The 70,453-nt window shown below is 37.2% G+C and overlaps 7 protein-coding genes across 15 annotated transcripts in view; 3 read left to right on the top strand and 4 right to left on the bottom strand.

Annotated features, from left to right (window-relative positions):
- The window catches only part of LOC112189695 (E3 ubiquitin-protein ligase MARCHF8), a 6,946-nt gene extending 6,127 nt beyond the window's left edge, over positions 1-819 (bottom strand). For 2 of the 4 annotated variants that reach the window (XM_024329050.1, XM_024329051.1), the window contains exons 1-2: positions 626-816; positions 1-175 (exon numbers count right to left, since the gene is read on the bottom strand). The exon at positions 1-175 is cut by the window's left edge and continues 148 nt beyond it. In XM_024329050.1, coding sequence (XP_024184818.1) covers positions 1-87 — 87 coding nt within the window. In that variant the 5' untranslated portion in view covers positions 88-175; positions 626-816. Of the gene's footprint in view, positions 176-625 lie in introns of all 4 variants that reach the window. The other 2 variants (XM_024329052.2, XM_024329049.1) reach the window with 2 other exon arrangements.
- An 863-nt stretch (positions 820-1,682) lies between these two features.
- On the bottom strand, positions 1,683-3,179 carry LOC112188441 (vegetative cell wall protein gp1). Its single transcript, XM_024327557.2, has 2 exons — positions 2,802-3,179; positions 1,683-2,052 (listed from the first exon to the last, which is right to left on the bottom strand). Exons 1-2 carry the CDS (start codon positions 3,101-3,103, stop codon positions 1,956-1,958), a joined length of 399 nt encoding a protein of 132 aa, XP_024183325.1. The 5' UTR covers positions 3,104-3,179; the 3' UTR covers positions 1,683-1,955.
- Positions 3,180-12,237: 9,058 nt separating this feature from the next.
- On the top strand, positions 12,238-18,026 carry LOC112187284 (7-dehydrocholesterol reductase). The gene is made up of 13 exons (XM_024326021.2): positions 12,238-12,470; positions 12,951-13,173; positions 13,473-13,528; positions 14,109-14,211; positions 14,303-14,368; positions 14,603-14,716; positions 15,631-15,757; positions 16,119-16,219; positions 16,731-16,856; positions 16,945-17,009; positions 17,247-17,328; positions 17,424-17,506; positions 17,763-18,026. The coding sequence occupies exons 1-13, from the start codon at positions 12,379-12,381 to the stop codon at positions 17,827-17,829; spliced, it is 1,305 nt and encodes a 434-aa protein (XP_024181789.1). The 5' UTR covers positions 12,238-12,378; the 3' UTR covers positions 17,830-18,026.
- Positions 18,027-36,298: 18,272 nt separating this feature from the next.
- LOC112187285 lies at positions 36,299-38,772 on the bottom strand. Its single transcript, XM_024326023.2, has 5 exons — positions 38,654-38,772; positions 38,473-38,543; positions 37,979-38,050; positions 37,342-37,413; positions 36,299-36,883 (listed from the first exon to the last, which is right to left on the bottom strand). The coding sequence occupies exons 1-5, from the start codon at positions 38,722-38,724 to the stop codon at positions 36,504-36,506; spliced, it is 666 nt and encodes a 221-aa protein (XP_024181791.1). The 5' UTR covers positions 38,725-38,772; the 3' UTR covers positions 36,299-36,503.
- Positions 38,773-44,245: 5,473 nt separating this feature from the next.
- LOC112187286 (protein FAM32A-like) lies at positions 44,246-46,337 on the top strand. 4 transcript variants are annotated; one of them, XM_024326026.2, is made up of 3 exons: positions 44,246-44,401; positions 44,845-45,013; positions 45,857-46,337. In XM_024326026.2, exons 2-3 carry the CDS (start codon positions 44,866-44,868, stop codon positions 46,117-46,119), a joined length of 411 nt encoding a protein of 136 aa, XP_024181794.1. In that variant the 5' UTR covers positions 44,246-44,401; positions 44,845-44,865; the 3' UTR covers positions 46,120-46,337. The 4 variants fall into 4 exon arrangements, with proteins under 4 accessions (XP_024181794.1, XP_024181795.1, XP_040370477.1 ...); XM_024326027.2 differs by having other exon boundaries at positions 44,247-44,401; positions 44,861-45,013; XM_040514543.1 differs by having other exon boundaries at positions 44,337-44,434; positions 44,861-45,013.
- Positions 46,338-46,793: 456 nt separating this feature from the next.
- On the bottom strand, positions 46,794-52,446 carry LOC112188147 (V-type proton ATPase catalytic subunit A). The gene is made up of 20 exons (XM_024327193.2): positions 52,369-52,446; positions 51,618-51,744; positions 51,425-51,480; positions 51,287-51,343; positions 50,986-51,097; positions 50,847-50,884; positions 50,627-50,728; positions 50,060-50,116; positions 49,882-49,953; positions 49,704-49,805; positions 49,546-49,608; positions 49,318-49,450; positions 48,961-49,067; positions 48,661-48,855; positions 48,357-48,443; positions 48,148-48,252; positions 47,783-47,880; positions 47,602-47,680; positions 47,293-47,381; positions 46,794-47,215 (listed from the first exon to the last, which is right to left on the bottom strand). Exons 1-20 carry the CDS (start codon positions 52,444-52,446, stop codon positions 47,101-47,103), a joined length of 1,872 nt encoding a protein of 623 aa, XP_024182961.1. The 3' UTR covers positions 46,794-47,100.
- A 1,420-nt stretch (positions 52,447-53,866) lies between these two features.
- On the top strand, positions 53,867-57,586 carry LOC112183865 (probable plastid-lipid-associated protein 10, chloroplastic). Of its 3 annotated transcripts, none has more exons than XM_040513425.1 (9): positions 53,867-54,017; positions 54,558-54,741; positions 54,819-54,932; positions 55,076-55,210; positions 55,664-55,759; positions 56,203-56,283; positions 56,763-56,816; positions 56,899-56,960; positions 57,045-57,586. In XM_040513425.1, exons 2-9 carry the CDS (start codon positions 54,589-54,591, stop codon positions 57,157-57,159), a joined length of 810 nt encoding a protein of 269 aa, XP_040369359.1. In that variant the 5' UTR covers positions 53,867-54,017; positions 54,558-54,588; the 3' UTR covers positions 57,160-57,586. The 3 variants fall into 3 exon arrangements, with proteins under 3 accessions (XP_040369359.1, XP_024177948.1, XP_024177949.1); XM_024322180.2 differs by having other exon boundaries at positions 56,730-56,816; XM_024322181.2 differs by having other exon boundaries at positions 53,972-54,116; positions 56,730-56,816.
- Positions 57,587-70,453: the final 12,867 nt, after the last annotated feature.

Raw genomic sequence — 70,453 nt, 5'->3', positions numbered from 1 at the left:
TGATCTTTGTGCATTTTCAGACTGACTTAAGATGGGCTCACACTCCGAATTATCTTCCTCACGACCATCATTTAATACTAATTGCATGGCGACGGATGTCGAGTCAGGAGCAAAACGAAAAAGTCATTGCCGGAGCTATAGCTCCTACAGACCATATCAGTCCGAACTAAGAAACCTATAAAACAAGAGAAAATGTACAGCAATCAGGCAATTAAAATCACATTCTAGTACACAATAAGTAAACACTCAACCTAAAAATTGGTACTTAACTTTTAATCTTAACCCCCCCACCCCCCACCTCTCAAATCTCAATTTTCTCTCTTTCTCAATTTGGCAATCATAATTCTACAAAATATGCATAAAGTTTCGAACTTTATGCTCATATTATCATCTTCAGATCCAGCTTTCAAGCTCTATAATTAGTAATTACATGTTTTTACCTCATACGGCTTGGAATTCAAAGAAAGATGATTCCTTTCTTTCAAAAAATTAAAAAGAACTAATCCAGCAAAACCGATTAATAATTACTTAACATAATTAGAACCCAAAAATGTGATACAGAATCAAAACAAAAGAGTAACAAATTTCGAGCTGCAATTGGGATTTCAAAGTAAAGGGGCTTTACGTGGAATTTAGCAATTCTCGAAGATCGGCGTGGGGCTGAAACAATGCAGGCATTAATTGGATGGATAATTTTGTTGAATTGAATTTCTAGGGTTCTTATGAATTGAACTGGAAATGGTGGACTTTGAAGGGACCGAAGGTGATTGACAATTTGGGTTTTTTTTTTTTTTGGTTTAATTTTGATTTCCTTCGTATTTGTACTTGGAGACATGTTACTGCTGGACGTTGATTCTGTTAATTTTTTTTTTTTTTGAATTAATAAATGCTTAATTCTGTGAGTGGTTCGGCCGACCAATGAAATGCAAGCAAGTGGTGCTGTGGGGAGTATTTTCGGTTTTGTGTTCTCTAATATCGGGGTATTTTGGGTATGTAGTATTGAAAGGAAGAGTTATGATTTTTATTTTAGAAATCACACAGTGATATTTTATAAAGTTCGAAATCAAGTTTCAATTACAAATACCTTATTGATGATGTTTTAATATGCAAATTCTTCACCATGATAGGTAGAAAAAAGAATATACAAATGTTGAAATGATACATCGTGTCCTATTCATTTATCTGTTTATTAATGTCAAGTTGAATAATTAGCTTGTTTCGATTTGGGAAATTATGTACCATTACTATTCAACCTTGATGGAGCACTTGTCATTAGCAGCGGTGGGGCTTGCTAATTCTCAACAACTCCAAGAGGGAAAGCAAGAAAAAAAATTTAGAAGCCTAGAAGGAACACTTAATAGAAAAATTTGTAAAACATAGGAAGAAAATATTGTAACCAATAGGAAAACATTTACAAAAACCTGCTCGAGCCTGAAATAATCTAGTCACAGGCTTAGAAATGCATTTCAAAGGAGAGGACCGAGTTGGGCCCAGACTGAATTCAAACGGGTTGGTCCCTTGGTTTTTTGACAGGCCCGATTTAGATAAGATAAGCTTGCAAGCCTGCCTTCGTGGAGAAAATCTCTGGAAGACGAAGGAGAGGATATAATTTTCTTGAAGGGTTTCTGCACCCCAACATTTATTGAAGCATTCTGATAAAAAATAAAAAATAAAAAGTGGAATTTTGGGGTACACTTTCTCCTTCAGTTGTATTTCACTAAAGAAAGGCTGAACATTAAATTGTAGACAATACTGTGAATGTACAAAGAATATATGGTTGCAATATCACTCATTCACCTTAAATGGTTATACCGAACCCTGACACAGAAGGTTACTTGAAAAATCATGTAAGGAGGCACAGAGGCCTAGTTAATTATGAGGTTAGCACATCATGTAAATTAGTAGTGATCACTTGCAGCTTTGAATCTCTACCAAAACCTTCAAGGCAATATCAATCACACTGGGACTGCTGCTCTTGATGAGGATCTGTTTTCTAGTCGATAGGGAGACCTGGTACAGCAGTTGCAGCATCTTTCTATAAACCACTCTAACCTGTTTTCAAAGCCATATAACAGCTAGCAGTCAAACTCTAGTAAAACCATAAGTTAACTTTGCTGAGAAATTTACCTTCAATAAAAAAGAAGGGACGGGTAGTTGACTTTCTCTTTAGGTGTTTGGAAGGGTCAATGAAATGCCTGGCTATAGCTACCAGTCAATAAGCTGTTACACTATTGAGTGTCTGTTAAGGTTGTATTTGGGCCGGGTCTGGGATTTGCTCAACTTTGAGTGGTTGGTGTAGGAATTGACCTTACAAAAGGTCCCATGTTTCTCAATGGAAACAGAGCCTAGAATAAACCTACTAGTCATAAACACTTATCAAGGTCTTCTACATAGATCAGTTGCCTAAATTTGCAACATTGCATATAAAATCACTTAATATTTAAAAATGTAATACTGTTCTGGATTTCCAGAATCTGGGTTCTTTCTGAATATGATTTTCCCAAAATATTCATAAATCCTATGATGGAAGCTACGTACATACACTAATTTCACTTAATCTTTGAATGCACCAATCTTAATGTTCTTTTTCCCTGTTCTCCACAAAATGCAAATTTTGAAGGGTCACTGTCCACATAAATTGTGATGCAAAAAGTAGAATATGACCACTAGATTAGAAATGTGTTTGCCCTTGTTTCACAAATGCTAAATGTTTAGATATATAATTATAAATCGCTTTTGGTTTCATCAGATTCCTGGTGACCATTGCTATCTAAATTATGTAATAAGATGGAAGGACTTACAAGTCTCTAAGGCATGAACTCCTGGAATCCAAATGGTCCGGCGCTGGTCTACTATAATCCAAGGAAAATGCTGATGGTGTCACTTTAGGACTAGGCTGCAGCTTCTCAGGGAGGAGAAGAGGGAGGTTCTCGGCAGACGTGTGGCTTGAGGGAGGGGAGAAAGGTGGCGAGGGAGACGGAGACGGCGAGAATAAGTACTTTTGGTTGCCGGGTCCAACACTGATGGGAAGTGGTGAGGGAGGTGTTGGAGGTGATGATGTTGGAGAAGCATAGAGTGCTCTTTTCTCATCATCAGCCTCCATTGGAATGAAGGTCACAATGGAGAATGGTTTGTTTTGTTTTTCTTTATTGGCCTTGGAGAGTATGCAATTAGCGTCCCCTTGTTTTACTTTCCCGGGATTTTTTTTGTTTGTTTGAATCTTAGGTATAAACCTAACGGTCATGGGGATGCTCTTGCTCAGCTGCTCACTCAATCTGGCGTTCCAATTAGGTAAGTTAATCTTCTTCGGCTTTTGGTTGTACTTGGTAGCTGCTACGTACTTGCTATACTATGGGCTTTGATTATTTTGTTTAGTATTGCTATATATTATCTGATGCTAAACTTTCTTGTTTAGGTTAGGTGTATGATGTGATTTACCCTCCCAGTTTACCAAACTAAAAGTTTTACCGGACTTTGAAATAGGCTAAACATCCAAGCACAACCTTTTACTAGTCAGTTTGTTGCACATATATACTTGGAATTGATAAGTTTGTTGCCAAATTCCCATATATGCTCCTACACTTTGCTTTCCTTTTGCTAATTTCATTAGAAAACAATATATGAAGGTGAACAAAGGAATTGGCACAACGTACACCGCTGGAATGCACATTCCTCTGCTAGCTAAACCAAATGTGCATAGATGAGTGCACTAGCTATGTAAACATCACAATTCATAAATCTGAGGTCCACCTTCTCTATGTTTATTGAATTTCAAGATTCCGTTTCAGATTTTGTTTCCTTGCAAGATTAATTAAGAGACAACGTTGTCACAGCCGAACTCTTACACCCTTAATATCTATTCTTCTTCAAGTATGTACCGTGTCTACACGAGTCTTTTTACCCATTGATTTTCCATCTGCTTCTTTACGTGATCCTTCTCAAACTCAACCACTTACCAACATATCTACTAGTACTGATGCTGCAGCTGCATGCTACTCATTCCAGTAACTTCTGGATGTCTTGACGATGAGCGATCAATTGCAATTTGTGCTCCATATAACCCGGCCACAACGATCATGCAATGTGAACTAGAGCAAAAATGGGATTCTAAGAAGAAGCGAGGTTATGCCACTAGAGTTTCTTCTGAAGTTAAAAGGCCGGACATGGACCCGTAAAGCAGCTGCCCCTAGCTTGTTCTGGAATGAAAACAAGCCATGATTGAGGAGTATCAAAATTCAAGACATAAAGCTAGACCAAATTGCCTGCAAGTGGTCGGTTTTACAAAGTGAAAGAAATCCAGATTCGTAAGATATAAAGCTCACGGCTACTATAGTCAAGAGGAACACAAACATAATGTTTATAGAAAGAACACGCGCGCCATACATACTTGCATATACGAGCATACCATCTGTAGCTTTATCGACTGCAGGTACTAGAGTATATCGATTTTGCCATATATGAAAGTCCAGCAATTGTACTAGTACATTGATTGACAAACAACATTAATTTGTACTTACTGGTGGGGATCGATATACGTACTAATAGTCTGTTATCCAAGAAAAGATATACTAATAGTCTAATACAATAGTTATTTGCGTCATCTGTTGATCTTAACTCTGACATCTTAAACAAAGGGACTTTTCAATCTCACTTTTTCAGATTGGTTAGTTTGTAGTGATTGTTTTTGGACCAAAAATCCTATTTTGACTAAGAACAAATCTCTTTTAATTTAGAGGTCAACATATTGGTTATTCTATTGAAATAATGGTCATTAGCTGTGATTTGTTTTATTTGTTGGAATTTAATTAGAATATTTCAAAATACCTGCTATTTTTGAAACCTCGTTTGAACAGTTATTTGCAGATAGTAATAGCCATTAATTTTTTTTGTGTCATTAACTCTCTTTGATTGTGATTGATATAAAGATTTCATCAATTTGGATTATTCATATACCATTCATTTGGTCAAATTAACTCTGCAATTATATTTGTTCATTCCTTATTTGACACCTTCTCTTTTGATTTTTTCTAATCAATGTCATTATATTCATTTCTGTTACATAAGTTACAAATTAAGCTTAATTGCTATTAGTAAATTATTATTGCATTAATCATTTTGTCCTATATAATCTCTATCTCTCCAAATAAAAAAACACAACAGAAATTCAATCTCCTTTGTATCCTTTCCGAGCTCAAAGTATTCATGTATTTCCTTTAATTTATCTATTCCACCAAAAGAAAGTTTCAAGCTGTTCGATACGATCCGAGTATTGTGAGTGTACGCCTACAAGGATCGAGGTTGTTGTACCCTGGAGGGTAGGGCGCCACAAACCTGCTACACCGAGACATTGTCTCCGAGGAGCAAAATCTACTCTTAAGGGGTGTTTACACACCTCAACCTTAAACTCGTTTAGAATGATGTGTCCTTTGGAAGTCTACAAATGCGAGGGATAAGTCCTGTAATTCTTATTATTTTAATCTATTATGACAATAACATTATGATTATTATTTGTTATTAATATATTGTCTTTTTGAGATTTTGTAGGAGGTGAAATCCGGTATAGAAATAGCATTCATCGACCAAATTTTCCAACAATCCTAAGAGTAGAGTTCGTTGGTACGTAGATGTTTCCTTGTGGAAAGCTTGGACATAAAGATAAATCTTTTATTCATTGAGTAAACATAATTATCTGTCGTTAAATATATTACTTTCAACTCCGAGAATTGAAAAGAACTACTGAAATTTTTCTTTGAGAATGGAGGATCACTATATCTTGAATTACATTTATGAATTAGTTGTTGCTTTTTGCAATAGGAACCGTTTGATTTGGAATTATATGTGATTAGTTGGCTTTGTATTGATTGCAAAAGTACTTATTGCACTTTAATCCTACACTAAGTTTCGGTTATATTTTATTTGCTTATGGCTTATGATCGTTTAAGTTTCTGCTTATAGATTTTGAGTTGTTATTGGCGTTAGGTTATAACTTGATAAACTAAATAGTTCTACATTTGAATGTTGATCCTATAATGTGCATTTTTCGGTTAGTAATGCATGGTGTAATGATGTTTTGAGTTGTGTGCCCCCATTAATTTTAGTTTTATTTGCATTCGCTTCATTGTTCAAAGGAATTATGTTTGTAACTTAAAAATTAACCGTTTCACACATTTATTTTTCTATATTAATTTCTGTGTTTAATATCGTTTTACCATTTTCGTACTATTTATTTTGCATCATTGCTATTAACCTTATGGTTTAGCAAGAGTTTTTAATTCTCTTTATTATATGATTTGAACCATAATTATTTTCTATGTATTAATATATTTTTTACAATTATAACTTGAAAAATTGTTCCTATGTTGTTGCTTTCGGAATACGTCCCTTCAAAGTATTTTTCTTCAAAAAAAAAAAAAGTGTTATCGTGAATAACACATTGAGAAATATTGACGGTTGCCTATAGTAATTTGATGCCTCGGAATATAAATGTCCCTACGGTTGATGCCTTCGAAAAGAAAAAAAATAATAATGTTGCCTAAGTTTGGTTACAAGTAATAAGGATTGCCACATTTACATCTTATATGATGAATCGAACCATATCCTATGGATTAGATATAACTGTTGCCTCGATACTTTAATGGTAATGAACATGGTTGCCTTGAGAATTTGGTTACCAAGAAAATAGTTGTCTGATTACTCCCCCTATATTATCAGTGTGTTCGAATATAATGCAGAGACAACAAATCTCAAAATATGGTTGCCTAGCCATTGAAGGCATCAATGTTGCCTTTCGGTCAATGTTGCCTCAAAACAAATAAATATATGCACATCTTCATTCGTTGGCGCCTCGATATTATCTCTTACGCTTTACATTGAAAAACTATCTCATTGATTGCTGCCTTCGGTTTATGCTTTGAAAAAATGGACATTCAATGTACCTCCATGATCAAATTTAATTTTGATCAAGAATTAAGAGACACTTGATGGCTACAAATGTGGGGGTGATTAAAATATCCCAAGTCACAAAATCGGATAAATAATGTTGCCTACTAAATTCCCAAGTCCTTGACATGCAAGATTCGTTGCCTCTAAATATATATGGCTTGATATTATCTTGCTTATATTTATGAACCTAAGGACAAGGACAAATGGGCTCTTATATTTAAATGAGAGTGGATAACTAAAATTCCAATGAAGATTACTTATTGTCTTTGTAAGTCAGAGTTGATTTTGGCCAATACTCTGACAAAACCACTAGACTAAAGGCCAAAATCTAGTGGTTAATACATCGAGGGGGATGAGACTTATGCCTATAGACAAAGATCAAGAGTGATGGTAACCCAACCTATGTGAATGGCGATCCCAGGAAGTAGGTTCATATGGGTAATAACAAGTCACTTGTTGATCAGTGACACACTATCAAATTAAACTTTGAGTCCATCCCTATGATACATAGATAGTGCTTTAACTGGAACGTATAAGGATGAACTTTGTTCTTAATAAGTACCATAGCCCTTAAACATGGGTGGTGTGTTTGATTCCAGTACACACTTGATGGACTTACCTATATGAATGTGGAAGTGGGGCCACTTCCTATGAGAGCAAGGCATACTCTCTAGAGCATTCATAAATATCCAGGTAGGGCGCATGGCCTATTCGCGCCACTCTGCTTCGAACAGCTTGATTAATCGAGAGTTAATGTGGATGGTTAGTTGTCTGATTCACAATTAGAAATTTTGGTTCATAGAAAATTTTATTTTCACCAAGGTTTCGTGGGTCAAGACTAATTTGTCCTATGACTAGTTCGTACTTCATAGTCCAAAAAACACTAGTTCTGATGCATTGATCCTCACTTTCTTTTGGTATTCCTTATCTTTCACTTTTCTTGAAATTTTGGTATTTTGAAATAGTGGAGGATTGTTGGAATTTAATTAGAATATTTCAAAATACCTGCTATTTTTGAAACCTCTTTTGAACCGTTATTTGCATATAGTAATAGCCATTAATTCTTTTTGTGTCATTAACTATCTTTGATTGTGATTGATATAAAGATTTCATCAGTTTGGATTATTCATATACCATTCATTTGGTCAAATTAACTCTGCAATTATATTTGTTCATTCCTTATTTGATACCTTCCGTTTTGATTCTTCCTAATCAATGTCATTATATTCATTTATGTTACGTAAGTTACAAATTAAGCTTAATTGCTATTAGCAAATTATTATTGCATTAATCATTTTTGTCCTATATAATCTGTAGCTTTCCAAATCAAAAACACAACAGAAATTCAATCTCCTTTGTTTCCTTTCCGAGCTGAAAGTATTCATGGGTTTCCTTTAATTTATCTATTCCACCTAAACACTCACAATACTCGGATCGAGGTTGTTGTACCCTGGAGGGTAGGGTGCCACAAACCTGCTACACCGAGACATTGTCTTCGAGGGGTAAGATATACTCTTAAGGACAGTATTTACACGCCTCAACCTTAAACTCGTTTAGAATTATGTGTCCTTTGGAAGTCTACAAATGCAAGAGATAAGTCTTATAATTCTTATTATTTTAATCTATTATGACAATAACATTATGATTATTATTTGCTATTAATATATTCTCTTTTTGAGATTTTGTAGGAGGTGAAATCCGATGATAGAAGTAGCATCCATCGGCCAAATTTTCCAACAATATATCAAGTCTTAGTTTCAGTAATGACACACAGTCTATTACAGAAGCCAATCTTCATTCAGATGTTTTTCGTTGAGTTCTCTCTGTTTCACCACCATCATCCATCTTGATTACACAAAGCTCACAGTTCTTTGTCGATTTCTGAAATAAAAAATTTTGATCACTAATTGAGTTGGTGATGCATAATGAAATCCGTAAGCATATTATGTTGATGAAATTAGTACTCGGCTAGCCATTAGTTAGCTGTTAGATTACAGATAATGAGAGTTCAAAGCTTACATGATTAATCTGTTTGCTGCAAATGAGCTTTCTGTCAGTTGAGCCTGAATACATATGGAGTTTACTTTGAATTTTTGCAGCCTTATTTAGGCTTTCCCTAGCTAGCTCGTACCACAATTGCAGCTCAAGTATTTGAACTAATATCAGAGAGAGAGAGAGAGAGAGAGAGTACTAGGGAAAAGTAGTCGTGGACAACTTTGAAATTTGATTCAAGTACTAATTAACCAACTGTTTAGTCTTTATTAATTGGGAAAATGGTCCGTACGGTACCCCGCCTTTTCCTCCTTATAACTTTTGGTACCTGACAAAAAAAAAACATCAATACGGTACCTGAGGTTCTTTGCCCGACCGAAGATCGGTACATATGGCCGTTAGCTCCGTTACGGAACTTGCCATCTGACAATTTTTTAAGGGTATTTTCGTCATTTTATATCTTAATTATATATTTTTTTTCTCTTAACATTTTTTCCTCTCTCTCTCTCTCTCTCTGTCTCCCCCCTCGATCTCTCTCCCCTTCTTCTTCTTCTTCTTCAGTTGCACTACCAGAAGCTCTATCAAAATAAAGCCAATACAAACAGAAACCCAACGTTTCAGTTTCAATTTTTTCCCCTTCCAAATCCATCACTCCTTTCAATTTCCTCCAATCTTGTTTTCCTTGATTCCCCTTTCATTTCTCTATCCCAATCTATTTGAATCTCACCATCAATTTCATGGGTTTTGGAGCGTTGCAAGAACCAGCGGAAGAGGTTGATGCCGACTAAGATGGTGAAGGAGAGGAGGGTCATGAGGAGGGAGCGGAGGGTGGGGTCGACCCGGGCAGCGGAGGAGGACGAGGAGGAGTTGGAGGAGGACGGAGCGGAGGGTGGGGATAGGTCTGAGAGGGATGGGTTGACCCGGGCAGTGGAGGAGGGCGAGGAGGAGTTGGAGGAGGACGGAGCGGAGGGTGGGGATAGGTCTGAGAGGGATGGGTTGACCCGGGCAGTGGAGGAGGGCGAGGAGGAGTTGGAGGAGACGGAGCGGAGGGTGGGGATAGGTCTGAGAGGGATGGGTCGACTCGGGCAGTGGAGGAGGGTGAGGAGGAGTTGGAGGAGGACGGAGCGGAGGGTGGGGATAGGTCTGAGAGGGATGGGTCGACCCGGGCAGCAGAGGAGGGCGAGGAGGAGGACGGAGCGGAGGGTGGGGATATGCAAGAATTGATCGAGGTTATGCAAGAATTGAGGGATTTTGATTCAAGAAACTGGTTTTTTTGTTGCAAAAGTGAAATTGTATCTTGTGGGTTTTGTTATTGTTTGAGGGATTTTGATTCAACATGAGACTTTGAACGATCTGGGTCTTTGTATTTCTTCCTTTCTGTTTGCTTTTTGTCACTTTGAATGATCATTGACTCCGGGAGAAGCTTATGGAAGAGAAAGAGAGGGAGTGTGCGGGGTTTAGGTGATGGTCGTAGGTGATCTAATGGCTGCGGCGGGGGTGGTGGTGGTCGTAGATGATCTAATGGCTGCGGCGGTGGTGGTGGTGGTGGAGGAGGAGGAGGAGGAGGGGGGGGGAGTGATTTGGTGCGACCCGGGTGTAGAGGTTTAGATGATCACTACCATCAATTTATTAACATTGGGGACATGGCTGGGATTAAGGAGGATGAAGACATAAAATGACAAAAATACCCTTAAAAAATTGTCAGATGGCAAGTTCCGTAACGGAGCTAACGGCCATATGTACCGATCTTCGATCGGGCAAAAAACCTCAGGTACCGTATTGATGTTTTTTTTTTTGTCAGGTACCAAAAGTTATAAGGAAGAAAAGGCGGGGTACCGTACGGACCATTTTCCCTTATTAATTTCTGTTCCTTATCTATTAGTCTTTAATTCTTTTCCTCTCGTTTAGTTGTACCAGTATAAATAAGTCACCGGAAGCTGGGGCTTTTTATACATTCTGTAGTACCAACACTTCAAATTGGTTGTGTCGCGTGTCTGACACTCATTTGACATGTTTCGAGAATGTGTGGATAACTTTGAATTGTGGTTTGCTACCCATTCTTATAGTGTGAGGGTCTTTCTAACTTTAGAGTTTATGGGCGTGCTTAGTATGATTTCATTGAAATGAATAAGCCTAAACAACCGCACCTCCATTGAGCTAAGTTTCACTCACAAACCAATCACTTTAATGCTATGCTTAGTTACTAGTCATGCTACAAGATGCGGCATATGACATTGGCTTTTTCACACCCACTCTCATTGGACACCTTTTTTTTAGTGGTGGTTATTTGTGTTACACCCCATACCCAGATTTATGTGTTTACTAGTGAATTGAACGGCAAACAATAACATTCTTCTCTTTCCAGAGTTATATCTTTCAAATTTTCGATAGTTTCTCCTAAGGTAGGCCTCGTAGGGTCACTTTAGATTTCAAGGTGAAATCCGGGACAAATCCTGTCAATTTGACATAGGATCCCTTAACTGAAGGACGATGCATATTGGTATTAATCGAGGTGGACGTTACCCTCTATGTTAGACGTGTTCGTGTTTTGTTTTATGTTATACGTGGTTGGGGTTGGATTAGTTCTTGCTTTATTGTGGTGCTCTTAGGCTTGTGTTTGTGGCTCTATAGCAACTCATACATCTACGATCTCTCAATAAGTCACACACCTACGATCTCTTAATAAATTGTTGTTTCAACTAAAAAAATATTTTTCAAATTTTAATGATTATGTCTTATCACGCCTATCATACACAAATCTAGCATACTAATTAAAACCATATTCAGCGACTTGTTAACTTTCAAAGTGTATAGCAAACAATTAGAGATTGAAATCACTCGTCTCAATCTCTAACAAATTGAAATCAGTTTAGATTGTGAGAAATGGTCTCCTACTTCAGATTAAAGCGGTCAAAAATGAGAATATTGAAAGTGGTTATACCACAAAAGTTTATCATTTAAAAAAAAAAAGAAAAAAGAAGAAGAAGAAGGAACAGAGAATTGGAACTTGAAATCCTCACGAACATTTCGGTATAGAAATATCAAATCCTATCAAATATATGACTCCTCCCAATTGTCAGCGGGCATATCACCCCTCTACTCCATCATATTGTATCAACATGGATACCCCCACAAGTGAAGTAAAGATTCTCCTATCCACGGACCTCTGACCGCCGCAACTGGCTGAACATTAAAATAGAAAAGCCGAAAGCCACGTTTTTAATAGCAACAAAGGTCACGTGGACTCACGTGCGCCTGGTGATTGGCCTCTAATAATTTCCAACCGTAATCCAATGTTGGAAAAAACCAATAACAAAACAAAGCACTCCAGAGACTTGAATGGTACCACAAAGGCCGAAGTCTTCTCTCTTGAGTGAGTCTGTCAACTCCACCATTTAAGATTCATTCACAGTTTCACACTCCCAGAGCTTTAGTTCAGAAACAATGGCGGAGAGCAAGACTGTGCACTCGCCATTGGTGACCTACGCTTCCATGCTTTCACTGCTTACTTTGTGCCCTCCATTTGTCATTCTACTGTAAGCTCCTCTCTCTCTCTCTCTCTCTCTCTTCTCTCTGTGTATCAATCGTCTGTGTTTTGGGTTTCCTTTTGATCTTGTAAAGATTCGATTTTTGCGTTTGATCATGGGAAGTTGGGTTTGCTGAGATCGAATGATCGTGGGGAATAATGGGTTCTTGTTGTTTCTTTAATTTGGTGAGAGAAATCCAAATCTCAAAGATTGAGAATTTTTTAGTTTTGAGAGACAGGGAAGTGCAAGATTGTTGCTTTTTCGATTATAGAAAGGCTTGAACTTGTATATGAAGCTTATGTATCATGCAGATCCATCGAGAACTTGATCGCTTTTTGTTTCATTTTCTGTTGTTTTCGGATGCTTTGTTTGGTTGATGAGAAAATGCTGGCAAAGAATTAGGCTTCAAACATTAAGTGTTGTATTTGGATTACTTGACTCAGTAAAGAGCCTATTATATACTGATTCGAATTCGATACTTAATTGCAGATGGTATACAATGGTACATGCTGATGGCTCTCTTTTCCAAACTTGGGAGTACTTGAGACAAAATGGGCTGCAGGGGTTTATTGACATATGGCCAAGACCTACTGCCATTGCCTGGAAAATCATCGCATGTTATGCTGCTTTTGAGGCTGCACTTCAGCTGCTTTTACCTGGAAGAAGGGTTGAGGGACCAATATCTCCGGCTGGGAATCGGCCTGTCTACAAGGTGCTCGACACTTGATTCCTTTCTCAAACTGCTTTGCTAAAGTGATTACAAAAATAAGGGTTTACATAGTTTTGCCTTCTACACTTTTTGGCTTTACACGAGCCACTAGATTTCAAAATGTTGAACTCATAATCTTGTTTGTCATCTTTTGTTGTGGAATTCTTAAGACAAGTATTAATTATAAATTTTCACTTCTGTAATTCTTAGAAATACAAGCAAACTTCTGCTATATTTTAGTACTATAGTTGCATATGTATATTCGAAGTTTCCTGTTCTAATGTAACCTGTAAATTTTGCAGGCAAATGGTATGGCAGCATACTTTGTGACATTGACTACGTACCTTGGCCTTTGGTGGTACATACTTTCTCCACCAATTCAGTGTTTCCTTTTGTAAATTATGTTGTAGCCTTAAATCTGAATCTTCATTCAGGTGCTGCTGTAAGCAGTCTTTCTAAATTTTCACTTTGTTTTTTGGGGAGAGTGATTTAGTTACCAACATGGTGGCCATTATTTTGTCTATAGCATGGACTTCATTATTTTTATTTAATTTCTCATTCTCAACTCCTTCACCTGATAAGTTTATCTGTTGCTTTTGGCAATGTGTTTATGGCTTTATGCTGAACTGAAAAATATTCATCCTCCCATAGTTCTAGGTGAACTTTATGTTATTCTCATACAAAAAAAAAAAAAAGGGTGAACTTTATGTTTCGAGTTTAGAACTCTCTGAAGTATAGCTTTTGTCTAGTGTCCAGTGACTTGCACAAAACCATTATTTTCAAGTTTCAGTGTTTCTGTTGGGTTTTCTTTTTGCTGCTATTTTCCTTGTAGCTTGTTTTTCCTTATAATTTTCCGACAGTTTATATTTTAGTTCTCCTAACTCTAAGCTTCAAGCTCTTTTCACAGTGCATATGATGCTTTTCCTATGTTATTTCAGGTTTGGGATATTCAACCCTACAATTGTTTACGATCATTTGGGAGAAATATTTTCGGCCCTCATTTTTGGAAGTTTAGTGTTTTGTGTTCTCCTGCACATAAAAGTGAGAGTTTGTGATTATGTTGAAATATTAGTTCGATGTACATGCAACTTAAGACTTTGATTTTTTGATACAAATGTTTCTTGTATACAAGGGTCACTTGGCACCATCTTCCACAGATTCTGGCTCTTCTGGGAATGTAATAATTGATTTTTACTGGGTGAGTATCATTTCTAAGTTTTTACTTTCGTATCTAATTGTTTAGTTTTGTCTATAAATGAAATGCTGAGTGTGCCATAATAGAAAATGAAATTTAAGCAAGAAAGAAATAAGTCTAATGTGTTTTCATGTTGATTAGTAACAGAAAAACAGTTTGCAAATAAGGTTCTGGGTTAAATTCACTCCTTAATATGGCCTTGGCTAAAAATGCAATATTGCCTTTACATTTTTTTAGGGCATGGAACTGTATCCACGAATTGGTAAAAACTTTGATATCAAAGTTTTCACGAACTGTAGATTTGGGATGATGTCCTGGGCCGTTCTTGCTGTGACCTATAGCATAAAGCAGGTAAATCTTCTTTGATATTAATTTTCTTTTCACCCTTGTGATTAAGTTCTGATTTCACTATAGTGCTTATAGTTGTAATGTCATTAAAGTTGCAAGTTACTTAGTTACCCTTGATCACCAAAGCATAATAACCTATGCACACAAATCTGTAAGGACATGATGAAGAGTAAATTTGCTTATATTTTATTATTTTTGTAGAACAATGTAACAGAATTATAAATTAGGATCAGATTGATAGTGCATGCATATCAGTAGAAGACTAGTGTTTCAAACATAAATAACCTGGATGGCCTAGTTGACTTCGCGCTTGTAGTCTTGATTGGACAGTTACAAACTCTCGAGGCTTACTATATTCTTTATGGTCGTCTAGTGAGATGTGGCTATGGAGAACTGAGAATGGGCAGTTGGAACTTCAACAGTTGAATATTTTTAAGTCAGTAAATTTAGGGAGAAAAAATTATAGTCTCCCTTTTCATTTTTGTGAATATTATACTGTGGTAAAGGTTGCAAATGTGGTTATTTATTGAACTTTTTCAAGATCATCACTATCCACGGAGAATAAGTTAGTTATGTGTCACCAAACTGGTTACTTGCATGTTCGATATCCCGGGCAGATGTAAAATTGTTATGTTTATACAAGGGCTACACTGTATACTTTGATTTCATCCACCTAAGTTCAATAAAGTTTTCATTTTTTATTGACAATTTTCTCCATTCCGTACATAGGAACTCCTAAGTAACGTCTCCTAGTGTAGTTTGCTGTCACCATGGAGCAGACATAGGTCCAATCCTCTTGAATTGATAGCCAATCAAAGAAGAATAACTTCCTATTTTCTAAGATGTATGAGGTATCTGTTAAGTAAATACTTTCATTAGTTAATCTTATGTTTAATACTTGTTTCTTGTTTTACCAGTATGAGTTGAATGGGAGAGTAGCTGATTCAATGCTTGTAAATACCATACTGATGCTGGTGTATGTCACAAAGTTCTTTTGGTGGGAGGCTGGATACTGGAATACAATGGATATTGCACATGATCGAGGTTCACATATGCTTTACTTGTCAAGTTTAGTCCCATTGTTTGGTTCAAACAGCCGTTGGGATGTTAGCATGTCCTACTTTTAGTGTAAATCTAGACACAAATGAGGAGATTTCAAGGGGATACATGTATACATTTCTGAATACATATAAGAAGATGCAAACCTGTTCTAACAAAGAAGTCAATGCAAAGAAGAATATGTGCTTGTTGGTGCATCCATTTCCTCACTAGAACATGTATCATAATTAATTACATCTAGAGATAACTGACTATAGTAATGGATGTCATTGAATCATTATTTCCTCATTGTTCACTTGTTTGAATTCATGCTTCATCTCACTATGAGTCATTTCGTCTTTGGCAGCCGGATTTTATATTTGCTGGGGTTGCTTGGTCTGGGTTCCATCTATTTATACCTCTCCTGGCATGTACTTGGTCAACCATCCTATAAATCTCGGCACTCAGGTATGACAGCATCATTAGTAATATAAATTACATACCTTCTGATTTCCGTATTTAAAAAATGGGTTTTCAAACTTCCCATTGCATCTAATCTGGGTCATGTACATTTGCTATGCATTCTCCTAGTTTTAAAAGTTGACGAGACTCCTTGAGCAAGGGAAACAAAAGGATAAACCAGTAGACTTTGGTTACTGTGTATGTTGTTTGGATGAACATTTGGACTTATGACTTTGAAAATTTTAGATTGTTGTGTATGGTTTCATTACATCATGGATCTTGTCTTTATATGGGATAGGCAGTCAAAATTACGCTACAGCTTTGGTAATTTGATAACTTTGCATTTTAGTGAAAACCAGAAAGTTTATATACCATTACAAGTTAAGATCAATGTAAAGGGGGATATTTTCCATGCTGGATGAATGCTTCAGAGTTGATTCACATATTCCTCTATCCTTCTTTATCTCTTCCAGCCAGCATTTGTCACATTTCTAACAACTGAAACCTCATGGTTCAGCTAGCACTTTTTATTTTGGTTGCGGGGATTCTCTGCATATACATCAACTATGATTGCGACAGGCAAAGGCAAGAATTTCGCAGAACAAATGGCAAATGTTTAGTCTGGGGGAGAGCTCCATCAAAGGTTTTTGGTCACTTGAAACCTTGTAATTGTTTGTTTTATGGTTTGAGATATATTGGCTGACAAAACAGACATGACTTGTCCATAACAGATAGTTGCTTCATACACTACAACATCTGGGGAAACAAAGACGAGCCTTCTCTTAACCTCAGGATGGTGAGTATTCGTTTGCTCTTGTGAATATGAAATAGTGCACATGCTTAGATCTGAGTAATTTTGTCACTGCTTTATGCTGCACATGGGGAGTGAGTTGGAGGATTCTTTTGTTTCATTGCATCTCTTCTCTGCACATTTGCATATTTGGTTTCATCGTGTGCTAGAATTTTATAAATAAAAAGTGAAGCTGGTGTTTTTAGCTAAATTCATTGCTGAGGTTTATTGTTGTCCCTGCAGGTGGGGTTTATCTCGCCATTTTCATTATGTGCCAGAAATATCAGCTGCCTTTTTCTGGACTGTTCCGGCTCTTTTCAATCATGTACTGATTTGTACTTAGTGTGTGTTTTTTTTTTTTTGGAAACTTGAATGTAAGAGAACAAGTTGCTGAACTTTTTCCTTGTTCTTTGCTTGCAGTTTCTACCATACTTCTATGTGGTGTTTCTCACCATCCTTCTATTAGACCGAGCAAAAAGGGATGATGATCGATGTCGATCCAAGTAAGCAGATGCCGATTCCAGTTCTAACATTTATTTTATATATTTTCTCGGCCATGGCTTTAATGAAATCAAACTGGTCCATGAGATTTTAACACACTGCAGCATTTGGGTTTTCTTTTTTTGATCAAATCTCTACTGTATCTAGAATTTTACAGACACATCAAGAGAATTAAGAAAAGTAAAATTTGCAATATAAATGAAACCGTGTTAACATTTTATGTAACGCTGAACGAATTCGAAAATGTCTCCCTTGCAGGTACGGGAAACACTGGAAATTATATTGTCAGAAGGTACCCTACAGAGTCATTCCTGGAATTTACTGAAGAATCTTCTAAATGGTGCTTTTCTTTGAACTTGCCCTTGTTATTCATAGCTCATTTGGTAACTGAGAACGCTATGTATGTCACTCCGCTTCAACTTATTGCTCTTGCTAAGCCTTTCTTGGCGATGTAAAAGTTTTGATGCGTTGTGATATTAGTCTTTTTGACTGACCAAAGAAATCTCGGTTTTGTGATTGTGATGTGCATTTGGTTGGCGTATCAAATGGTTTCTACAATGTTCCCATGAAAGCATATCCTCTTCTAGTAAGTTTTGGCCCGTCACTTGTACATTCAAGCCATACTAGTCTTTCCTCTCTGTACAGGAAAGGATAAGCCAGCAATCTGAAAAAATAAAAAATAAAAAATAAAAAAAGCGTACAATACAATTAACCATTGCTTTGCCGGTGTGGTACTGCACCAGTAATGGACATAGATGAGTAGATTTTAGGAACTGGTGTAGGCCAGGGTGGGAGCTCAAATTGGTGGAACTCCATGGGAGTATCATCATTGCGAAGCCGACTCTTTCTAAGCATCTCTAACTTTTTTGAACGAATGTTGCATATGACGACTTTGGCAAAGACAGATATATACAAGATAATCCTTATTGTTTGGGTGGAAACCTAGCACCTCAAAACTATCTTCCGAGTCGTCAATGCTGGTATCTTCGCAACTTGAAATCATCTCTAGCCAAAGTAGTTTGTCCAAAGTCAAATGCCATTTCTTTTACCTCCAACCTCCTCTCTTAACCCCCAAATCCTTATACGATCATCAATGCCAGAAAGTTCGAAATTACATGCCCGTAGAGGACTACCTCGGCACACACCTAAAACTGGGAAACAGTAATCGCTCAGGTCTTGCAAGTCTAATGGCCCCTCGATGAAACGACACGAGTCAAAAACATCAATAATATCACCACCACCACCATCGGCATTGACAGTAGTGGTAGTACTCGTACAGAATGGATCCAACTCAAAAGTAAATGGAGGCGACTTATATATACGGCCACCGCACCAATACAACTTTCCATTGTAAGCAAAGCCCGCAGTCACAATTTGTTTGAAGAAACTTGGCTTTAGCTCATAGATATCTCCAAGAACTGTCGGGCATAACATCATTTCTCTCCATTGACCCGTCTCAGAAGAGAATTTCTCCATCCTCAACTTTGGAAGTAATCGCACAACCCTGCACCTATAATCAGCATTAAGCTCATTGACGACTGGAGAAGAACTCTCGTAGATATAGTAGGGATCGCAAATGAAGCCCACTCGTGCATGTTTGTAGAGTCCAGGGGTAGGAGGAAGAGCAACACATTGCTTGGTGTATGGAACTATGGATTACATATGTAATAATGGCGTTGATACTTCTTTCTTGCGCACCACAAAACCAAGTCATTTTGCGTCCCTACCACAACTGGACGTCGTCGTTTCTTAGAGCCTAAGTCTTGGAAACAACAATCAGAGAGCTTGAAATCCCTAGACAACCTACGGGTTGTTTTACACATTGGAAGGAATCGAGAGCAGATGACCAGAGTATGTAAGTTGGGCTCATCATGATGCTGCTGTTGAAAGTTGATGAAAGAAGGGAGATTAGAAGAGATAAGAGTGAACCAACGCTTGCACACACCCTTGCATAGAGCAACGGATTTGAGAGGAAGTCGACATAGAATTCCAACCAATATTTATTACTCAGTTCTGATGTTGATGCTATAGATGACCTTTTCGATTTTTTCGATGACAACGATGATGAAGATGGTATTATTTTTCTTTTTCTTTTGCGAGGAACACCATCAGCATCAGAGGTCGCCTCATCAATAGTTTTTTTTTTAAAACAATACCACCATCAACATGTCTCATGCGGCAGCAGAAACTTAACTTGAACCAAACACGATGATATATAAAAGAGTGGATTCCTTAATGTATATGGAAATATTCCAATTCCCTTTCCTTTTCCTTGAAGACTTCGGAGTCTTTACTTTTCTTTACCCCCAAGTCTTGTGCATCGTTTACTCAAATACCCTTCAACTGGTTAAAGACAAGGGCGGATGACAACAACAACAATAATAAGGGACGAAACAAATTGGAGAAAACTAGGTTTCCTAAATGGTCTCTGGAAAAATCTGCTTGATTTAGGGTTTCTTCATCATCTAATCAGACTACATTTACGAGTACCTCTTTCTCTCCCATAGCTGGCTTCTGTATTTTTTCCTATAGGTTTGGTATTTGCAACTTTTCTTTAAATTAAAGTTCTTAGCTTTCTCTGATAAAAAAAAAAAATTTCTTAGCTTTCAATATATATGGGTATGTATAATATATATTTTCGTTGATTGATCTGTTAAAGACTATGTTTTGAGCCAGATCGGGGTTTGGTTGCTGATGAAGGAAAAGTTTTTTTCTCTGGGGTGCGTTTGGAAATCGGTAGGAATTTATTTATTTATTTTATTCTTCTTTCTTTAAAAGAGAAATTTATAAATAATGGAATCTTTAACTCCATCAATCTAAAATTCCGTTAATTGCAATTTCTATTTTTTTTTTAGGAAATGAGAAAATTTCATTCAATTATCCATGGCCATAACACACGTACATCGAATGCTGTCTTACACTAGAATCATAAATGGTATAAGCTACTAGACAAAGGACAGTTGACCCTCACTGCTAACGCATGCGCTCACTTAATGAGCCTACATACAAGAGATCAAATCCTCACTACAAAGCCTCTCTTTGAAAAGTAAACATAGTCGCCTAGAGACCTCAATTGGTGTACAACTAGAGATAACTAAGAAGCAACTAGTAAAAGACTCAATTTCAAGTACTAGGCAAGGAGACCCGGGAACCACAAGCTTTCCTTTGTCCTTGGCACGAGAATCCTCCGTCGTTACTATTCTAGAGGATTTGCTAGAGGCACGAAAGTGCGTAGTTCCCTAACAAAATTAGAGAGTAATGCAAACCTAAGGTTCCCAAAGCAAGAAAACATAATAGTAACTAAAAAAATGAAAATATAAAATAAAACATCGTGAACCCAGAGTAAAACCCCAGGCCCAAGATACATCAGGCCCAGACCAGGCCCACCACCGGATTAGGGTCCAAGAGCTCCAGCCATTGAGCCCGACCCAAGACATGTGCTGCACAGATAGGCCAGGCTGGCCAGCCAACACCAACGTGCTTCCAAACCCGTCACGCCGCCGCTTGCAGATCTCGACCTCTGACGAAGTCACGTCGTCGATCAGCACCTCAAACCGCCCTCCACTGCACGCACCGAAGCCATTCCATACCTCCTCTTCGCCGTCCTCCGCTGTAAGCACTGAGATCAATCCAAACTCCAATGATTGTATGGCAAGATCCGAATGGATCAAACCATAGAAACCACCAGCACAGATACGAAGCCCAGCCACAAACCTGACAAATGCGACGAGATCCAAACGGATCCGATCAGGCTCCACCATTTGCCGCGAACCCTCTGCCTGTGTCGACACTGCCGCCAGCCAAAACCATGGCATAAGGAGCCCATTCAGACCCAATCTGCGCTCACTCACACCGGCAACCCATCCGGCCGCACTCGACTATCACCGACGAGGCCAGAAGCCATCGTCAGCGCCGAGGTGCAGCCGAACAGGCCAAACAGCAACTTGTCTCTCTAGTTTTCTCTAGGTTTTCCGCCGAGTTTCTCGTTAATTGCAATTTCTATTGTTTGGTTGTATCTATTAAAAATTTCGAATGTGTAATAATATAAAAAATAAAAAAAATTGAATAGAAAAAAACCTAGTTTTGGAAATGAAAATTGAATACTGTAAGTTTGGATGAGAAAATTATAAAATCCGTAGGAATTTATAAATGATGGAATTTTAACTCCATCAATCTAAAATTCCATTAATTGCAATTTCTATTGTTTGGTTGCATGACTTGCATCTATTTACGATTTGAAATGTGTAATAAATTAAGAAAGTTTAAAACAAATAAAAAGATAAAATACAAAAAAGTATTGTTTTGGAAATAAAAATTGAATACTGCAAAGGAATTCGTAAATGACACCTATTTTGGTGGAAATTGAAGTGAGGAATTTAAATAACGAATTCCTTTTTTTTTTTTTTTCCACAGAGAAATTTAAAATTTTCAATCTAATAATGCCAAACGAGGGAATTGGCTTTTAGGAATTATAAAATCCTCTCTTTCAATTAAATTCCATCATTTTTTCCCTCATCCAAACACACTCTAAGAGGAATCTGTAAATGACACCTATATTGGTGGAAATTGAAGTGGTGAATTTAAACAATGAATTCCTTCATTTTTTTTCCACAAAGAAATTTAAAATTTCCAATATGATAATGCCAAATGAGGGAATTGGCTTTTAGGAATTATGAAATCCTCACTTTCAATTAAATTCCATCATTTTTTTCCCTCATCCAAACACATTCCATGGTGAAATCTTAGAAGCCGTTAATTATCTATCTCACTCGACTCTCTATAGGTACAATTCTAAATTGTGTCGTTGAAGTTCATAGCTTTCTGTTTTGAGGATACTAAAATATAGTTGTTTTTCTATATATTTTATTTTAGTGAAATCTTTGGAAATCAATACGTTTTTATATTTCTGAGTAAGCAGCTCATTTTGTCCAACTATATAGGTTCAATTTTAATATATTATATTGAAGTTCATAGCTTTCAATTTTGTGGATACGGTTTTTTGGTTTGGTAGTGTTAAGAAAAAGGAGTTGTTCATAATATGGGATGAACAATTTGGTGATGATGAAATGGAGGGTAATGATTTTTTATTGAAATCATTCGTATGTGTTTAAGGCTTACGCCTTACGCAAAAAAATAAAGGCGGAGACTCCACCGAGCCCCAAGGCGGCGGAGACACCACCGAGGCCTAAGACGGCGGTTTGATTTTCATTTGGATGATTTTGCTTTATATATTTTTTTAGTAGTATTTGGAAATCTGGTACTATTCCAGTTTCAATCTTGAAATCAATATCTCTTTCTGTTAAAAAAAAAAAATTCCTGTAATTTTGTAACTTATCTGAGCTGTAAAATTTGTCATGCTCAGTTTTTGTTTTTAGACTAATACGGTTCGAATTGTGGTGCTCACACAAAAGATAGAAAATTAATTGGATTCGTAATTTTCACTGAAAAAAAACTGAGCTAATTGCTAATGTTAAATCTTTTGTTGAATTTATATTAGATGATTATGTGAAATGACAGGAAAGTGAGCTAGAGAAATTTGGGCATTGAGAAATTTCAGCTGCCTCAGTTGTAGAGCTTCCATGGTATCAGATCTACAAGAAAGCTAAATCTCGGAGATAGTCGGACTCAAATGAACTGAGTCCCTTTTTATACACTGAAGTGTCGTTACTTTTGACACGGTTCCGTTAAAACTAAAGGCAGGTTTGAAATTTAAATGTATGTACGGATATCAATTTTGGCTTGTGGGTGGGAATGTGAAAATGAGTTCATTATGGAGCCATGTGTCAAATTAACAAAATAAACGGCTTGATGGAAGGACATCTCCAACAGAATATCTATTTCAAAAAAAATTTAAAATTTAAAATTTAACAAATTATAGGATAAGTTTTATCTCCAACAGAATACCTACTTAGAAGATAAATTTAGCTTTAGCTAAAAACTCTAGCTATATTTAGGCCTAGAGAGGAGAGAGAATTTAACTTCACATAAAATCCTCAATGTTCCAATTCTTCAATTCCAACGTTCCAATTTTTCAGTTCCAACGTTCTAATTTCTAGATTCTTGAGTTCTCTTTTCCTCTATTTAAGTTTTGGCATTGTAGTATACAACAATTTATCTTGTGGAGCATTGGGAACCAATTAAGGGAATTAATCAAATACTAGATGGGATGCATTTTTTTTTTTGTGACAATTAGACTTCCAATAACTGTTTGCACATTTTTCCACAAGCACAAAAATAACTATTTCAGTTCTCTGCCTCCTATTCATCATATGTTGTCATGAATTTCAACAGCTCTTGGCTGCATTTTCCCACAAGCACAAAAATATTCCTTCTGCCCATATTAAAAGTAACTCTCTCGAATCTCGGATAGAGATCCATATCCGATGGAGGGGCATGCCGCTTTACCATCGTGTCCAAAGCAGAGGATATCAATTGACTAGTACTATCAAACACCCGGTAGTAAAATACTTTTTCTTCTTAACCATACGAGAAACGCATGATACCTCTGGGCAAGAAGATAGGTGCTGCTCAAAGTCAGTATATGGTCCTGCTACCAATTTCTCAATAAGCATCAGGAGTATGTTCTTAGAGTAAAATCCATAGTTCTCCAAATGAACTGCGCATGGCTCCAATGAATCATGTGATGCATTGATATTTATATTCTCTCCATTGCGAAAGACAAATACATGTGTAGAGCCACATGTGCAAGATTTCCTGAATGATGCATAAAGCATTGAGGTTGCAACAATTGCCTTAGCCATATTTTCAGGCATTTCAGGATTAGCACCCAACTGTTTTAGCATGGCATCTGCATGATCTGCGCCTGAACCAAGCAACAAACGCGGGACCGCGGTGTTAAGATTTTGAAGAGGGCATAGCATTGTCTGGGACAAAAGAACCACATAGGGTTGATACTCCTTGCTTGGTAGCCAACCAACTATGATCCCTCCAAATTCCAACTCATTTTGTGGGTGAGTCTTGAGATACACATTTAGAGAGTTTTGTGCAAGCCTTCGGATGGGATGCATTCAATTGATACAATATAATCAATTATTGATACGTATGCCAGACGTGAGGCATTCAAAAAGCAGATGAAAAAGTATAATCATGTTGATACATTAGCATTCAATTTTGAGATGAAAACCTAAAAAACAATATCCAAGATTATCTCAAAATAGTTGTTCCCAAATCTAGGTTGCAAATGATGATGATGATGATTTTTATGAAATCGAGACATATCTTCAAAAGAATTGCGTTGGCGGCGAGGTTTGTCTTCCTTCATTGATTGTTCAACAAAAGTGTGCATATATAATTGTTTCATCCTCCAAAGGATTCGTCGTTCATCATCATATAAAAAACGAGTCATAACTACAGAAAGAAATAGTCAGTATCGAAAGTGAAGATGGTTGAACATGAATATACGTATTATATATATATATATATATATATATATATATATATATATATAGAACAGACGTTGTAGATAGTTGTTGTTTTAGTTATCTTTATTTTTTTTTTTAAATTAAATTAACTCAAAAATAGCTATCCTTGCTGGAGAACAACTCTCAAATTGGATAGCTACATATCACTTTTACCTATTCTTAGCTATGTAAAAGATAACACTATTGGAGATGCCCTTAGTTACTCATCTTTGATTAAATTAGTTCATATTTATGATTATGTTATTCATGAATCATGACAAGGTATTTAATTCTTGCACAAGTCATTTATAGTTTAAATACCCGAAAGATTACATCCACTTCTTCGGTACGGCCGTCGTGTCATGTATGTGATGCGGCAAGCCAATAGGAGAGTAAGTGAAGGATAATTTCGAGATTTCGTTGAAAACTACAGTAGTATAGTATGAGTATACAAGTTTAAACCAGTGTTCCGGAGAAGGGAACATATACATTCTTGCATGTAATCTTGGGCACACTGTGATTACTTGGCCATAAGCCATGCACACTAAAGTAGTTCCGAGGTATCGGTGCAGTGCAATGTGGTGGGAAATGACAGTGACCCAGTGGCCACATTTGGACAAGTTGGGTGTACTGATATTTTGAGTTGACGGAGGGTGCCATCAATGCCAATACTAGCAGAAACAAGCATAGTCTCATGGAACCTGAAGTAGAATTTTAATATGAATTCATTCTGCCTTACACCAACTGCTTTCAAGGACGCATAAACTGGCTATAAAATGAGATATAAATAAAGCATTCTTGCTATAATATTACATTGGAATTATCTTCGAGCATGTTTCTTGAGTTAATTTGGTTTTCATTTTAAGGGGGTTGGTTATGCACTATTGCAGGTACAAAGAATGCATTTAGTAGAAACTGATGTTACACTATTGACTGCTGCATTCCAAAAGTAATTTTAGTTCCATGCTTGCTCTCATCGACTTTACTCATCAATAGGATCCCTTGTAGGACCTTAAAATGCACTTTCCTTACTAAAAGTTGTTTGGCACAGTCTCAACTTTCCATCACTTCAAAATCTATGAAGTGATACTCTTTAACAAGTATTATTAGTTAGATTCTTACATTGAGTATTCATATTCAAATTCCTTTTGGTTACTGCCAAAGCTGGGTTTGTAGATAGGCCTAGTCAGTGGTTCACTACAACAGAAAAGCTAATTTGCGAGGAACAAATTTGTCGCTGAAAATCGAAATTTCCTCGCCGTAGCGTTTTCGTGAGGAAAATATTTTTGTCATCAATTCCTCGCAGTAGGGTGGTCAAGAAAAGTTTTCGTGAGGAAAAACTTATTTCCTCTCAAAACCTTTTTTGCAATGAAAATAATTTTTCTTGCCAATATTCTTTATCGACAATTTATTTCCTCACCTAAACTCGTATTTTTTCCTCGTTAAAAAAGTTTCACCGTTGGAAATTAGTCGTTAAATACATTTCTTGACAAAATAATTTTCCTTGCTAAATGTATGATTTCCTCACTAATGATAAATTATAATTTAAAAATTATAAATAATAGAATTTTCAAAAAAACATTTTCATCGTTGTAGGTATCTTTTGGCGAGGAAGTCTTTCCTCACTGTAAACAATCTTCAACGAGAAAATTTACAATCGTTCTCATATGTATCTTTTTAGCGAGAAAAACATTCCTCAACAAACGTACTCAATGACGAGGAACTTTACATTTATCAATGCAAGTTATATGGTCTACAACGAGGAAATTTACTTTTATCATCGTAGGTTGTATAATCTATAGTGATGAAATTTACTTTCATCGTCGTAGATACTATAATCTATAGTGATGAAATTTACTTTCATCGTCGTAGATACTATAATCTATAGCGATGAAATTTATTTTCATCATCGTAGATACTATATTCTATAGCGATGAAATTTACTTTCATCGTCGTAGGTTGTATAATCTATAGTGATGAAATTCAGCAAATTAATTTGTAAATGAATATTCATCAAAACTGTGAAATACAAAATAACAGTCTAGAAATGTAAAAGAAACCATGTACACTTAAACAGTTGAAATGATGCTCGAGGTCAAGGTTTTATGTCCCCCTCGACGCGTTTAGTTCATTCTAATATAATAAGTCAGGCGTGGGGCTGAGTCTCCCAGCTATTGGCTGGGTTCCAAACCCCTTGAAAAAAAAAACAGTTGAACATTTGTAAATGAATACTCATCAAAATTGTGAAATACATAATAAAAGAAACCATCTACACTTTAACAGTTGAACATTTGTAAATGAATACTCATCAAAATTGTGAAATACACAATAATAGTCTAGAACAGTAAAAGAAACCATTTGTACGTGTAGAACTCCAACTATTTGAGAGATGTAGTGCTGCGCTTTTAAATTTTGACCACCCAACACCATTCTGCAAATGAAACATATAAAGCAATATGATTTACTGTTAAGGAAAATGAAGCAAAATACAGGAATGAAAAATATCCATATATATACTTAGTGCTATACTTTAATTTGGCATTATTAATTGAGTAGGTGGGCTAGGAAGAAACATCCACTACAAGAAATTAATCGGTTTATAAATGAATAATTCTATCACCATTTTTTCTAAGCAATTTCATTATATAAAGTGGCAACATAAACTTCTGCAAACAAGAAGGGCAGGGTGATTATAAAAAGCATAAACACTTGCAATAGCTACAACACAAACTAGATTCAGAGCTTTATCAAAGCTTGTCTTTAATAGCAATGCTAATTCAGAACAAAAAGAAATGCAAAGATGCAATGCCGGTTCACTGTTCCCTACCTATCATAATATCCAATAGCTATACAAATTAAAAAAAAAAAACCAATCATAAGATAAGGATATCAGGAGTAAAATCACTTCATACGGCATGGAATCAAGGGAAGACTCTTATAGTACCAACCAAGACTCTTCAATATCATTGTAGAGAACTCAGAACATACATTTTAGAAAAACCACTTACCAAGTCAGAAATTAGATTGAATCAAGTCTAGAATGCAACCACATGGCCTTTAGAGAGGTCTTCCAACCAGCAATATGTAATTCAAATTAGCTGGTATTCTTAAAGTCACAGAATTCTCCATGTTTACTTCTGGGTTAGCTCCATTACTCGACGTCCTTAGCTCCATATCCAATTCCATCCTGTCAAATGAAAGTACACTGAAGTAAAAAAAAAAAATTACTAATTCAAATTATATTAATGGAAAATACAGAAATACTGAAATAGAAGATAGGATGTCTAAAAATTATAAGCTTTCAGGATCCACATAAACATACTTTCTGACTGGAATGTAATTGGCAGAAAAGATACCGCAGCAAGCTCGAAATTCCCATAATGATACTGCACATACACAAGCTTTCATATCAGGGGTATATTCATGAAAAGTTGATCGAACTAATTGTTAGCAGTATCAATATCCCACATCAAATATTAATCTAGCTAGTTCATGTCTCATACTGGCCATTGATTCCAAACCACGTGTCATCAATCTGTACATCCTAGCTCTAGTATAAATAGCTGTACTGATCTCCCTCATGTAGTACGAATCATCATTTTCTAATACCAGTCACTATTTTTCTCCCTTTTCTTGATTTTCTTTACAAAGCTATCACTAATAAACATGCCAATAAGGAACTTGGAAATCATTCAGAACTGTTTGTAATAAGAAAATGCATGACTTGAAACGAAATACTGCTTAGGGATTGAAAAGGAGAAAAGAGACCCTCATGACATTTGAGGTAGTAATGCAAACTTCCCCTGCCCTCTGGAAAACCCAAAACTTAGTGCTCGGAAATGAAGCTCAACCTATCACTGACTAGCCAGGCAACAAATCAGATGGACAAAATCCATTGTAAAATGTAATGAATGCAAGACATGTAAAAGCAACAAAGTATAATGCTGAAGAAGTACCGACATATCCCATTCCAAGGAAAAATAAATAAATAAGAAATTCGGACCAAAAGTGACATGAGGACTAAGGACCATCATCCATCAAATTTTTCAGAGAACTCTACTTTAAGGGGCATAAGACAGAACTGCAGCTTTTTCTTAAGATGGAAAATTAAGACACTTAAACAACAGGAATATGTTGATGTAATGAAAACTAGGAACTATCAACAATGGCAGCACTTGGTCTCCAATAACTCCAAAATTCTATTTGCTACATTACTGCATCAATTTCACCAATATTGCCTAAAAACAATTATCACAGACATTAGAACACAACTACTGATAAAACTATACTCCAAAATCAACCACTACCACTACAAAAGTCCAATATAATCATCAGAAAAAACAGAAAGCCAAAGTAGAGAAGTTTATCAGTCTAAATGATGCGATTTCATTGAGTAACTGAGACAAACTGAACTTATTATATTAGAATGCAATACCTATGTGATACGCGATGAAACAGACATCTGCTATTCTTTGTTATATTGGTCATCAATCTTTTAAACAAACTCCAGAAAGTAATGCTGAAAATCAAGGAGTAGTCTTTAGATTATACTTAAGGGTCGCCAGTGTTAAATTGCTACTAGTAAAGGAGTAATCTTTATATTATATTTTCATTTGAGTACTAGCTACTAGTGAAGAAGAAGAAGACCAAGAAGGATACCATAACCCAATTATCATTAGTCACTGAGAATTAATCCACCAAAGTACCAAATCACCCAAACCACACCAAAAACCAGAAATCCCAAAATGAAGACACCAAATAAGAGAGTGAGAATGCGAACTGACCTCGTGGAATTAAGTTGAGACCCGAACTTGAAACGTGGATGGTAGCACAGACCCAATTCGAACCCAGAATAAGAGAGCAATTGGTAGTGCAGCGAGAGACAAGCTGGAATTGACCTGGACTCGGAAGAAAATCAATGTATAGGGTGAGTTCAAATTGAATTGGGCATTCAAATAGAGTGCGTTTAATTGAAATTAAACCAGACTATATAAACTACGACATCTCACATTTAGATTTAGCACAAAATAAAAAGACCTTGATTAATCAAGCGATACAAGAATGATATACAGGGAGGAAGAAAGATGAATCTAATCAAATGTCCCGCTAATCCTTCAGTTTGCCGTTTATCAAAATAAAAATGCGTTTTAAAATAAAATGGAATTAGGGTTTAGGGAGTAGGGTTAGGGTGACTATATGATTTGTGAATAGCTTAATGATGTTCTATTTGAATATTATGATTTATAACTATATACTTAAATAATTAAGATTTAAGATTTTGCATCGTCAAGTATCTATTGGCCACCAGTAGTCTCTCCAACCTGCATATCAGGCCATATATTAATATGTTTCCATCACGGCAATAACTTTGTGGTTTTGCTCATAGAAACTGCTGTAAAGTAGATATTGAGGTTTTAGAAATTTAGACTTACAGCTTTCAGGTCTGCTCCAAAACTCACAGCAGATTTTGAATCAGGATAGTTCAGCTTGAAGATCTTACGCGACTCCTCCCTGCGATTCATAACAACCAGAAAACAAACTTCCATAAGATACAAGCAAAGCAACAAGACATGAGCATGTTCGATATCAGCTTTTCATTCATCAATGGCAATACAAATGTATACAATACAGGAAAAGTATCTCACATGAAAATGAATAAGGCTCCAGCAGGACCCTTGGGAGCTTTGGAGTCCTCTGTGTTGGGCTGTTGGCGGACTTTCCAGAATTACCATTGCCATTCTGTCAAAAGGAATAAGGTTCAACTAAGCTTCAGTATTAAAGTAACTAAACAAGGAAGATAAATTTAGAGATACAGACAGGAATCCGACATCACTAGTAGTTATACCTCTTCACAATAATTATAATTATCATACATAATTATAATTACCAGCACACATGTACCCCTTCAGTTTCATATAATTGTACCCTTTCAGGATACGTGAATTTTCTTGTTCAAGTGCGTCTTGATGCACCAATGTTATTGTACATCAATTCTCACACATAGCATACTCATAGTGAAGCCATCTAATCACGTGATCATATTCCAACATCTTTCATTCCTGTATGAATTTTTGTCGAACTCTTTCTCTCCGGCCATGAACTTCTATATACTAGCTAGCCAGTTGGTATCCTTATGAAATGAGTCCAATTAAAGCTAGCACTGCAGAGCTGCACTGACTTGAAACTATAAAGTCCATCATTTCCAGCTGCATGTATGAATGCTTCTCCATCATCTTGATCAACTAATTTCAATTCCCACATATAGGTGCAAACTTGCATAAATCAATGCCATTTGGTTACGTATGGCAAACATTTAGGAGGTAAGAACATATTGCGTAGGCGATTAGCTATATACTTAATAAGTTTAAATCCGGCCCCATAATGCCCACCTTCACCCAATTACCAATAATTACCCGTTGAAAGCAACGGTTGCACACTTGCACGATTGGTGTGACCATGTTGCAATATACATGTACTCTTTGCGGTAATAGATCAAGCAAGTTCTCTCGACTCATTCAACGGTCTACTCTACGTCAAGGGTGACAGTGCCATTAGAATCTTATTTTGTTCCATTTGACGATCCTCTTCCAGTCTTCCTCGATCATACTTACAATAGGGTTGCAAATGAACCCCGATTGTAAGGAAGAGTGGTTGTATATAATTTACTTTATTTTTACTCCAGGGCCTTGAGAGTGGTGGGAGGAAGAGTTACTATTGCGTGGTGTGTGATTGCAGATAGTATAGCTAGTGATCAGATTCACCCCATTGCTTTTTGAAATCTATTGGTCCGTAGGAAATTCCCCAGACTCTATAAGCACGTAACTTTTCAAAAGTATAGTAGTGTATAGTGTGCTTAAAGGATTCAAGATTACAAGTGACAATCGGCCAACTTTGTAAGAACGAAACTTAATATATAACCTAATTGTTTACTATCTAGTGCTGAAATGTGTTAGTCAACTTAAAGCAACCACACTCGATCATCACTCAGAAGCCCAGAAAAACACACTTCTCTAATGTGACCTTTCACATCGGAATAATGGTGAAAAACTTGTCAGTTCGCGCGTCAAGCAATTTCTGCAGTGTAGTGAGGGTCACATTTTGTGCAAAAGCTCACGGTTCTCAATTAAGTGCACGAACAAGTGATTCAATTGGTGACTTGGTCGGCGAGTCTATCTTCTCAACACGCCAAACTCAATCATCGATCATCTCTTAATATCATGAATTATGGGAGACGCTGTACAAAAGCAAGCATGAAAAACTGCCCAAAGATAAAATTCATATATAGCTTTCATGTTGTTATTAGGATCTGCTACTACTTACGTAGTTTTACTTTGATTATTGCTGGAATTTGCCTGATTGTACTGTGCAAATATGTTCTTTGATTATTTACATTAGTTTTAATGAAGTTGCTGCTTGATCAGCTGTTATGGAGAAGTCTTTTGGTGTTGCGGTTATGTAAGTCTTATGGAGAAATCTTCAGCTGTTTAAATAAATAAATAAAAATTCAATTCTCTATTGTTCCAATGTAACCCAAAAAATTTATAATTAAAAAGAATAACAGATCTGTCTAATTCTTTGCTTGCTATAATTTCATAAGAGAACCTTCACTTATATAAAAAGTTGAGCTAGTATACAAACAAATGTTGTAGAAGCAATCACAAATGAAGCCTATAGTGAAACCAATACAAATAAAATGAACCTAAATTACATAGGATTAAAATATGTAAGCTTGCTCTATATGTCGTAGACTTGTAGTGTAAAGCCACTGGCAGGCATGGGGTGGATTGCCTCAAACATTCACAGCACATTCCACTTCAAATACATCTACGTTTCTTAAGTAAACAGCTTCACTTTGGATCTTCATGATAAATTTCAACACTTACGGATGCCTCTTGTTTCCCCATCGAAGTTAGAACTAGATAATATTGAATAAGACATTAATATATAAAGAGCTACAAAATTTTCTATTTCAGTTTAACCCTGAAGTTATTTCATAGAATTTACAGAGAATGCAAAGCCCTCAATTCTCAAAATAAAATGATCAAGTGGAAAGTCAGAAAACTATTGGTGCTCTAAAGTCAAAAGGCACATTAACCACCAAGGAAAGAATATAGAAATGGAATAGAGTTTACCATGTTTATATTGAAACTTGCTGTAACTATAGCAATCTGTACGTGGTGCTAACTGCTAAGAGCACGTCAGTCTGCAATTAGAAACGTCTAATTGATCAGTTTTGCTTTAAAGAGCTCAAATGGTTGGGCAAAAAGAAAAAACAACAATCAAGTCTCTTCTATTGCAACTAATTAACTGATGTCATCTCACAATGTCTTGGGTTAAAACAAGTTTTGTCAGTTCATATTGGTTAAACCAAAGACTTAGGTAGGAGTGAAGAAGCTAAAGGGATGCAAAAAAGAAAGAATTTAGGAGAGACCATATACACTTAATTTCCAGTAGCAAATCTGCAGCTAGCAAAATCCTTCAGCAACTTCTCAAGAGCTACAAATAAGAGAAATGTATAAACAAATAAATTATGTAACCATCAAGAAGCAACAACCTGTAATGGTTCACAAGATGGAAAACTAATATATGTCATACAAATAAAAGCATTAACACAACTAAAAAGTGGTTTTTTACACGTGAGATTAAAAACATACTACTAGAAGACCTGTCCATCTGCAAAGTGGTAATTCATATATATATACCAGCTGCTATTATACCAGTCCTAGAAATTACAGAATTTTAGAGATGCATAAGGACACAATTTTGTTCGACACTCATTTCCTAGGTTGTGCTAAACCGTTATCAACTAGCTAGGGGATTCAAATTGATTATAGACTACTAAAACAAAACTTCTTATCCATCTACCTCTATCGATATATAAGATGTGCACTGGTACCTTTGCCAAATATACCTTACCTTACTCTAATCCTCAGGGAATCATTATCAATAAATCATTAAGGTAACTATCATTGACAGGTAACTTTACCTCAAAGCAAGTATGATATAGAAGACATAAAAAGGAGAACTAGATTTTCGTTTGTCTCACTTCCGCATCATTTCTCATTTTTATTAAGCATATGTAATTGAACATTAAAAATATAGGGGGAATGATCATTTACCCAATTTTAGCTTAAAAATTGTCCACTTACTCAAACACTCTAAGAGATTATTTCCCTAATACCCAATTAAGTATTTTTTTAATTCCTTTTTATTTATTTTTGGGACAATTTTGCCCTCTCCTTCTTTGTCACTTAGAGATCGAGAGAAGTCATCGGAGACCTTGCCGGACTCCGGTGACCAGTGGCCGGCCGCGGACTCCAGTGAACGGTGACTGAAATCCGGCAACCGGCGACCCGGAATCCAATAACCGGCTACTGGACCGGTGACCTGATTCCTGCGGCCGATTTTATTGCCCTCCAATAATACCCAGTAATCACATTATTGTCCCCCTAATAATCATATTATTACCCCCCAATAAAAAAGTTATTGCCTCCCAATAACAAGTTTATTGAGAATCAATAATTAGTGAAAAATGAAGATGTTTTTAATTTTGAAAGTTTTAGGAGGTTTATCCAAATAAATAATCATATTATTGCCCCCCCCCCCCCCCAATAATCTTATTATTGCCCAATAAACATTTTATTGCCCCCTAGTAACCTTATTACTGCCCACCAATAAACTTGCAACATGACAATTACAACAGTTCAATATTAGTACAGGCAGTTGTAGATCTACCAAACAGAAGCTATTCTAGTACATAACTGGAATTAAAACATTTTTTTTGCATATTTTCTCATACTAGACAACTTGTGGCATGTGGTCTGCCCAAAAAAAAAAAAAAAAAAAATGGGAATGGCGTAGCCGTCAACGATCTCAGAGGCCGAATTCGAATCAGTACCTGAAACTCAAAACACAAATCAAACTAATCAAATCCACCAAAACCTTAACCCTATATCCAATCACCAAATCAACTCTCCGAATTCCCCACCGGAATCTCCCAGGATTTTCTAGAAGGACTCCCTGCTCTGCCGCCATTGTACACCGAAGCTTTGCTCAGCGTACAACCTCCAATCGAAGCTAGATTTCTCGCCAGAGTGCTTTGCGCCGAGTCCCGCTACGAATGCGTCTTTCCTCCTCTGCCTAAAACCCCAGGAGTTCTGAAGCTGAGACCAGCACTTCCGGCTTTATCCAAAGCTTCGAGCCTTCTCTCCGATAACGAAAACCTACCGGATCTAACCTCTTCGAGCTTCGGATGTGATCCAGCGCACCACCAATCGGAGATTGATGGCAGAGGGACGACTTCGAGCTTCGGATGCTATCCAGCGCACCGCCGATCGGAGACTGGAGATTGAGGGCAGAGGGACGACGGAGAAAGATAAAGAAGACGAAGTAATCGGACTTGGAGGTGACAGAGGACGTAATCGGAGACGATGTTCCTGCAACGAACTGAGAGAGAGAGAGAGAGATATGAGTTTTAATTTAATTAATAGGGGTAAAACTGTCACTAGATATTAGATTGGGTAAATAGTGTTAAAAACTTTTAGTGGAGTAAGTGGGCAATTTTAAAGCCGAAATTGGGTAAGTGGTCACGGCCCCAAAAATATAACCTTACATGCCTTGTGATGCAAAGCCAGTAAAGAACAACCATTTAAGAGTATGCTACAATAGAATGTCTAAGGCATTGCAATTGATAATTCCAATAGTAGCTAAGCACAAGTCTTTCAATTGATAATTCCATTCTGAAACCCCAAACAGAGCTTAAGGGGAATTTAATCGAACATCTGGCGGGTAATAAACACCCACTTCCACAAAAACAATCATTTCAAGAGAAAAAAAATAGCTCATCGATCTCAAAATTCATATTGAAAAAGAAAACGATTCTAGAGCGGAGAGTAACAATCATTCAGACAAACTCTTAACACAGACCCTAGCTAAGCAACCAACAAAGATAGCAGTAGCAACATCACTGGCCTCACAGAAATTTCGATCATGATAAAATAAATTAGAGGTGACCTTTGAATTTCTAGACTTAATCTTTGATATGAGAGGGAGAGATTTAATTAACAAATTTTCTTGCTCTTTTTACTACATACACACGTGCTTTCTATGCATGCCTTAGATTTTATTTTAAAAATGGCCGTAAATCACATGTCGTGAATGATCATTTTTCCTGTAGTGATGGTTTAACTATCAAGTGATTAGGGCCAAAAACTACAGCAACTGTAAGCTGCAGATGAGAAAAGCAAAATAGCACTACAATAGGCTACATCACCGATCTCATCACACATGGCTTCCTAGGTTGGCCGGTTGGCCCTTATATAGCCGTCTACTCAAAACACACAAAACTAAGAAAATATACTGAGAATTCTAAAAGGCATAAAAATTGATGGCCACTGATACATTAAAAGTCTCAGAATCAATAAAACAGAAAATGGATTTGGGAGTCGCAGTTATTACATAACAATTGTCGTCATGCTTAAACCTGGCACAAAACTAATACATTAGAGTTGTGGAAGGCACTAGCAAATGACACAATTAGGGGACCTGAAGATCGATTTGGCGAGTTGCCTTTGGTATATTATAGTCCCCATGGAGCCCTATTACGGGGTCGAAATGCATCCTCATCCTCAGACTCTGAGGAAATCCCATCCCCATCTAAGTATTCAAGTTTCTCATAGACTACGTCCTTGGGTCTAGGACAATCTTCACAGTCCTCCCACTCCCAGTGACCAATACATAAACAATGACAACACCTCTTCAGCATAGCATATCCTCCCACAGACTTCCCCCTCTTAACACAGCACACCTTTCCAATATGGTGACAACCCCGACATATTGTCTCAAAGCAACGGCCAATTTTAGCGCCATCAGGAATATATTTTAGGAATGGGCAGGTTACATTAAGGTGATCATACTCGCCACAACAGGCACAACCCGCTAATTTCCTTCTACATGACACTACAAAATTGAAAAAAAAAAAAATTAAGTAAAATAATGATGACAATAATAATACCACTTTCAAATTTGGCATTCTTTACCAAGGATCATGTGTGCATTCTTTACCCATTATCTTTCTCAAGGCTATGCAATAAGCAGTGCATTACAATTTGCAGGCAACAACTGAAGGATCATTCAGTTCATTTTAAACATATTTCTGAGCCACTCAACAAAAATTAAAAGAGAGTCCACAAAAAAGCTAAAAAGAAAGGGAATGGAGGGTAAATCTGTTAAAGCAAACAAACAAGAAAACAATAGAATAATATGAAAATAAAGGAATGACATTTTAATGGTGCAATTGTGCAAATATCACCTATTTAATCAAAAACAGGCACTACTTATTTTCCCTCAAAACACAATGAGAGAAGCTTAATTAAGCAAATTTCATGCATCCATACTTAAATAAACAAATAACAAACCTGGAATATCTATGCCCAAAAAGTCATCACGGGCAGTTCTTAGATGATCCTTTGATTCTTTCCCCTTGCTACCTGTTTTGAGGTTACACTGGTGTTAGATACACAAACAAAAGGACGTAATGATGAAGAGAAACCCAAAAAACTCGAACTTACGCAAAATTTTAGATGTTTGTTCTTCTCCATCTGGGAGTTATATATATATATATATATATATATATATATATATATATATAGAGAGAGAGAGAGAGAGAGAGAGAGTGAACAAACTAGGAGACATAAGCCCACTAGGACCCAAAACATAACAAGGCTAGGAAGAGGAAACTCTAGATAACAGAATCAAACTAGGAAACATAACCAACAGAAAAGTAGGAAAGAACTGTTCTAGGCCTAACAACACCTAGAATATCATCAAGTACAGCCTCATGAACTCAAGCCTCAGGAGGAACATGCAATTCATTTTAAACATACTTCTAAGCCTCTTCAAAGTCTAAAAAGCAAACAAAGAAAGAGTCGAGACAAAGTAATTTTTTTAATAGTAAACAAACAAAAATACAGAAAACAATCTCGATCAAAATACAATGAGAAGCTTAGTTAAGCAAATTCCATGCATCCTTAGATAAATAAACAAAGAACAAACCTGACACATCCTCGCCCAAATAGTCATCACCTTTAAGGTCTCCAGAACCCTCTGATTCTTGCCCCTTGCTACCTGAGGTTACACTGGTGTTAGATACACAAACAAAACAAAGTGATGATGAAGAAACCCAAAAGACTCATACTGCTGCAAAATTTTGGATGTTTGTTCTTCTTCATCGAGGAGTTCTAGAGGACAAACTAGGAAACATATATAAGACACAAAAACAACAACTAACTTTCAAGAATACCAAAAGATGGATGTATACAAAGAAATCCTCTCAAAACTGTAATTCTAATATAAAGCTGCAAAATAATTCCTATCTAAACCTTAAATTCTAATACAACGCTGTTTTCAAATCAAATTACGATTACAGTTTCAATAAAAAAAAGATAACTTCCAACACAAAATTAGAATTAAAATTTAAATTCACACAAAATACTGAAAATTCAGAGATCGATAATCTTCCTTCCTCACAAGGCATACTACAAGCATACCATGCGTCTTGCTCTTGTCGCCCAGATTCAGATCCGCAATCTCACGCTCCGAGGCCTCAACTTGTTTTTGTCTAAAATAAAAGTTACATTGTACCTCGATCACCAAATTAATATCCAGTACTGCAAGACAACGTACTACAATTCAAAATTCAAAATTTTCATAAGGAGCGTCAAGACTCACTCCTCCTTGTTGATCTTGATGCTGGTAAAACCAGCCCTCTGCTTGGTCCTCTTCCTCCTTGTCGGAGCCATATCCTTGGATTCTAATTCGTCTTTCGTATTTTTTTTGTTCTATTTTTGTGTGTGAAAAAATATATTTAGGGTTTGTTTTTTATTGATAATTTTTGTTCTTATCTTTTAATTAGGGCTGGGCACGGGCCAGTTTTTGGGTTATCCCGGTCCCGGGCCAGGAAATATATTTAGGTACGAGCCGGGACGGTAATGGATTTTTTGAGATTTGATACTGACGGTACCGAACCCGATCTGATTCGGGGCGGGCCCGGGCCTATCACGGGACTGAACCGAAGAAAAAATTTTGGTCGAGTACTTTTCTAAGTTTAACAATTTTGAGATATTTCCTTTCTTTAACAAGGAGATGAAAGGGAAGGGAGTTCTCAAATTCGGATTCTTAATTTGGTTCTCCTAAAATTACATATTTTTGTAGTAAAAAAGTTTAAAAGTAAATGAACGATATCGGATATGAAGTCTAATAGCAATTGCTTTAATTTTATTTGAATTTAAGGTCTTATTCTCTACAACCAAATTCTCGTTAAAAGAGAAAAATTGAAATATATAAGGACTCGAGTTGAATCACTGATAATCTATATCTCAAAGTGATGTCATCATTGCTAGCATTTTTTATTTTCTCGAATAAATAAGTTGAATCGACACTTACTTAACATATGTTAAAGAGCTAGTAACATACTAAAACGAAACGAGAATAGTGTCGATGACACCTCACTTTTTAGTAAAATTACTAAAATATTGAAATTAAAAATTAGGGAGAACATCACAAATGGCCACTCAACTTTTATCTGTATGATACTTTGGTCACTTAACTTTAATTCAGTTATTCGCTTTAATCACTCATTTATTTTTCTGTTAATTTTTTTTCTACCACAAGAAAAAAAAAAAAAAAAATTTGTCCAACCAGTCGTGAAAAAAAAAAAAATTTCGTCCAACTAGTCGTGGAAAATCTTAATTCCAGCAGCCTTCACATCCAGAGCCTTTCCCTTAAGCTTAAGCTTACATTTCCCCTGTCAATAAGAGTCAATGCAATAATCACATACTCGAAATCATCAAAGGAAAATTGAAAGGAATCGTCAAAGGAAAATAGAAATGATGATCTTTCGAAAAATGCAGGTAGTCACAAGGCAACTATGCCCCGACCAAATCTATCCATGACAAAGAGGGTAAATTGATAATGGTTATGCACGTAGCTAGTAATCCCATGTCAAACAGTTTGTTGCTGAACCCTCATTAACCAACATTGAAGCCAAAATGTCATTGGGTTTGCAGCAAGATTTCAACTTTACAATTTATCTGAGGCCAATTGAATGAAAATCTAGCTTAAGCAATCACAAACCAATCTTTTAATCGATACCAATAATTTCATAGGAAATCATTCAAATCCTAGATACACGTAACAAAAACCCAAAAGAAATCACCATCTTCAACTAGCAAAGCACGAAAATTACTAGAAATTCTCAGAGCAAGAACCCTAGAAACGTACCTCCTATATCCTTAAAAAGAAGTTGAGGTTGTGATTTGCAATGAGTCTAAATTTTTTTAGGGGAAATGTTAATTTACCCAATTTTGGGGTTAATTGTTAACCCCACTTACCAAAACATAATAAGAGATTGCTCACTTACACAAACACTCTAAGAGATCATTTCCCTAATACCCAATTAAATCCTTTTTTATTCTTTTTTGGGACATTTTTGCCCTCTCATTCTTTGTTACTTAGAGAGAGAAGTGATCGAAGACCTTGCCGGACTCCGGTGACTGGATTCCGGCATCTGATTATATTGCCCCCTAATAATACCCCGTAATCATATTATTGCCCCCTAATAATCATATTATTGCCCTGCAATAGACATGTATAACTACTCAATAAAACTTTTTTTTTTTTCATTCTTCTTTCTTCTTTCCTTATAAGCCTTATGCCAAATTTACCAACAAAAAAAAAAACAGAACGATGCCGTCCGAGCCCTACCAGCGAAGCCCAGACCCGAACTTGGAGCGTGGAGCTTCGGAGCTTCCCAGACCTCTGACCAACAAAACCGGTGTCGCCTCTGTCCAGATCGGCTCCGACATGTGCGTATACTAACCTCCTTCGTTCTACGTCTTCTGCACTGCGATCCAAAATCAAACGTAATAGTCGCCGATCCGAATGCAGTAGTCGCCTCGATCTTGGAGATGCAAGACTCGTCAGGGGTCTTGGAGGCCACCAGAAAATGGAGGAATTGTAGAGAGAGGTTGGGCAATTTAGGGTTTGTAGTTTGGGATATGAGTACGAAGCACTGAGAGAGAGAGAGAGAGAGAGAGAGAGAGAGAGAGAGAGAGAGAGAGAGAGAGAGAGAGAGAGAGAGAGAGAGAGAGAGAGAGAGAGAGAGAGCAATACTGTCAAACACTGTTAGATTGGGTAAATGGGGTTAAAAAACTCTTGGTGGAGTAAGTGGGCAATTTTTAGGCTAAAATTGGGTAAGTGGTCACGGCCCCAATTTTTTATGGCTTCTTATTAAGAAATTTTTATGGGAAGTTAATTACCTACAGGAGTGAAAATTTTTATTTTTTATTTTTTAAATTTTATTATTTATCTTCTTATCCTTATCAAATATAGTTTCAAATTAATATATGATGTAAAGATTTATATGTAATTTCACATGCACTTTTAAGGTGGGGAGGGTGGTGGTGTGTGGGTTCTAATCCAATAGTGGTGACCATGGGATCGCCAGCGTCGTTTTCACAGGGAAGACAAGCGGTTTGCAGCGGCTTCTTTTTAGCTTTTATTAGGGTTTTATTTTTTGTTGGTTTTAGTTCAGTGAGTCTCTACTCTTTTGAGATTGGGTTATTTCCCTATTCCTTTGAGCTAGGGTTAAGTAGTTTTGTTATGCCATGCAAATGGCGTCATTCAAGGGATGATTTGGATTTTCTTTGGTTTACTTTTATTGTCAATTTTCTGATGAGCAATCCTTACAAATGGTCTAGTTTTTTTTGGACACGGTGTTAAAGAAGACGTAGTCTTCTTTGTGGTTGACTACGAGGTATTAATGGGACTATCGGGATCATATTATTGATGTAGCTTTGGAAATGGACATATTGTGATTAGAATTTGGATTGATGATATCTGTAACTGCGTTTCCATGTGGTTTTAGTCAATATCCCTCCTATTGTATATGATAGGAGCATTTTAAGGCGACGTTTTACTTGCTTTTCCCTACATTTCTTGCGTTATTTCCTTATTAAAACCCTGTTTAGGAAAGTTTTCATTCTTTGATTGGGAAAGTTCCTATTTGTAAAAAGTTTCTATTTTTATAGTTTCTATTTATCATTTTTAGTAAGTTTCCATTTTCAGTTTAGGAAAGTTTCTATTTTTCTTATTAGTTTCTATTTTCAGGACCTCCGAGCTAAAAGGTGGAAATGAACTCATAAATGGAAAGAGGAGCTTTCGAACACCAAGGGGAGCAAAGATGAAGGTACATTGGAGTAGATGAAGGTGAAATGTACTAAAAGATCAATTTTACACATATTCCTACTCCAAGGAGAAACCAAGCCAAGCAAAGAAGAAGGAGCGGCTGCCTGATCAAATGAACTTCAAATGAGTTGAAACCTTCCAGATCCATTCTAGACACCCAAAGGATCATTTCTTATGAAGAGTGCCAGAGTAAAATATGAGTGGAAGGCCTTCAAACAATCAGCCCAATTTTCTACAGAAGCAAAACCGGAAAACTGGACCTGTAAGAGGTCCAGCAGCATTTTCGGCCCAACCACATGGAATATAGCTCTGAAAATTTGTCAGGATGATCTACACTCATAGTGGAACATTTTTTATGAAGAAGTCCAAGGCTCATTCTGAAGTCTTGTTGGAGAAATAATTGAAGGAATAAAGGGGAAAAAACTGACCTAAAAACAGCTCAATATCCACATGTTCATGTTTCCTACCCACATGAAGAAAGCTAGATGCTTTTCTCTTTTTCCTTAGATATATTTTTCTTCTACAATTTCTTTAATAGATCATCATCACTTCCATGTTGCTGCACCTTCATGCTTTGCTTTCATTTCATCATTTCTCTTTCTTTTCCATATTCTACAAATCACTTTCATACTCCACTTTCATTATTTTTCTTCCACTCATCATTTCACTTTTCTTTTTCTTCCCTATATAAACACCTTCTCCTCTCATTCCAAAACACATTCCTTCATCCATTCCATCTTCTTTGTCTCTCCATTTCCTTTCCATTTTTCTCTCCATTCTCTAGTTTTAAGTTTCTGCATTTTTAAGCAAAGAGAAGAAGAGAAGAAGAAGCCATGAAGCCTCCTAGCCGTCATCATCCACCTTGTGCCGTGATAGTGAAGTCTTGCTTTCAAGATTCAAGATCAACGTCTCAAGCTCTTCATCATCCACTCCCTTCATGGTGTAATTCTATCTTTTTCCTTGTAATGATATTTTGTTTTCCTTGTTTGAATTCATATGAACTTGAATTTTAGTTAACAAATAATGTTAAGGGCAAAGTTTAAAGCCCGTTTATATGTTTTGAGATAAAGTTGTGATTTCTATATGTTGATTTTTATGTTGCTTATGTGGGTTTGTTTAATTAAATTTGCATGATAGAAAACTTTTGTATTTTAATCTTATGTGGTTGCAAACACTTAGGGTTTTGATATAATTGGTGCTAGGTTTAAGAACATGAAATCGACTTTTCGTTTTGTGTAAACTTGAATCAAAGTAGTAAAGGTTTTGTGCAAAGACCGAATTTAATTAAAGATGATTGCAATTAGGTGGACTTTTCCATACTAAGTTGTACACTTGAGTTGATAGCCTTTCTCTATGTCTAATGCGTTGAACATGTCATGATTGACTAGCTTTGTAGGGCTTAATTGCATGTTTGATAGGATTAATCTAGGTGCTTTCGCTTAGGTTAATTAGCATTGAAAAGTAAAATATGGGAAATCATTTGCTTTCGAATATTTCACATGATCAACTCCTCTCTCATGACATTTAAAATCAACTATAGGAATTGTAATTGGATTTCTTGCATATGGATGTGGTTTTGATCTTTGTTCCTTGCGATCCACCCTTGTATATAAGTTTTTACGTTTTCTTTATTTTATTTATTTTAATTTTAATTTTAAGAATCCTAATCCTCCCCTTATTTGTGTTTACTTGTATATATTTATTCTTTATTTTATTTTTGTAAATAATACTTTATTATTTTAATTCTTTATTTGTTTATACAATTGTATATATTTATATTCTTTATTTTATTTTTGTAAATAATAATTTTCTTTATTTGTTTCACAATTACAAGTGTACCCTCAATCCCCGGATAGAACGATCCCTATTTTCTTATACTACTAACGATATTTTCATGGTTAAATTATGCGCTTGCTTTTAGCGACATCAGTATACCTTCCGTTTGATTGAATGAATTTTTCTACCTTTCTAAAAAAAAACAAAAATTTCATTTATTTTTTATTTGATAAAATATATTATTACACGCATATGTATGGAGAATGCCAGTTCACTTTTACTGCTTTACACTGTATATCTAGGGGGCTAGAATTGTAACTTTAAATTGGGTGGACTGGGAATCCCGGCTTTATATATAAGGCAGTCTTCCGGGTCGAACTAAACCCAAATCGGATCCGAGTCATCTCGATCATGGAATGTTAAAACTTGAAGGACGAAAATCTGTTTCGCTTTGAGGTATTTTTCTAGGGTTCTTGCTCTGAGTTTCTGGTAATTTTCCTGCTTTGCTAGCTGAGGATGGTGATTTCTTTTGGGGGGTTTTGTTATGTATATCTAGGATTTGAATGATTTCCTATGAAATTTGGTATCAATTCGAAGATTGGTTTATGATTGCTTAAGCTTTTTATTCAATTGGCTTCAGATAAATTGTAAAGTTGAAATCTTGCTGCAAACCCAATGACCTGGGAATAGGGTTTTTTGAGTTCAATGTAGGTTCATCAACAAACTGTTTGACATGAGATTACTAGCTACCTGCAAAATCATTATCAATTTACCTTCTTTGTCATAGATAGATTTCGGTTTTTCGGCCGGGGCATAGTTGCGCTGTGACTACCTGCATTTTTTTGAAAGGTCATCCTTTCTATTATCCGTTGATGATTTCGAGTGTGTGATTATTGCAGTGACTCTTATTGACAGGGAAAATGTCGTCATATGAGAATGTCGTTGGTGGGAAGCTCAAGCTTAAGGGAAAGGCTCTGGATGTGAAGGCTGCTGGGATTAAGAAGAAAAAGAAACATAAGAAACATCAAGATCAAATTTCTCTTGTCACAGAAAAGGAGCTCGCAGCTGGTAGGTTACCCTTTATGTTTTTGTTTGGTAGCAGTTTTTTAAGCTTAACTAAAACTGTCTTCTTTCCTCTTTAATGTGTTTCAGAGATTTTCTCTAGTACTTGAGAATTGCAAAGCTGCTTTTTCTTCTCAATTTTGTTAAAATTTACTGGTTGTGAGTGTAATATACTTCTGCAATCATCAGTACTCTCCATTGCTACAAAAATAGTTAATACTATGACCATTGATACTGATTTCTTTAGTTTGGTCATTAATTTAAACGAGGCAGTGTTTCTCATGATGGAAGAGTTAATCCAGTAACAAAAGTTGATGTGGTTTTGGGAAAACAATATTGCAATGACGTTTACTTTTGGTTCCTTTTTGTCATGCCATATGGTAATATTTGACAAAGTATACTCCATCAAAACCATTGAAAGGTAACTAAGCACGTGCAAGTGCGCCTGTATTCAAATTGTTTCTCATGTGGTACTACTTGGAAACAAGAGAACAGTTTTATAATCTTATATTCTAATAGACTACATATTTCATCAACTCTATATGCGTCTGCAAGAGAGACTTTTCTTGTGTGGTTTATCTTAGAAGTGAAGGTTTAGTTTTCACTTGGAGGTTAATATACTGCTGCAATCACCAGTAGCCTCCATTACTTCTGCAATACTTAAAACAACAATTTCTTTAATTTGCTCATAGTTATATGCAAGCAGTGTCTTTCATCATGCAAGAGCTAATCCAGTAACAAAATTCATTGCTATTTTTGTTTTTTTTTTTTCGCCTTCTGTTTTCTTTTCAAATAGCATTCCTTTTGTCTTGAGTTTTTTTTTTTCATTCGATATGGTGTTTGGTGTAGGGGGAAGTACAGAAGAGTTGACCAATCCTGATGAGGAAGATATGAATGATGACAACAAATCAAGAGAGGATGGGAAGGCTGCTAGTTATGACGAATATTTGACGCCTGCAGAGAGACGATATATAGAACAGAGAGAGCAAATTGATAATCACAGGTTGGCCAAGACTGCAAATAAATCACACCGTGACAGAATTCAAGACTTCAACCAGTATCTGGCCAACATGAGTGAGCATTATGACATTCCTAAAGTTGGTCCAGGCTAATTGGACAGAATCTTTGAATATGAACACCAAAGGATCACCTGTCACATTTGTCTTTTTGGAAGTTTGTTCATGTGGACATCAATTTGTGTTTTATTTTGTATTTTGTAGTTTTTGCTTGACTATATGTACATTGCCAAGGACCTGTATTCGCAACCTTGTTGTAGTACTTGTTTATGTATTAATTTAGAGAACTTCCGTCAGTTTTGAAGCCTCTTTCATATTGTCATCTTGTTGTAGATATAGTAGGACTGGTTTCCTGGTAGTCCCTTCATGGCATACACTAATTACCATGGACAACAAAGATGTATGGTGAATTCTCTTTCGGGTTTTAACTTCTAAAATTTGCACATCAAATCCAAGACATAAAATTTACACATATTCGAACCAAACCAATTGCTTCATCTCGTACAACTATTCTCAAATAGCGCAACTGCAAAGCAACCTTACAACTAGGGCATTTTCTTTACAACTTCTAATTTCACATACGGCTCATCCGACAAACTGATACCCAAAAATTAACTGATTTCCTAAACACCCACTTCGTTCCTACAGTAATTCTGTTTTGAAAGTTGGCTACATTTGTTGGAAACATCAAGTAAGTTCTGTGAAATTCCTTATTTTTCGGTTTTTCCCTTTGTTTGACTCTGTTAATTGTTCTGTCAAAGATGAAGATATAGAGGCAAATTGGAACCATCAAAAATGAAAAATCTCGAATGCCTTATTGCTTAAATACATAAGAAATGGAATCTAGTCTCTTATTCTGGGTAAAGCTCGAAGGGAAAGACAGGAATACAATAATGAAGATTATAACTACACATCCAAACTAGAACAACCGCCACATAAGCAAAGCAAAAATGGCGTCACAAAAACCTAACACTGCCTTTCTTCATGCACAACAAAAACCACAGTAACTCCAATTGTCATCACCAAGCAATTTATAACAGCAACTTGAACCATCTAATAAAAAGTCTCACAGTCCAATCATCGAGTTTCATCCTCAAGAGCACGGAAACCGTTCGTTAAGTCTTCATGAAGCTTTTTAAATTTTGCCACAAGCGCTTGTTCACCTTCAGCAGGATCCTCAAATTTTTGAGACCTGCATATCACCAGTAAGGGATTAAAGACATGCTTAACACAAAATATTAAAATATTCAGCATTATGATGTCACTTACACTAGGCGGTAAAAGAGATCTCCCATACGGTGCTTGATTAGACTGTAATTAATCTTTTGACCATCCATACCAGCTGCTCTCTCTACTGCCTGTAGACATTGAACCACACCAGATCAATACCAATAAGCTCCACTTATCTAATTAAACATCTAATAAAGTTGCACATTCTGGGATTGGTTCCCAGAAAGAAGACCCGGAAAGACAATAATAACTGTTTTACTTGCATTAAAATGTCTCAACCTACAAAGACACGAATTCTTCGAACATAATGGTGGTCATATAAGAAAGGAATTTAACAGAATAGTTCACCTGATTTGCCAAATTAAAGAAATGGATGATATTCCGCATCATCCAAACAGACTTGTAGAAGGGGCAGAATTTATCATATCTGTCCACCCATGCAACAGGAAAATGATCATTAAAGACTACCAGTCCCAACCAAAATGAAAAGTACACATGGATCAAAGAAAATATTAGATTAGGAACTTACGGAGTAAATGCATTCTGTGCGAGATAATCCTCCCTCAACAGCTTTGCAGTTTCTAAGGTGATCTTGTCTCCTTCAGCTAAAGCATCCTTTCCTACAAGCTGCAAGATTGCAAATATGCACAGCCTTTTAGTCATGGGCAGATAAACGAAACCATATTTAACTTTTAACTTCTCCTCCTTTATAAATCACACAAAGAGAAGAACTGTGGGCATCCTTCAGGCTAAATATCAGTCTGATAGGAAGAAGCCCAAATCTCACTTATCACCAAAAGGCACAAAATATGTTGTCGTGCAGTTAAGAGGAGCAAACTGAAAAATTTAATGGCTAAAAATGGAAATTTATCCTACAGTAAAAGAAAAACATACTTGGACAATTTCATTCAGATCATCTTCTCTTTGCAACACCTCACGTGCCTTTGTCCTGATGTTGATAAAGTCGGAATCAAATTTATCATAGAAAGACTCTAATGCCTACAAAGAGCACATAGAAACAAGTCAAACAGTCGACCAAACAAACACATGACTATCAGTGAGGCCAACAAGGGTGGTTCATAAACAGCAATATACAAACACACCGTTGAATACTTGGAGTACGAAATAAGCCAGTTCACAGAAGGGAAATGCTTCCTCTGAGCAAGTTTCTTGTCCAGACCCCAGAAAACCTGCAATGATGGATAAAAAGTCATTAATAAGGACAACATTAGGTTGACAAAAAAAATAAATTAAGGAAACTGAAGTTTCAGCTGAGAAATAGACCCTGCAGGTTGACCAAATCAAAAGTTTATTGTTGTTCATCTCAAGTCATCAATGTGCTGGCAGACACTTGCCGGCCATATTAGCTATACATTTCATGCATGAATATAAAAATGCAAAATATACCTGGACAATACTGAGGGTTGCAGATGTCACAGGATCTGAGAAATCTCCTCCAGGGGGTGAAACAGCACCAACAATAGTCACACTACCAGTACGCTCTGGTCCACCAAGACATTTTACTTTACCGGCACGTTCATAAAACGATGCTAAACGTGCTGCCAAATAAGCAGGATATCCACTATCTGCAGGCATTTCTGCCTGTATAAAATAGCAAGACAGATGTCACTAGAGAGAGCTGGAAAGGACTAATGCTAAAGCACATCAAGGATAGAAAAACTGCTTAAAAATAGGAGAGAGAATTACCAGCCGCCCAGAAATTTCACGCAATGCTTCTGCCCATCGAGATGTTGAATCTGCCATCATACTAACATTGTATCCCATATCTCTGAAGTATTCAGCAATAGTGATTCCTGCAAATTTCAGATGCATGTTGAAAATAATGCCCATAATAATAAATTGGCTCAAAATCATTGCAGAAGACCAGTAACATTAACAAGAGGGAATTAATCTTTAATAGGATTCAATCAAATGCAAGTATAAAACAAGCACATTTCTAGAGAAGGGCTCAACTCTTCTAACATAAAGCGTTTCCATCCAAATAGGACACCATCCTCTAACATAAAGTACTGAAACTTTAGTAAAGACAGCTTAAAGATTTACCAGTATAGATTGAAGCTTCACGAGCAGCCACAGGCATGTTAGAAGTGTTGGCGACCAGTGTTGTTCGCTTCATGACAGATTCTTCACGACCATCAGGTAAAGTCATTGTCAGTTGAGGAAAATCCATAAGAACCTGAATCATAGATTATTTTACTTGATTAAACCAAGGACAGTCAAAACCAACATAATCAAAATAGGCATCTAATTAATATGATAATGAAAGCATACCTCAGCCATTTCATTTCCTCGTTCTCCACAACCAACATAAACCACAGTGTCTGAGTTAGAATACTGCACAGGCAAAACATCATCCATTAAGCAGATAAGGAAACAACTTCCACCGTATAAATGACTACAGTAAGTCCATGATAAGTTACAATGTGTACCTTGGAAAGAGCTTGACTAATGACTGTTTTTCCACAACCAAATGCTCCAGGAATGGCACAAGTTCCACCAAGAACAGAGGGGAAAAGGGCATCAAGAACACGCTGACATAAGATAAAGTTGTCAGAAACAACTTATCCAAAAGATATAATATTCAAAAGAATAAACATTCAAATCTACCTGCCCAGTAAGCAAAGGGGTATCGGCAGCAAGCTTTGATGCGACAGGCCTTGGTGTACGTACAGGCCAACTCTGCAAACATGCAAACCAAAATAATGTAGGTTTGCAATCACGAACAAATGTAGCAAGGAAGAAGACTATGAAAGCACAAGCCAAAAGGCAAAAAAGGGTTTAAAACCTGAAGCATAGTAAATTGCTTTTTGACACCTTGAAACTCAAGCTCCAATACAGTATCCTGCAAATGCATATAAGAAAAGTCAACACACATTATTAAAATTATTAATAAAGATAATACTGTTCAAACACTTATAATATAAACTTTAGCTATTGCAGAAATATGAACAAGAAACAAAAACCTAAGTGAAGGAAGCCAAAGATAATATGCTGTTATATGACTGATAAAATTTTGTGTACATGTACTTGAGAGATTGAATGAGGATAATTCTGTTATGCCCCAGAGGAGCATGTATCAAGGATATAAATATGTCCAACAAGCAAACAATTGTAAATCAACTTTTATTTATGTTATATTTTAATGTAAAAGTGAGTTTCATTGTCTTATAGCTGTTGGACCATAATTTAAAATGCACCCAGTGAAAGACATGATAGACATAAAACCCTGTATGAAATTTACATATGCATACATGAATATGTATAAACGTACTCGAGAAATAGCATTACAGGTTGATGATGATGGTCCTAGAAAGGGAAATCAAAAGAGGAAATACAGAAGTCATAGTGAAACCTTCAATGAATATTGACCAGCTGGTGCAACGTATGTAACTTTTCCCATAGCATCAGGAGGAAGCGCCATATGGTGCTGCATCAGAGTATTTTCAAATACCGTCTGCAATGAAAGAAAAACCCATTAATGCAACTTGAAAAAAAAAAAAAAAAAACATACTTTAGTACAATTCACTACAGAAAGTAATTCATAAAACAATAGTTCATGTTACGAAACTTACAGCATACAAGTCTCCACCAGTTATATGATCACCTTCACCTGCCACCACCGTTTAAAGTAAATTTTAAAAACAAATAAACCATATAAACAATAATTCATAAATCATCTCAAAGCAGCTACAGAGATTTGCATTAAATTACCTATTTTTTTAGGTTGAAACTCCCAAAGTATATCCTTGTCAAGAGCTGGGACAGACACACCACGTGGGATATAGACATCACCAGATATTTTTGCAATAGTTTTCAAAGGTCTCTGGCACAATCAAAAACAAAGAATAATAGAGCAGCGGTAAGCATAAGACATTTCTCCACTGAATAAAGTTTTTCCAAAGTTGTTAAGTTTTCTTTTCACTAAAAGATAATTAATAGCACAAAAAGGATATATTATTTTCAAACAAAAACAATATGGAAAAAGTAGCTGCAAAGTACTGATAGAGCAAACCTGGATTCCGTCAAAAATATTTCCCAAAATTCCAGGTCCCAGCTCCACTGATAAAGGCTGAAAGATCAAGAGGAAAAACATTAGCTGATGGTAATAACAGCAAATTAAAAGTATAAGCGACCAGGATAGCAGACACACCTTGCGTGTACGTAGAACAGGGTCATTCACCATCAACCCAGCTGTCTCCTCATAAACTGGAATAAGCAAAGAAAATACAATATGATTAAACCAAAGACACATATAGTAGCGATTAAGTTCTTTTAGTGAAATGGGGTGAGCAAACACAAAAATATATAAAACTAGAAGAATAAGTTCTGGAGAAGCAATTAACCTTGGATTGTGGCAGAATCTCCTTCTAATCGAATAATTTCACCAATCAAATTATCATTTCCAACACGAACCAGCTCGTACATGGCAGCCCCACCCATGCCATCTGCAACGACGACTGGTCCTGAGACCTGTCAATATATTTACTACCTATTAGCCAATAGTAATACACACAACACCAAAAAAAAACCTTTTCAAGAATCAGGAAAATATTAAACATAACAAACAAAACCAATCTACCAGACTATACACGCATTAACAACAATATCCGATCACTTCACATTTACCACCAAAAATCTACGCAAATCAGATCAACAAATCCAGAAAAGATAATCATAGATGAGCCACGTGAAACGTGACTGAACAGTAGGATCACAAGAAGCACTCAAACTTTTGCTGCTCCAACGAACAAAGAGCACTCGATGAATAATGAACCACGTTTAAGTATTTTTGATAATAGATTTACGACTCCAATAATTCAAACCACTCAATTCCGATCAATCCATAAAGCAATTAGCACACTAATCACAACCAACACAAAAACGCCACTACTCGAATCGATTCTCATCCAACCGAACCGAAATCGCAATTTCCATTAACAGAGCACTGATCCAATAACACTCCAACATTCATCACCAACAGGTAACAGCACAGATAAACACGGATCAAAATCAATATCGAATTCAAACAACACCAAATTAAACCAAAACCGAATCCGATCCACTTGAATTGGAGTAAAGCAGTTGGTGACGTACCTTGCGGACGTATCCAAACTCGCTCTCCTTCTCGGAGTCCTCGAATGTGGTCAATCGGGAACCGTACACCGCCGGCATTTTGGGCGCGGATCGGAGCGAAGATTCGAGATCTGAGATTCGAAGCTCGGCCAAAACCCTAGGGTTCTTACCGAATTACAGAGAAGAAGAAGATTGACAGAGACGAATTCACAGAGCAAAACCGAGAGAGAGAGCTCTGAGAGGACACGGACTGGTTATGATTATTAGTATGGAGGGGATGGCATATTGGTATCTCGGAGTAGTACAATGATCCGGTGCGGGCGAGTGTATTTTTGGTAATTGATAGTGGTTCAGTCAGGACGCGCCACGTAATCCGGGTCTTTATTAATGGTGACGTAGTGAGATGGGGATCAGTAGAATGGCCAATGTCGTTTTGCCACGTGAACGACCTGGGATGCTTCCGCGAAGGGAGGTCTTTTCTGTAGCGTACTGGGACTCTCGCTGAGTGATGACCAGTCCTGAGCAACGCTTGGAAGTGTAATCTACTTTTGTTTTTTCACCCTTAATTTCTTGGCAAAAAAAAATTACAGATGAATTTTAACTCTTCTGTTTTACCCCCAATTTTTTCTACTTATAACAATTCACACCTCAAATTTGTTAGAATAGTAATGTCATGTTAGGTATTTACATAAAAAGTAAACTAATCGGTCAATTTAAACTCTCAGTTTTTTCTAGTTTTTATTTCACATGTGAAAAGAATTTTTTAACGTAAAAATGTTCATTTGTAACTTGAATTCACTCAAATATTCATACATATGCAACTATATGTACATTTATTAAAAAATCATCTGAAAAAGATGAAATGAGAATTATAATGCATTATGAATGAAATTTCCCTTCTGATCAAAGGTCAGTAAAAAATTTGAACAGAATTCGATAGATTACGTATACAATTGAAAATTTTCACTTTAAAGATATTTCAATGTCTTAATAATTTTATAATAAGCGTTGATGATGAATGTGAGTAATAGTTAGATCTTTGTCCCAGTCCTGATGAAACACACAACCTGTGTGGTGCTGGCACATGCTAGGTGTTTCCTTTTTTGTCCTCACTGTCTTTATCATCATTTATTTTTCTTCACATATAAACAGCTAAACTCAATAGAATAAAGCCACGAGGATAATATTTTTAATTGTACCTGATTGGATGAACAGTTACACCTAAGGGCTGACGAGCTGTAAATCCAAACTTGTCCTTTCTCTAAGCATGTAATTCAGTAACTTTGTCTTTAACTGCAAGGAGCATTTTTTACAGTAAAAGGTCTGATCAATTTGACACTGACAGGTATTTACTAGTTTTTCAGGCCCAAAAATGGAATATCTCTATGACATGACATGACCACAGGTCCATAATTAGGGCTATTTGGGTTGTTGGGCTGAACAACACAGGTCCTTCATGCCCATGCTCTTGTAGTCAAAAGCTAAAATCTTTGAGATATTATTTGGATTTTATTTTTATTTTTATTTTTTCATCACAGTTAAAAATGTGGAACCCAGTTCTCTAACTACCACTGCATAGTGTTCTGAGCAACTACCACTTCCCTAGTGTTCATAAAAAGTTTCAGTCTTGGCAAAGAAAGTGAAGCAGAAAGTCAAAGCACTCTTACCAGGTAAAATGATAACTTGAAATCAAAAGCTTTGCTGGAATTCTAATGGGTATACTTAAGTACAATGGATTTTCCTATTGCGCAATTCAGTCTCAAATCCTGGTAGTTACCCCTATTGCAAATCATTCATTTTGAGCCTTTGCTCTTTTTATTTCATCATTAGTGTTTATTACAATATTGAATTCATGCCTGTTATTGGGTAAAGTTCTTAATTTCTGCTGCAAAGTGAGTAGTTTATATATTGGATTGTTAAACTATTGTTACTCATTTGATGATATTGATATCTATTTCGCTTTGCGAGCTTAATAATGCTCCTGTTGTGCTCGGAGGGTTTGAATTTAACAAACTTGAAGAAAATTATCTGCAAGTTTGCTGATTTAGTAAAGTATAGAAATGGGCAATTAATAACGCCGCTTTCCTTTTCAGGATAACAGTTTAGTCCCTTTTGTGATAAGCTTTACACTGTTATTGAGCAAAGCAATTGCCATGGAGGTTTTTATGGAAACTCATTATTCTCCTCTATGCAATGGACTTTACTTGCAGGTCATAATCTAAATTTGTACATATCTCTCTTATGGACCTGGCTTTGGCGTCTCCGTTGTTCCCTTCAAATGTAACAAGAGGTGTCGATAAGATTAAGCCTTTTAGCTCAATGTTTGCCACCCGAAAGGTGCCTGCTCGAAAATTGTTTCCTTGTTTGGCAGCAGTTGCTACCCAAACACCCCAGGTTATCATTCTCCTCTTTCTTGCCAATGTGTTTTGTCTCGACTTTTCTACAATAAAATGATGGTGTTTGGGTTCCAGACAGTGGAGTTTGATGTAGAGAGCAAGAAATATGAGCTGTTGAGAGCTGTCCAAGACACAAAAAGGGGCCTTGTTACAACCGACGATCAACGCTCTTCTATAGAGGAGGCTCTGGTATAACCTCTTTTCCGTTGAATAACCTTGTGCATGAAATTGCTTTAACGTACATTAGGACTGTGTTAGGTTGATAGGAAAAAGTGGTCCTAGTTCATACAGAGTGAGATTGTTTTATAATAACTTGTGTAAAAGGCTGGCAGGTGACTGTGGAGGGATATAACAAGGGTGCACCTTTAGACTTGGTGAAGTTGGATGGGACATGGCGGTTGCAATATACTTCTGCCCCTGATGTCCTCATTCTTCTGGAAGCAGCTGAAAGGATATCTTTCTTTCAGGTATAAACAATGAATGCCATACTTCGGACTGCATTACTGTCTTCCACAATAAGCTGCCAAGCACATCTCATCTTTCTTAAACGAAATACAAAAAGCTAGTTTTTTCTGCTCAAACCACTGAACCTCTCTTGTTATTATTTTCCCTGCTTGGGCGTGGTGCTTCAATTACCTAATTCATCCTGCCGAATTCCTCCTCTGTTCGCAATGAAGGTAATTGATGTTAAGCCTTTTCTGCTTTAACAGGCTTGTTGATTAAATTCACCTCTCTGCCTTGCTATTTTGTTCATTTTCACAAACTTAATATCTTTTCTGTTTTAACTCTGATTTCATATTTGCTGGTAAAATGTCAACTTCTAGATTTTCTGTCATATGTTTATTTTCCCTCTTAATAGTTACTTATTACTTCGCTGTCCTCCAAGTCTATTCACTAATTTTGCATGAATGTCAAAATAGGTGGGGCAGATATTTCAAAAATTTGAATGCAAAGACCAATCCAACGGCGGTATAATCCGTAATGTTGTCAAATGGAGTGTTCCACCATTGTTAGAGGTAAATTTTCCACTGCTACACTTGAAGGTTATATAGAACAACAAAAGTACACGCTCTTTGGATTTTGAAGTTAATGAGTTAGAATTTTTGGCTTCTTTGGTGTTTGTGGGTGATATAGTTTATTAAGTAAGGTGGTTTCCTTGTTATTCAGTTTCATATATATATATATATATATATATATATATATATTCTGATTGGCTTGTATACTGTATTGCTTGAGTTAATGTTATTATAGGTAATAGCTGTACATGAGGATTTCAATGCAAATCGGGTCTGAGTTGTTTGTGATTCAAAACATTAGTACTAATATCAGCTAAAGAAACTGAAGATAAGATCAGACTTTGATTTCAATGTGCTTTGAAATTAGACTGCTCGTATGGAAGATCTGAGTTCTTAGTTTTTGTAAATATGTGTTGATATCATGCGGTCTATGCATCCTGCAGGAAGAAGACGGTGCTACTCTTCTAGTTTCTGCCAAGTTTTCTGTTGTTTCCGTGCGTAACATCTATCTTCAGTTTGAAGAGGTCAGTTTTCCTTCATTTCTTAAAACATATGGAAGGAGCGCTGTCATTGTTCCTCTTATATTGGTTGCACTGCCAAAGAAACACTCTTAAAGGAATTCAACTGCAACATATCAAACTGACAATGTTTATACTAATGTTGTTAATTCGCAAGTACAACCCATGCCCAGAAAAGATAGTGGCTTGATTAGAAACCTACTTTTGTGCTGTCATTTATATGCAATATTTTGGTTCGAGGCCTATAATTATCACTGGACCTAGAAAGGAATTACTCGTTATCAGTTGAGCCAGGGAGTGGGGGTGGGCTTATGATGGTCTTCTCAACTATATGTATTTTCAATATTAGCTATATCATTGGACTTGAAAACCAGTTGTTCAATAACTACATGGTAAATTTCTTGACGTATTCATTTTAATATTCATCTGAAGCCTGCATATTTGTTTGGCAGATTAGTGTTCAAAATATAAAAATTGGTGAACAGCTGCAGGCTCTTATAGCTCCAGCATTACTGCCGAGGTCATTTTTGAGTTTACAGGTAAAGTACCTTCTCACTTTAGTGTTACTCTATTGTACGTAAAGATAATTAACAATGGATTGGTATGAATGCTTGTGTGCAGATCTTACAGTTCCTCCGCACTTTCAAAGCCCAAATTCCTGTTAGTGATCCAGGAACAGGAAGGTACATAGTTTTGGTACTATATTTATCATATCAAATAGGCTTCCTAGATATACATGTTATGATAAAACTTGGTTTAATCTGTAGGCAATCCGTAGGAGGACTCTATTACCTTTCTTACTTGGATGCTAATATGCTTTTGGGGCGTGCGGTTGGTGGCGGAGGAGTTTTTGTTTTCACTAAAGCTCAACCCCTGGAGTAAGCACACTACCCTCTACTTCCATGTGGAAGAAAGCTGGCCGGGAAAGACATGGATGGCATGCATGGAACTCTTCAGGTGAAGTAAAACTTATGTGCCACGAGTACCTACAGCTTATGCCTTTCTCATCGCATGCCTAGTGATAAGAGAGTGAGACAGCATTTGGACTATCTGAAGATAGATCAACAAATATGAATTATATACCAGCGAAAGTTCTGAACCCCTTCTGCCGCTCTGTTATACATCCCCTGATTGGTTCTATAGCATATCTCATGCCATTTGAGTGAAACCTTAATTGATACATTGTAGATTATGTGTGGTCGTTTGGTTCAGGATATTGACTCGATTACGTACCTTCCATGTATAGACTGATTGTATGCATACAGATGAGTGATTGCAATGATAGTACATGAATTCAAACTGGAATAAATTACCTACTTATACATGGATTCTATTTTCTAGCTCGTAGTCCTCTCCATAAATACCTCTAAGGTGGAGAGCAATGAAATAATCATAAAAAGATCTAGAGATTTTTCTTTTTCTTGGAATAAGTTTCGACATCCAGCACAAAGCCTTGCCCAAAAATATTTCGACATGGCTGAAGAGGAGTCTCAGTCCCTCGTAGAGATGACACAACGGTCTCATGTCACCAACTCATCAACGTCAACCTATCCACCATCACCATCAACCTCCCAAACATCATCATCATCTCACGTCCAAGATATATGTTCTTCTTCTTCTTCTCTTTTTTTTTATTTATTTTTTTTATAGAATCATTTATTTATTTTTCTTCACGGCTAAGTACTTTTTTCTCAGTTATTGTGCTACTATAATTCTTTAACGCCAATCAACCTGGCGGAATTCAAACCCGTGAAAATTCCACACCTAAAACCTCTAATCAACTCAACCACCAGTGGTGGTTAATTTTTTTCACCTTTGATCTCGTTTCTTAGCTTTCTGGCTGCCTGGCCCAATACACCACCTATACTTAAATTTGGCTTCTTTTAGAGTTTTATACACCACCTATACTCATAAGATGCAAATAAGAAAACCAAAATCTGAAAATTACACTACAATAGGCTGCATCACCGAACTCTTTAACTAAAATTTGGTTTGTTTAAAGTTTTATACACCACCTATACTCACAAGCTGCAAATGAGCAAAGCAAAATAGCACTACATTAGGCTGCACCACCGATCTCTTCATACATAATATTGGCCCTTATATAGCCGTCTACTCAAAACACACAAAAGTGACAAAACTAAGAAAATGTACTGAGAATTCTAAAAGCATAAAAATTGATGGCCACTGATACATTAAAAGACTTATAATTAATAAAACATAAAATGGATTTGGGAGTCGCAGTTATTACATAACAATTGTCGCCATGCTTAAACCTGGCACAAAACTAATACATTAGAGTTGTGGAAGGCACTAGCAAATGACACAATTAGGGGACCTGAAGATGGATTTGGTGAGTTGCCTTTGGTATATTATAGTCCCCATGGAGCACTATTACGGGGTCGAAATGCATCCTTATCCTCACTCTGAGGAAATCCCATCCCCATCGAAGTATTCATCTTTCTCAAAGACGACGTCCTTGGGTCTAGGACAATCTTCACAGTCCTCCCACTCCCAGTGACCAATACAGAAACAATAAGCACACCTCTTCAGCTTAGCATATCCTCCCACAGACTTCCCCCTCTTAACACAGCACACCTTTCCAATATGGTGACAACCCCGGCACATTGTCTCAAAGCAACGGCCAATTTTAGCGCCATCAGGAATATATTTTAGGAATGGGCAGGTTACATTAAGGTGATCATACTCGCCACAACAGGCACAACCCGCTAATTTCCTTCTACATGACACTACAAAATTGAAAAAAAATAATAATAATAAGTAAAATAATGATGACAATAATAATACCACTTTCAAATTTGGCATTCTTTACCAAGGATCATGTGTGCATTCTTTACCCATTATCTTTCTCAAGGCTATGCAATAAGCAGTGCATTACAATTTGCAAGCAACAACTGAAGGATCATTCAGTTCATTTTAAACATATTTTAAACCCGGGTATGAGGGTTCCACACCTAGAGGCTCTTACCAACTCAACCACCTGTGGTGGCTACACAACCTTAAAAAATAAATAAGCCTCATCCAATTTTCACAAAAAATGAAAATGAATCTGCAAAAATGACAATATATAGCGGACATGGGTAAAAATGAAACTTAAAAGAGCATCCAAGTTAAATGTCTAGTTAAACAGACCAACAAATAATCATTGAGAATCAACAGATTGTAGTCCCATCTAAACACTCATATTTCGATCATGACAAGTTGTTTTGGTGTGAACATTTTCTATTTTTTAGTATTTCCCCAAAATTATTTCCATGTCAATACTATATTTCCCCAAACTTAAAAGAGCATCCAAGTTGTTTTGATTTGATTCCCATGGTTCGTTCTAATACTACTAGTAGTTGTTCATCATTTCGGTGTTTCATGTATTGGATATTTAAGCTCAGACTTCAATTTTGTGTTGTTCTTAACTCTTTCAATGCTATTATATTCTGGTATTTATATATGTTATTTTTGGATTAAGTTTATTTTTTTGCGTTATGTAGTTTGCGAATTATTGATTCATGTTGCGTGGATTGCAATGTTGGTTGTTTTGATGTTAAAATGTCGAACGTTTATTAGTAGGTGAGGATTACAAAATAATATATTTTATTAATGAATTTGAGGATTACAATCTCTGTAGATACTCTTTCACAAGAATCTCCTATGATTCGATCTCTGACGTTGATTTGATCAAGGGTGGCGAGCACTTGATCTTGAATCAAATGGTTGCAGTGTGAACTCCTTGCAATGTTGACGATTTGAGGAAGAAGATTGGCCAAGGGCTGTAGAAGCTTGATCTTGATCGGATTTAGGCCACTAGTTGTGTCACGTGGTGAGCGTTCTTCGGTTTTGGTAGGGGACGAACCGGCATGTGTGTTTGATGCTTGTTGATTCTCCACGAGCTTGATGAAGAACTTGTTGAGGATTTACTTTGTTGAAGACGACGGATGATCAAGGGCTATAGAGGCTTGATCTTGATCAGACTTGAACCACGAGAAGTGTCACGTGGCGAGTATGGCTTTGATGGCAGATGGATCGGCACGTTTGTTTGGTGCTTGTTGATTTTCCGCGAGTTTGACAACTTCTGAGCTTGCAGATGATTTCTCTTGTTCGTCTGAAGTTGGTGAGGTGAAGAGACCAGCTATTTGGCAGCTTGATGGTTCTTCACGAGCTTGGGAGATTTCTGAGCTTTGGAGAGGTTTCTTCCGTCTGCTTGCATGCCTCTGTCTGCCGTCCGTGATCGTCTTCGTCCTCTCCTCCATGTCTTGATTTGAGAGGGGGTATTTATAGTGTTGTCGCCTCTCTCAACTTGGAAGACATTGATGACACGACATTAATCACATTCCTTAATTGTGTAATTAAATCAATTAGTTTTAATTGATTGATTTAATTATTTTTTTTATTTAAGGAATATGTCAATCAATTTCGATTTGATTTAATGCCCGATTTCAATCAGAATTAAACAATTTAATCTGATTGATATTTGAATTTAATACTTGATTTCAATCAAAATTAAACAATTTAATTTAATCGATATTTGTATTTAATACTTGATTTCAATCAGAATCAAACAATTTAATACGATTGATCCACTTTAAGGCCTCGTTTGGTTCGCGGAAAGTAAGCATCAGGAAAGAAAAGTTGTTCCTTTCCTGTGTTTGGGATGCAAAAGGAAAGGAAATACTTTCCTGAAGCAAAGGAAAATAGGGGGGAAATGGTTCCTTCCATACTCCAAATGAATCACTTTCCTCCCTTCTTTCCTTGCATTTATTACTCACAACATATTATTTTATTTCATTAATTACATACTTTTTAACAACTTTCCGGATAACTTTCCTTACATTACCAAACATCAGAATGGAAAGTTCTTCGGAAAGTTCATTTCCCTTCCCATGGGAAAGACAAAGGAACTACTTTCCTTTCCGTGAACCAAACGAGGCCTAAATGCTTAACTTGAGCAACAATCAATTAGCGATAAATCGACGCTTCCACAATTGATGCTTCTGCGTCATTCAATCGATGGATCACTTGTGTTTTGACATGTGTCATCCTCGAAGCTCACATAATTTTGGTGATGTACGGGCCACGTGTATCTTTTGTAGGACTCATGTGTCAAATAAGCTTGTTTAGTCAAAATTTCAAAGATTGACCGATTTATTTAATGAATTTTATTTTCATTAAATTTCTTGTGTCTATAGCTCCATAGGAGTGTCAACCGGGGCTGCACCTAGTAAACCTGCATCCTTGATGATTTCCAAAGCATATTTTCGTTGGGAAATAAAAATCCCATGTTTAGAAGGAGATACTTCAATGCCAAGGAAATATTTCAGGTCCCCAAGATCCTTAATACGAAAGTGACTATGCAAGAACTTTTTTTTAAGGCATAGATGCTATCAGAATCATTACCAGTGATTAGGATGTCATCAACATATATCAAAAGGGCAATAAAGGACTTGCCTTGTTTTCTTGTGAATAGAGAATAATCGGCTTTGGACTGAACATAGCCGGCTGATTGGATGGCATCAGAAAACTTTGCGAACCACTGGAGGGATGCTTGCTTTAAACCGTACAAAGACTTGCGAAGGCGACAAACCAAGTGCTTCTCCCCCTATCGCCGAAGTCCTGGTGGGGGAGTCATGTAAATTTCCTCATGAAGATCTCTATGTAAAAAAGCGTTGTTGACGTCCAATTGATGAAGAGACCACTGACGAGCAGCTGCTAAAGTAATGAAGCAAAAGACAGAAATAATCTTAGCAGTGGGAGAGAATGTATCCTGATAATCAACACCTTCCATCTGAGTGAAGCCCTTAGCAACCGAGCGGGCTTTATATCGATCAATTGAACCATCAGACTGAAGCTTGATCTTGTAAACCCAACGACAGCCAATCGGTTGCTTCCTGGCGGGCAGAGGCATGAGAGTCCTTGTACCATTGTCATGAAGAGCCTGCAGTTCTGACTGCATAGCTTCCTACCATTCAGGGTGGGGAGTGGCTTCGGCATAAGTATGGGGCTCAACCCCGTGACTAATTTATGCAATAAAAGAGCGATGCCTAGGCGTATAACGATGATATGAGACATAATTTGACAGAGGATATCGTGTACCTTTGGTAGGACCGGGAAACAAAGAAGATTTTTGGGCTGGGGATGAAAGCATGACCTAAGAGCAAACATAATCGCACAATTAAGGTGGTGGTGCAGTGACGCAGCTGGAGAGATGAAGAGGAGGAGCAGGAGCTGGTTATGGGGGTGGCAGAGGCGGAGCAGCTGGTGGTGGTGGGGGTGATAGAGGCGGAGCAGAAGGAGTGGGAATAAGAGGATCGGTGGCTGCGGAAGCAGAAGGGGAAAGGGGAAGAGGCCGAAGAGCGGAATCGCCGGAGGGTGGGAGTGAGGATGCGACGGGTTCAGGGTAAAAGTGACCGGTGTAGGCAATCTCAGGGTGAAAGTGGGTGGGAGAAGAATTGGGAGGAGGAATAGTTGTGGATGGCTCGGGGGGCGTATCAGGAAGGGAAGGGGAGGCTGGGTCGTTGAGTATGGGAAAGGGTATTGGGCCATGGGAAGGCTGAGAGGAGATTGGGCCAAAGGAGAGAAAGAAACTGAAGTATGCTCAGATGGAAGGGAATCGTAAGGAAAACTGGTTTCATGAAAAATGACATCGCGGCTAGTGAAAAATTTTCGGGTGGAAAGATCATAGAGCTTGTAAGCCTTTTGACCAAGAGGGTAACCAATGAAAATTCATTTAATAGCACGAGGAGAGAATTTATGAGTAACGCGAGTGTTTGTAGCATAGGCTGAACAACCGAAAATCCGAAGATGAGAGAAAGAGGCTAGGGAAGTTTATTGTAAAGACGTTCAAAAGGAGTTTTGAAAGAAAGGATGGGCATGGGAAGACGATTGATGATATGGACTGCGGTAAGGACGTACTCCCCCCAGAATTTGTGGGGGAAGATGAGCATGGAATTTCAAAGCCCTCACTACTTCTAAAATGTGGTGATGTTTGCGTTCCACTACCCATTTTGTTGGGGAGTGTAAACACAAGAATGTTGGAAAACAATCCCATTATCTTTGAAAAAGTTTCGAAGAGAAAGAAATTCTCCACCATTGTCACTACGAAATTTTTGAATATGAGATGTGAAGTGAGTAGAGACATAGGCAAAAAAAATGTTTTAAAAGGGATTGTGTTTCATCTTTATGTCGCATTAAGAAAACCCAAGTAAAACGAGTATAATCATCCACAATTTTAAGAAAATAGTGAGCACTAGTACGAGAAGGGTGTTTATAGCTACCCCAGATATCACAATGAATAAGGTCAAATGGTCTTATAGACAACACTGAACTAGTACCAAAGGGTAAACTATGTTGATTGGCCAATGGACATGTATGCCAAGCATTATTAGGTCTGACAGAAATATTTAAAAAATGTTTAGCAGTGAAACTTAATTGAGAAGGAGAGACATGGCCTAAACGTCGATGCCAAAGATCGGTTGAAGTAGTGGTGAGGTTGCAAGAAGGTTGGTTGGTAGAGATATGGTGAGGTTTGGTCAAAGTCTTCTTCGTCTCCAATGCCACCAAATAGTATAGGCCATTACACTGTTTACCCAAACCAATCATCCTCTTCGTAACTAGGTCCTGTAAAACACACCAATAAGGGAAGAATGTCACTGAACAATTTAAGCCCCTTGTTAGTCGACTAACGGACATCAAATCAACTTTGAATTTATGTACACATGCCACATCATGTAAATAATATACATAATTCAAAGGCAATGATCTTGTTGAGATGATGTGTGATTTCTCTCCACTAGGCAGCAACACGGGTGGTAATGAGTGATTTTTGTTACTACGAAGGAACAAATTTGGAGAAGACACAATGTGATCTGTTGCACCACTATCAATGATCCAACAACGGGAAGAAATTTTAGACAAATCTGGTTTGGTGGTTGATGCATGTGCTTGGGGATTAGCACCTTCATTCTCTTTGACACTCAAAAGCGCTATAAGTTGTTGGAGTTGGGCTTCTGAAATTCCTGAGACAACTGACTTCCCATCATCTTTAACTAACCCATCAGAAACTTGATTAGCTAAAGAAGAGTTACTACGACCTCCATCATTTTTGGGGCGATTAGATCTGCCTTTTGGATGACCTAGTGGATACCCAATCAATTGGTAACAAGTCTCGACATAATGCCCCATCTCTTTACAGTAAGTGCAATGAGGTCGACCTTTGGAGGAGCTAGAGTGTCTCCTATCTTGAGAACCCTGGAAAGCCTGGTCAGATCGCTCAGCTTTTCCTTGCAGAGTAGGGTGATTAGGCTTGCTGTTTCTAACAGCCATTGCTGCACTAGTGTTGGAATCTGTGGTTGCATGTGTAGTACTGAGAAGTCTCTGCTTTTCTTCTTGACTAACAGAAGAGTAGGCTTGATGGACAGAAGGAAGAGGATTCATCAAGAGTTTCTATCCACGAGTAGCGCTGTAGGACTCATTTAAACTCATTGGGAATTGCATCAGCTTTTGTCGGTCATGTTGTGCTCCACATGTGCAAGAAGTCGCATCTTTGTAGAAGGATGATTCATCCCATAAACTCTTCAACTTGGTGTAATAGGTAGAAATCGAAAGTTGTTCTTGTCGATGATAAGCAATCTCTCGCTAAATTTCAAAGATGCGAGGTGCATTGCTTTGGGAGAAACGCTCACGAAGATCTTCCTAAACTTCACGAGCTATGGTGTTGTAGATCTCAGACAGCGTGATTTCCGGAGCAATGGAGTTGACAATCCATGAATAATGGACCATGTCGTTACACCGAGACCATGCAGCATAATCATCCGGATGTGTTTCTGCCGAAGGAGGCTTGATAATGCCATTGACAAAGCTCAACTTGTTTTTAGCATTAAGAGCGATGCTCATTGCTCGCAGCCAAGGTGAGTAGTTATCTCCATTCAGTGGTTTGGAAACCAAAACCAAACCTGGATGATCTGAATGGTGGAGGAAGTAGGGATTAGAGATTTTTTGTTCGTCTGCCATGGTGAGGGATTGGAGAAGGGCGCTACTGAACGAGAAAATAGAGCACAGCAGCGAGAAAGAGAGAGACAGGATTTCAGTCCTGCTCTGATCGATACCATGAAAAGAGGATAGTTTGGCTAGAATGGATTCTATCATTCATTATCGAAGATATATACAGAGATTACAAAAGAGTATCAATTATACAAGGAAACTATCTCTACAATTAAGGAATACATATGGCAGCAAATAACTAAGGATAATCGACATCCCTAATATACAGGATATGGATATACAAGATTTACTTTCTAACAATATCTCATGCCGTTTGAGTGAAACCTTAATTGATACTTTGTAGATTGTGTGTGGTCGTTTGGTTCAGGATATTGACTCGATTACGTACCTTCCATGTATGACTGATTGTATCCATACAGATGAGTGATTGCAATGATAGTACATGAATTCAAACTGGAATAAATTACCTACTTATACATGGATTCTATTTTCTAGCTCGTAGTCCTCTCCATAGATACCTCTAAGGTGGAGAGCAATGAAATAATCATAAAAAGATCTAGAGATTTTTCTTTTTCTTGGAATAAGTTTCGACATCCAGCACAAAGCCTTGCCCAAAAATATTTCGACATGGCTGAAGAGGAGTCTCAGTCCCTCCTAGAGATGACACAGCGGTCTCACATCACCAACTCATCAACGTCAACCTATCCACCATCACCATCAACCTCCCAAACCTCATCATCAACCCCTCAACCTCCCATTGCCGCGCCTCAACATGTTTCTGTCCTCATGCCGGTCCAACTCACCACTGACGACATTGACGCGCCTCAACGTGTTTCTGTCCTCATGCCGGTCCAACTCACCAACGAGGACAATTATTTGCTGTGGAAATCCTTCTTCCTCCCAATCCTGGGGTCCCATAATATGTTAGATCTCGCTGAGGGAAGAGAGAAGTGTCCACCACAATTCCTGAGTGGTACAGAAGACAGAAAAAAAGTCGAAAACCCTGCCTATACCGATTGGATTAGGAGGGATCAGACATTCCTAGTGTGGATTAATGTCAGCTTATCCAAGGGCCTACTACTCCGGTACGCAACAGGATGCACAAGTGGAAGAGCTCTATGGCTGACCTTCGAAAAACTATTTGCCAACAAGGCAAGAGCTCGCGTAGAACATCTGAAGGATCAACTCAGAGACCTGAAAATGGAAAGGCCAGATGAATTTAGAATGGAGGAATACATAAACTCAGCGAACCAAATCGCTGATAACCTCCTTGCAATTGGGTCTCCTGTTGAGGATGATGAATTTGTTTCTTATGTACTCCGAGGACTACTTCCACAGGAATGTGATGAGTTAAAAGCCTCGATCAGGGATCGGCCTGAGCCCGTAACGCGAGAAGAATTGAATGACTTATTACTAAACCATAGGTTCCCAGTCGGTCCAGTAGCCAAGATTATCAGCATCTTCTGTGTAGTCGTCATTTTGCTTTTGCCCTTGGGGTTATTGTTTGGTCTTCGTGGTAAAATAGCAAGCCAAAATTAGAAGAACTGCATGGCTTACTGCTAAAGCATAGATTGCCTATTTCTAATTGTGAAATCATCGTTGGTAACAGTATCAGCTTCAATTTCTGCCATTTTCTCTTTGGCCTCTTGCCATAGTTGTTTGCTAATGCTGTTAAGGCTATGTTCTACATAAAGTAAAGAAATTTAATCTTGGTTTATTAATTTCACTTCAGTTAATTTCTAGGATTAATTTCTTTACCTAATGCTGATTACTTTGCTAAGTATACATGTATTCAATATCGATCTCTTGTACCAGTTGGATTAGGTTTCTTAATTATTCTTAACTGGGATCAGTATCGATTATAAGTTCTAATTCTTGTCGAGTTCTATTTTCAACTAGATACTGCTAATTCTATATAAATACCTAGAAGATCGATGGGACGATGGATACCAACAAAATCATACGAGGTTTTCTCTGAATTAAACTCTCGCTTCTTTTTCTTTCTTCTAGGTATCAAAACAATTAAACGATTAACTAATGTCGTCGTCATCACCGTCGACCTCTCAACCTCCTCAACAGGTTTCAATCTCCATGCCAGTCCAACTGACGACATGGAACAATTACTTGCTGTGGAAATCCTTCATCATCCCAATCCTCAAGACCCATGATATACTGGATCTCGCTGAAGGAAGAGAGCTGTGTCCACCGCAGTTTCTGAGTAGCACTGAAGACAGCAAAGAAAACAAAGAAGTCAAAAACCCTGCTTATACCTAGTGGGCTAAGAGGGACCAGACACTCTTGGCTTTGATCAATGCAAGCTTATCTCAGAGCCTACTACTCCGGTACGCAGTAGGATGCAAAAGTGGAAGAGTTCTATGGTTGATCTTTGAAGACCTATTGCTCAAAAGGCAACAACTCACGTGAAACAACTCAAGGATCGCCTCAAAAATCTGATGATGAAAAAGGCATGCCTATCACTTGACCCATACATGGAGCCATACCTCAACGAAGCTGAGCAAATTGTCCGTGATCTCCATGCAGCTGGGTTTCCAGTTGAGCTGTTAAGGATCATGAAGTTGTTTCTTGTATACTCAAAGGACTTCCTTCGGAATATGAGGAGTTAACAGCTTCAATCAGGGATCGACCTGAGCTTGTAAGGCGGGAAGAACTGTATCTTTTTCTGCTAAGACATAGATTCCATAATTCTATGTGTGACAAAATCTGGTTTTATTTCAAGGTTGGTGTTATTATGGTGCTAGTTACTTCTCCTATATGGCTCTTAGCTAGTTTGTAAACTTTAGATTTGAGTTTATTATTGAATCATGTTTATTTGAAAATTTGCCTTACAACTTACTTGTCTCTAATCATACCCTCTTACATATGAGGTTACAGATTAAGTGAAGTAGTACGTATAAGGCTATAATTAAAGACAAATTTCATGATGTTGTCTATGAAAATCATCGCGCGCGCCCTAGATAGTCAAGAGATTCCCTTAGAAATAACGCGCGTTCAGGCATGTCAACACACGTCCGGCGAAGAGGCAAACTGTGCAAATGTAGATGTAGTGCATGTAAATCTGCCTTGTCAAACGACTAAAAGCCGAACAAGGAACAAGTCTCCACTGAGAGTTCAAGACATTGAAATCAAGGAATTTTGGGTTGTTCAATGGATGAGTCGCGAATCATGATTGGTAACTGAACAACTATGTTACAACTACTCATGCTGCAAAAACGTAAAAAAAGGCAAGAATGTAAACTTTAGACTAAGGGCAGATAAACAACAATTAAGTAAATTGCAACGGAAACAATTGATATCATAGCATACTGGTTACAAGGAAAACGAATAAAACTGTTCAAATAGTAGAGCTAACAACTTAGAAAATTTGAATAAATATCTACTATCTTCTAATTCTGAGTTCACTGTTCATCGAAGCAGAGCCGATACTGTAAAATTACAATTTTGCCCTTCTTTTCTGCCCTAGGTTTAAAAGTCATCTTCTGTATGCGACCGCCGATTTTCTTTTTTCCCTCTAAGGTCGTTACAAAAAATGAAAGGAAACTCATGATGGAGTTATAGGCTGGAGTACGTGTGGTCCGTTGATGCTTCATTTATATATATAAGGGTTGATCGACTTCCTAGCTTGTAGTTGTAGAATCCTTCCACCTATCCAACTCTTGTGCGCTCGCAAGATGATGATTCCCAGTACAACTCTTCTTCTTGGTGTCCTTATCTAAGTTGTATCGTTGAATCAAAAGTGCTTCAAGAGCCTCTGTCATTTAATCTCATTAATTGTCTCCAAATCTCCAATTACATTCCTTCGATCATACACTAGGATATAATCTTGCATGTAACTTAGTGTGCATTAATTCACAACTTAGATTTAGTTTTTTTTTTTTTGGGGTTACTTTTGTGGTATTAAAAGCATTGCACATAAACGAGTGTTATCATGCTTGATGACATTTTGCTAGGTATGGAAATGTTAATATTAATGTCTTCGTCTTCATCGACATCATCAACCTCTAAACCACCACCTCCTCCTCCCTTTGTGGCTGCGCCTCCACATGTTTCAATCCTCATGCCGATCCAACTCACCGATTACAATTACTTGCTGTGGAAATCCTTCTTCATTCCAATTCTAAAGTCCCATCCCATGCCATGATATGCTAGATCTCGCCGACGGACGAGAGGAGTGTCCACCAAAGTTCCTGAGCAGTACCGAAGACAACAAAAAAGTCGAAAACCCTGTTTATACCAGTTGGATGCATGAGGAGGGACCGGGCATTGCTGGGTTGATTAATGTAAGCTTATCCCAGAGCATACTACTCCTGTACGCAGCAGGATGCACTAGTGGAAGAACTCTATGGCTATAGGTGACCCTTGAAGCCCTATTCGATGAAAAGGCAAGAGCTCGCGTAAAACGGCTCGAGAATCGCCTCGGAAGCCTGAAACTGGAAAATCCATGGGACTTTGCCATGATGGAGTTATTGGCTGGAGTACGTGTGGTCCATTGATGCTTCATTTATATATATAAGGGTTGATCGACTTCCTAGCTTGTAGTTGTAGAATCCTTCCACCTATCTTTTTTTTTTTTTTTTAGAACAGAACATATCCATTAATCAATCACGCTTACAGTGGGGGGGGGGACATAAACCTAAACTCCAAGAAACCACGGTTACAGAGACCATCAGGCCAAAGGGCCCAAACTCCAACCACCAAGCGCCCATCTCCAAGGCTACTTTGAACATTTGACCCCGAAAATTCCAGTAAAATCTTATAATCAACCGCCAAGAAGACCGCGTCCTCTTCAACACCGTTTCCGATAGTGCTAGACTACGTGTAAAGGATCGCATACCAGCAAATTGACAACAAAAGTAAACCAGCTTTGAACAAAATCGTCCTCGTCCTCGGGAATGACATCATTTACATGGCCGAACACCTAGACCAACTCCTAACTCAACAGAGTAGGAGACCCACCCTAGCTCAGAAGAGTAGGGACTTATTAAACCTAACCAAACCAAACAAAAAACCCTAATTAAAACACAACTAGAACCAAAGCAAACTGAAACCAATCCACACCACCAAGGCCCAAAAACAGGGGCCCGATCCAACACCCACTTCCCCGAGCAGTACTCCACCAATGCAGAAACCCAATCCAGCCGCCGGC

Source organism: Rosa chinensis, chromosome 2 (genome assembly GCF_002994745.2).
Source record: "Rosa chinensis cultivar Old Blush chromosome 2, RchiOBHm-V2, whole genome shotgun sequence".
NCBI lineage: Eukaryota > Viridiplantae > Streptophyta > Magnoliopsida > Rosales > Rosaceae > Rosa > Rosa chinensis.
The sequence above is the reverse complement of the archived record's forward strand: the minus strand, read 5'-3'. Positions and strand labels throughout refer to the sequence as shown.

Excerpts from the sequence above, each read along its gene's own strand:
- LOC112187285 (XM_024326023.2), bottom strand. The coding sequence starts at position 38,724 with ATGGCTCCGACAAGGAGGAAGAGGACCAAGCAGAGGGCTGGTTTTACC. Across the intron at positions 38,051-38,472 it reads CGACAAGAGCAAGACGCATG|GTAGCAAGGGGCAAGAATCA; the intron begins GTATGCTTGTAG and ends GTGTAACCTCAG. Across the intron at positions 36,884-37,341 it reads TTTGGGCATAGATATTCCAG|TGTCATGTAGAAGGAAATTA; the intron begins GTTTGTTATTTG and ends TCAATTTTGTAG.
- LOC112188441 (XM_024327557.2), bottom strand. The coding sequence starts at position 3,103 with ATGGAGGCTGATGATGAGAAAAGAGCACTCTATGCTTCTCCAACATCA. Across the intron at positions 2,053-2,801 it reads AGTTCATGCCTTAGAGACTT|GTTAGAGTGGTTTATAGAAA; the intron begins GTAAGTCCTTCC and ends CTTTGAAAACAG.
- LOC112187284 (XM_024326021.2), top strand. The coding sequence starts at position 12,379 with ATGGCGGAGAGCAAGACTGTGCACTCGCCATTGGTGACCTACGCTTCC. Across the intron at positions 14,369-14,602 it reads TAATAATTGATTTTTACTGG|GGCATGGAACTGTATCCACG; the intron begins GTGAGTATCATT and ends ACATTTTTTTAG. Across the intron at positions 16,857-16,944 it reads GGGGGAGAGCTCCATCAAAG|ATAGTTGCTTCATACACTAC; the intron begins GTTTTTGGTCAC and ends TGTCCATAACAG.
- LOC112188147 (XM_024327193.2), bottom strand. The coding sequence starts at position 52,446 with ATGCCGGCGGTGTACGGTTCCCGATTGACCACATTCGAGGACTCCGAG. Across the intron at positions 51,098-51,286 it reads ATATTTTTGACGGAATCCAG|AGACCTTTGAAAACTATTGC; the intron begins GTTTGCTCTATC and ends TGATTGTGCCAG. Across the intron at positions 49,806-49,881 it reads CCCCTTTGCTTACTGGGCAG|CGTGTTCTTGATGCCCTTTT; the intron begins GTAGATTTGAAT and ends ATCTTATGTCAG.
- LOC112183865 (XM_024322180.2), top strand. The coding sequence starts at position 54,589 with ATGGACCTGGCTTTGGCGTCTCCGTTGTTCCCTTCAAATGTAACAAGA. Across the intron at positions 55,760-56,202 it reads GTGTTCCACCATTGTTAGAG|GAAGAAGACGGTGCTACTCT; the intron begins GTAAATTTTCCA and ends TGCATCCTGCAG. Across the intron at positions 56,284-56,729 it reads TCTATCTTCAGTTTGAAGAG|ATTAGTGTTCAAAATATAAA; the intron begins GTCAGTTTTCCT and ends TTTGTTTGGCAG.
- LOC112187286 (XM_024326025.2), top strand. The coding sequence starts at position 44,509 with ATGATTTCCTATGAAATTTGGTATCAATTCGAAG. Across the intron at positions 44,543-44,860 it reads AATTTGGTATCAATTCGAAG|GGAAAATGTCGTCATATGAG; the intron begins ATTGGTTTATGA and ends TCTTATTGACAG. Across the intron at positions 45,014-45,856 it reads AGAAAAGGAGCTCGCAGCTG|GGGGAAGTACAGAAGAGTTG; the intron begins GTAGGTTACCCT and ends TGTTTGGTGTAG.